Source organism: Aulostomus chinensis, chromosome 15 (assembly GCF_037954235.1).
Source record: "Aulostomus chinensis isolate RoL2024-O1b breed Wild chromosome 15, RoL_Achi_v1.0, whole genome shotgun sequence".
Lineage (NCBI taxonomy): Eukaryota > Metazoa > Chordata > Actinopteri > Syngnathiformes > Aulostomidae > Aulostomus > Aulostomus chinensis.
In genome coordinates, this window is record NC_141334.1 from 20,269,133 (window position 1) to 20,330,080 (window position 60,948).

The window sequence follows — 60,948 nt, forward strand, 5'->3', positions numbered from 1 at the left end:
TAGGTGTAATCACTAACTCCAGAAAATGGCAGTAATGCAACACCAGGATTCCAGTAGCCTTATGCCTTTATTAGGAAGAACAAATTCGTTTATGCCTGGCAGAAGTGAAGCGGGGACGGAAACAACTGTGACAGTTTCTCTCTCTCTCTCTCTCTCTCTCTCTCTCTCTCTCTCTCTCTCTCTCTCTCTCTCTCTCTCTCTCTCTCTCTCTCTCTCTCTCTCTCTCTCTCTCTCTCTCTCTCTCTCCTGCTTCTGCGTCAGTCGGGGCGTCACCATCAGTTCAACGCATACGAGCAAAGAGAAGTATCCAGCCAACAACTTTGGGAGTGCTGTAGTCTCTTCGGGTAAATACTCACTCATGTTAGGTTTTCGATGCGGAGAGCGTCGCTTATCTCAGAAATGAATGTTGAAAATATCACTGTTTACTGCAGCAATTAAAAGTTTAGCGGCATTTGTCCGATGAGTTTGTGCCCCCTGTAGCTAGCTTAATGTTAGCTAGGTTAGCTAAAGTTAGCTGCTGTCCTGAATACCTCCCCGTTCGCTGCTATATACCGTCTGTCCGCAGTGTAAAGTCAACGTTTTGCTCTGTGTCGACAATAGCTGTGGTAATATATTCTTAACAACCGAACTGAGCGGCAGTCGGAATGGAATATGTGAACAAAACTATGAGCTAACGAAGCACATTATCGGTCTGAGAGCGTAATATCGAACATAACAGAACACTTATAAGTTGAAGGATAATAGCTCTGTTATTGCGCACCCAAGGAAATTAACACATTTTCACAGTGACATTACTTGCAGCCAGCTACGTTTAAAAGTAAAGCATGGGATTTTTACACGTATGATACGCTTACGCAAATGTGTAGCCATGGTCAATTTCGACAACCTGGGCGCGGCATCGTTTTTTTCCATAGTGGAAAAAAGTAAGAGATAGTGGGCTTGTCAGGAATTAGACTATCGTTAATCGAGGAGAAGACAAACAGGACATGCCATAACCTGGTAGAAGACAAGCCCTGCTGGCGCTGCTGTATTTAATAGCTAATGACACGTGAAACCCGTTTATATCACATAGTCACAACAAGTTCCAATAATAAATGATTCCAAACCTCATGGCAATGTTAAGTAGTTACCCGGCTTTCAGATTGTTATAATGAGAAGGAAAAAACTGTTGGCATGAAAGCTTAGTTATTTGCTGCTGCTGGTTTTCTCACTTTAATCATTTTGCAGCCAACAAGGATGCCATGATTTTACTTGATTTTTGTCCATTTACTAAATAAATTAATGTATAAATCATGGCTGCATAGTAAGAATTCTTTAGTCGAGCAAAACATATAAGAATCTGGACTCTGGTGTTGTCAGCGTATATGTTAAACTTTGTTTGTCATTTCAAATTCACAGTTCCAAGATGTTTATGGCAAAGAAATTACTTGGTGGCCTCATTGATGTTGTCAGGTGAGAATATACAAAAATAAAACCCCAAAAAACAAGCCAAATGCAAAATGTGAGCTTTATGGTTTTATTCCTTTCTGTAACTGTCTTTGTAGCAACATCGACCCAGCCATGTTTGTGCCCTCTGACCCGGTGAGTCCTCATATTAGCAACACCAGACTGCTATCTGTGGCTGCTAAGAGTGTTTGTAATGTTTGCTGGTGTACCTGTCCCACAGCCCCCACCACGCAGGCCTCATGTCTATGCAGAGCAGCATGAAAGTGATGAAGAGAAACAGTTTCGCAGAGTCTTCCAGCAGCTAGCTGGAGATGTGAGTATGTCCTACATCAACTTATCTTTGATATTCAGTTGTCATTTTTAGTAAGAGCCCCATCGGTTCCACCTCATTTCCTTCAAGAAATCCAAGAGTTGCTGTAACTGTCCAAATTCTCAAGATTGTATTTACTACATTTGTAGTTGTAGTTAGCACTGTTTAGAAAGGCCCATCACCTGCATCTACTTCTCCAACTGTACTCCTTGATTAATTAGAGTCCTGTTGTTCATTTTGCGCATGTCCTAAGCAAGAAAACAGTACAGAGTACAGAGTTTGAACCACATTGCTCTTGTTAATAAGGATCATAATAATGAAACGTCAGAAAAAATGCAAGTTCTTGTTTATTTTCTGTATTAAACTTACAAGCTGCAAGAGTAAAGCTCCAACTGCGGGATGGCAGGCCTTCAGTTGTCTTTTTAAATTGGTCGTGTTTTTTCCACTAATCTTAAATCCACAACACTCCCCATCCTTGTCGGGAACAACACACTCCGTCTTTTGTTTGACAGGATGATAACAGAAATGCGTCCATAAATCCGCTCGTCTTTTACTCCAACTTTCCACGCTGCCACCACTGGTGAAGGTCTGCTGCTCATCTTCACAGCGTCTCTGCGACATGCTACGTGCACTGCAACACCGCGGAGGGCGGGGTCGGGGCCCGCCAATCAAAAAGTCGGACTGAGAGGTCAAATTTGTTTTGAGATGATTAATTGGTTAAAAAGAAAAGAAATCAAGGCATTAAGGATGGTTGTAACCCCGATGGTCCGGCCGGCCACCGTCATCCTTTTTGTCACGTTTTTACTCGTCAGCTCATAGTGAACAGCGATTTTGTTTTAATTTTCGTTGTCAGTACTTACGAGTATTTACGTTCTCGTCACAAGTTAGGCACAGAATAAAGTGTAGTCAATGAAAAATGTTCGTGTTCGTTTCGTTTGACAAAATAAACACTGGTTGTTATTTTGATTGTTCTTTTTTAATTGCAAAAGGCCCCATCTGACACATTAGTATTCATTACAGTATTCTTGTGTGTCATTGTTGATGTGTGGAGGAGATCTTTCATCAAAACTAAAGCTGAATGAGTCACTGTGGTGGAGTGCAAACTACAGATGGAAGGTCAAAGGCCCTCATGTCTCCATCAGCTGTATTTTGGAAGATTTGAATTTCTCGGTGGACTAGACATCACTAGTTAAGTGTTCTGTAGTTGTCCAGAACCATGATGTGAACTGAAGTGTGTCTTGTGTTTAGCGTTACACCCAAAGTATTCACAAATGTTTTAATGTTTTGTACTTGCTCTTTTGTCATGTAGGACATGGAGGTGAGCCCAGCTGAGCTGATGAACATTTTAAACAGAATCATTGCAAAGCGTAAGATCTTGAATCTTGTGTCATTTAACATCCTTTTGTTTGCCTGTGTGGTCTGTTGTTGAGTCTGCTGTAACAAATTAATTTCACGTATTTACACTTTTGATATTTCTTATAAAACAATAAAAGAAAATGTGTCTTAACAGTTTTTCTTATATGTAGATGGAGACCTGAAGACAGATGGTTTCACCATTGAGTCTTGCAGGAGTATGGTGGCAGTCATGGATGTATCCTTTCTATCACTAATGGCAGTATGTCATTTTTAGTCCAGGTGACAACATCATAAAGATACCTGGAACAGAACTTGAAACAAATGTGACGTACTACAGTTGCTAAGTGTAATTTCTACCCTGAAAACAGGTTTTCATGAATGTATTGCTCAGAGTCAACTGTGTTAGCTAAATGGGAACTATGAGATCTATGCCATTAATTGTAAAAATCCAGCTTGAAACAAGACAAAAAGTTTGGATTGATTTCTTACTGTATGAAACAGGAAGGCAGATGAAAACACTCCTTCAGCAAACACACCTTGTATGCATGAAGTGCAACTGTTTGTCCAAAATGGGGCCGAACATGGAGACTGTTAATCACATCAAAGAATAGAAAAAAAGAAGACTCAATAAGAGATGAAAAATTAATGAAAGAAAAAAACCTAACAAAGGACTGATTGACTTGGATGATGGAGTTTTATTTCTAGTTCACCACATCAAAAAGGAGAATTGCTCTGTCAGGTTTGTATTTCTAAGCAAGTGATCTTATAATTCTTTGTAGAGCACAGTAGTTTATGACAGCCCACCTTCAAGAGCACAGCCTAATCTTACAAGCAAATCTAGAATCTAGTAAATCTACAAAGTGTGTTTGAAAGCATTCAACAGAAGGTGACAAATGTAAAAATACACAAATACAAACCTAACAAATAGAGTGTGATTTTGTGTGGTTTTCCTCCATGACTCTCAAAAATGCTTTGAGTTGGACTCTGTGTAAATAGACATCATTCTTGCCGTGGCCTGTTCCTCCCATTCTGTATGCGTGCTTTGAAATTGATGTGTGTGTTTTCCTTAATTTGGCCCCAGAGTGACAGCACTGGAAAACTCGGCTTCCATGAATTCAAACACCTCTGGAATAGTATAAAGAAATGGCAGGCAAGTACAGCCACCCCATGTTACACACCCACGATTCTTTGCTCCCCAGTTACATTCTCGTGCCCAGTCTCAATTATCACCAGTAATGGTAAAACTGTATGAATCATATGTATCACAGGTGAATACTGTAGCGTATGCCGTGTAGCAGCTAACCTAAAATATACTCATTGTTCTTCAGGGAGTGTACAAGGCCTACGACACAGATGGCTCTGGGGTCATCGGAGCAGATGAGTTGCCCAATGCTTTCAGAGCTGCCGGTCTGTAATTTTCTTCCATATTGTTGTGTCAGTTTCACTTAAATGATTTCAGCACCAAGACACTTTAGAAATACCAGAAATCAACTGTTAGAGAAAAAGTAATAGAGATACAAGACAAATTTCTAAGACAAATTAATGCAAGGTTGATAATGATAAGGTTAAAAAACAATTCATTTAACCAGTTTTCATCCTTTTTTTTCCCAATAACAAATGTATTTGTACTAATAAGAAATGAATGCATATTCATTCACACCAGTAAATTCAGTAGATCCTTTCACTGACTCCAATAAAACACATTTATATGACTGATATCTGGTCTCCAATAACATTCAGCCAAACATGGAAATAGAAATGTGAAGGCTTGAATAACACTGCGACCTTGATCTGATTATTTACAATAATCATATTATTTTTCATTATTTATTCGTAATTTTGTTTATGAATACTCATTGATTGTCAAGACTATCTGCATGCATGAACAAGAAAACACTTACCGTAAATTACTTTTTTTTCATGAATACGATAAGACATAAATGAGGGCTCTTTTATGTCTGTCACCGAATGGCAATGAAAACAACCTCTTTTAACTTCTATGTTAAGTTGTTATGATGCTTGTATCAGCTACTTGGAATACATTTGTGTCGACCTGTATTATAACATGTATCCTTTATATTTATAAAACCAGTGGTTTAATCTGTCCCTCTCTTCCTCAGGGTTTCCCCTCAACGAGCAGCTGTTCAACATGATCATACGCAGATACAGCGATGAAAATGGGAACATGGATTTTGACAACTACATTGGCTGTCTTGTGAGACTGGATGCCATGTGCCGTAAGTTTCAAAAGCTCCTAATGTTGATTCATTTGATGAATAATATCTGTATTTTTGGGATAACAATGATTGTCTTGGATCGAAACCAATAAACTGAAGGTCCAGTAGTTTCTAAATCTGCTCTGTTCCAGGTGCCTTCAAAACCTTGGATAAGGATAACAATGGATCCATCAAAGTTAATATTCAGGAGGTAAACCTGTCTTTGTTATTTACAATTTTAAGGTTCTGCCTAGATCCCAGTTTCACTGCATTTTGTTGATGGCATCAGTCTCCTGCTTAAAGTCATCTCTGCTGTTGTGTCTCTCCAGTGGCTTCAGTTGACCATGTACTCTTGAGCCCAGACAACATCTCTCCTGCTTGTTACACGGAACCACTCTGTTCGTCTAAACAGTATAGAATATTTACTCCCCCCCTCCCCAGAACTTCCCTTGTTATTCAGAGAGTCCCTTATGTATACAGGTTGATCTTAAATGGTAATTCCATGTTGGATATTTTAGTAAAGCATTGTAGGACTGCTCACTCTTCCATATTATTGCCTGGCAGAAGTGATGCTGCTGTTACTAAACCAGAAAAGCACAGACATTAACTCCCTCAGTCACCCATTGCTGAGTTGACCAGTTAACCAGTATACTCCTATGCTGAATTGATGTCATTAGTTTGGTTTTTTGCCTTGTGTTGTCAAGTCCAAATGGCACAAAGATAAGTTCAAAATGGGGTTTTATTCTTTGACAATTTTAAGCCAAAATGATACCTACCTTAACCCCTGGATCAGCTGGAAAGGTACCTTGTAGAGCCTTGCAAAAGTAATCATGATGCAAAAGTAATCATGGCACAAAAATAACCTGAGTGTCAGTGAGGTGGTGAAGTGTGCACACGCTCATGCAGCCCTACGGAGAGGCCTGACTGAAAAAGTTATACATTTAAACATTTTATTTAGACATTTCAATCATGGTTTGTTTATACCATTATTTTGGATCAGAGTTGCACTGACTGTATATTCAAAGCAATCTGGAGCCTCACTGGTTACTACTAACACTTTGATGAAAAATCCTATACTTTGAAGTGATCTCATAGGAATTGTAATTTGTTTTTGTTTGTTATATCCAATCTTATGTATCCTCTGTGATGCTAGTTTACTTTAACATACCAATAGACAGAGCATTGTTTGGCCAAGCTGATGAATGTGCTTTCATCTGTAATACAAGTGTAATAAAAGTGCACAAGGCTGCTGCACTAATTTCTTATCTTACTGGTTATTTGTACTACTCACTGTTTACTCACTGAAAATGTCACTACCAGATAAAGTGTGAAATATATATTACAGTACAACTTGTGTGTGCCACTAATGCATGCAGCCAATATTTAAGATGGCATTATGAGGGGGTTTTTAATTTGTGTTGTTAAAGTCACTGTCATTTAACTGCTTGGTGAAATTAATACTTGTGCCATAATTGGGAATAAAAAGGGGTATGTTAAGTGTGTGTTTTATTTTTGACCCACTGCTAATGGGTCTCTGGCCCCTTAAGTCATTCTTACTCAGGACTTTTCCTTTATTCTGAACTGAAGCTATAAAGGCAGCTGTTTATGTTGGACCAAAAAAAAAAAAAGATTTTGAACTTAATAGAAAAAGGAACCAACTGACGAGGGATTTGTCTCTGGTAAAATGAGAAGACTTGGAGGTCTGCATATCTAACTTGTACCTCAATCTTATAGACATAATGGATAATGGGTAATATTTCACTTAATTGATACCGATTAATGAAATATGAATTGATATGTATGCAAGGGAAATCTATGTGAAACAAACTTATGCACCGTGGAATCACATTAGCCGACAAATAGGAACGCTAGAATGAAACAATGGTGCCCTCCACTGACAAAACGAGAAACATAAGTCAAAAGCAATTTTACATGTAATATGCTTGTAAACTCCACTTTTGTGATGGTCTTACTCACAGTGACATTCTTTTAAGAATAGGAGCTTCAGAAAAATAGACATTAACAGAATACTCAAACCACTCTTCCTCTTCAACATACTTACCTTAGCATGTGTGTTTGTGGTTGTGTTGCTAGCTTAGTTAAATCAAGCACGCTATTGGCACCGGAGGTTAGGCACAAGCCTTCTAAATAAGAGCCCATATTACTGCTGGAAAAATAAAAAGAACGAAAGAGAAGTTTGGCAAAATCACTCAGTTCGCCTTGGTTAATGTTGCAAATTAGTGGAAACAGTACTAAATACCGTGTATGTTTCCAAACTTCTAAATTTTTGTCTAAAATGACATAGCTTTTGGTTCGCGAAGTTGCAGAATCTATTTGCACGACCGGACATACTTTCTGTAGCGTTAGCTGTGTGCAGGCTAGCTTGACAAAAGCTACCTTGTCGACAAGGAAGTTTATCTGCAGGCGTCTGGACCAAATCTCAACTTCTTTTACTTGGAGGTATGTTCACCATCTCATTAAGTAGTTTGACCATTATTTTTTACCTCACACAGAGACGTTATATGAACAAAAAGGCCTCTTAGCGTTTTCTGATTTTAACCTAGCGTTAGCTTTCGCTCTCTTGCTGCAAATAGCTAACCTAGTGTAGGCTGTTGTGTAACATAAGTGTGGGGATAAACCTAGTTGTTTACACGTTTATCGCGTCGAAGTGAAAGAAGATAGCTATAATGGGCTACATACGTTTTAGCAATGTATGGTAATGTAATAGCTGACTACATAATAGGAACAGCTCAATAGCAAGCTAGCTTGCTAACAGGCTATCGCATGTGTAAAGTGACTGCAGCACCGTCCATTGTTCATTCACTCTTTCAGGGGAATGACTGACGCTGTTCTCGTCACATTTACCGGTATTTTCCGCACTATAAGGCGCACCGAAAAGCCTTTAATTTTCTCAAAAACCGACCGTGCGCCTTATAATCAGGTGCGCCTTATATGTGGATCAATATTGGTTAATTATGGCTGCCGTAGTCAGGGGGCGTCGCCGAAGTAACAGCGGTAAAAACGATAAAGGGGAATTCCAGTCCCACACCACTTCTGTGTGTATAAAGACCCCAAAATGGCACCTTTCAAGAGACACGCTTACGACGCAGAGTTCAAACTCAAGGCTATCAGTCACGCAGTAGAACATGGGAATAGAGCAGCAGCGAGAGAATTTAACATTAATGAATCAATGGTGCGGAAGTGGAGGAAGCAACAAGATGACCTGCGCCAAGTAAAGAAGACTAAACAGAGTTTCCGAGGGAACAAACCGAGATGGCCACAGTTGGAGGACAAACTCGAACAGTGGGTTGTTGAACAGAGAGCAGCAAGTAGAAGCGTCTCTACAGTCACGATTCGAATGAAGGCAACAGCGCTAGCTAGGGACATGAACATCAATGAATTTAGAGGCGGTCCTTCTTGGTGCTTTCGTTTTACGAAAAGACGTAATCTCTCCATCCGCACACGAACTACTGTCTCGCAGCAACTGCCAAAAGATTACCAAGAAAAGCTGGCCTCTTTCCGCGCATGCTGCAAAAACAAGATCACTGAAAAGAAGATCCGGCCAGAGCACATGATCAACATGGACGAGGTTCCACTCACCTTTGATATTCCTGTGAACCGCACTGTGGAGAAAACGGTACCGTATTGTGAATGCACTAACTTGCACTACAGTAGTTTCTATTCTGCGCGCCTTATAATGCGGTGCGCCCTATATATGAAAAGTTTTAAAATAGGCCATTCATTGAAGGTGCGCCTTATAGTGCGCTAAACAAGTGAAGAGTTTATTCCGTGCCTGTTTCTAGTAATGCATTTATTCCTTCTTGCTCAACTAATGAATACCTACACATGGCCATTGCTCAGCTACTGAGGTAAAGGGAGTTTAGAGGGACAACATTGCTCGCCATATCTTCCAATTAAAAAAAAAAAACAAAAACGTTTCTGTGTCTATAGCACTTAATTTCAGGCCCCGAGGCCAATAGGCCAATACATGCATAATTAACATTTGCATCATGTTATTCTTTTTAACTTCAGTCAGACTCCTGCAAGACAAGTGGAGAGGCGGAGGCACAGCAGGGACAAGAAAGCAGTCGGACTCCTGTTGACAGTGTGGGGAGGATGTCGTCAACACTATACTACAACCAAGACAGTGTTACACGCTTCAAGAAAAGAAAAGCCCGGTTCTCCTTCAGTGAAGTACACATACTGCTGGATGAAGTGAGAAAACATCGCATGGTTGTTGTTGGTATGTGTCCATACTGATAATCTCATTCTGAATATTTTAGCTGTTTGATCATAAATCACTCCAAGCAGATGGCATAAGTTGTTTTTTGCCAACATAGCCAAGGTATACTCAAAATTAGATTTAACTTGTGAGTCATAGAATGATAAATGTAGACTCTTCAATACTTGGGGTTCCAAGTCTGTAAGAGAAAATGCATGTTTCCATCCACTGTTGTTATGGGGATATTGTGATATTTTTCCAATGAAGCTGTTCCTCAATCACTCCTCCCCCTTACAGAGCCAGACATGCTGTGTCTTTAAGGGTTGTGCTTATGTCAGTATCAGAAATGCCGCTGAAACTGGGTATAAATGAGTGATCTGAATCAGTGAGTTTGGATGTCTATGCACCAATCGGATACCATTTAAATATTAGCCCTAAGCTAAGTCACCTGCTACATCCCAGCTCGGTTAGTGCTGTCTAATATTATAAACAGGTAATCAGTCCCCTTGTGTGCTGGTTTCCTAAACGTACCATTTGAAGGTGCTAGCAAAATGTCCGCAAATTTAATTCCACCAATCAAACTGCAATGTGTCCAGGATCATGGCTGTAGTTTAGAGGGTTGATTCCCAATGTCCACTTAAAAGAAACAAACAATGAAAATCCTTTTCTATGGGAATTTTGCAAGAGCCCGGCGTGGCTCAGAGGTAGAATGGCCATCCAGCAACTGAAGGATTGGTGGTTCAAGCCTCACTTCTCCCGTTGACCATGTCAAAGTATCCTTGAGCAAGATACTGAGCCCCTGATTCCCCTTCGATGGACTGGAGACTCGTCCAGGGTGAACCCCGCCTCGTGTCCAATGTCAGCTGGGAAAGGCTCACCCCCTGTTTAGGGTTGCGGGGGGGGGGCCGCAACCCTAAACGAATAAGCGGTATAGAAAATGGATGCATGGATGGATTTTGTAAGAGCATCAAACTCTGCTAATGTGATATTTTCAATTGCACATTAGAATACGCTGATGGAAACATGGCCACTCACGTAATGACATTTAAAAATTTCTATGTCGTCCCCCCCCAAGGTAAATTCAACCGTGGCGTGCCAACAGACATGAAGAAGCGCATATGGGCAGAGATTACTGCACGCGTCAATGAGATCGGAGAGTGCCAGCGAGAAGTCATAGAGGTCATTAAGAAATGGTCTGACCTTAAATGTGACACCAAGCGGAAAGTGGCTGCTATGCGTTCGGGGACGGTGCCAAACCGGGGCCTCAACTCACGTCTTTCCAGAGACCTTAATCAGACAGAGAAAATAGTGCTCCAGATTCTGGAGATGGATGAGGAAGACCAGAGCACGGGTGACTTCGGCCCCCTTGGAGATGATGATGACGTGCCAGAGGAGGAAGAAGAAATCGATGAGGAGGATATGATTGGGATGCAGAGCTCCCCCAACGGTGGGCTGGATGTGGCATCTATGCCCCCACCAACCTCCTACAACATGAGTGGGCTTGGACAGTCTGGTAGCAAAGACGATCAGTCTCTGCCCAACTACAGTGGCTCCTCGCGTGAGTTTTTAAAGGAACACATCAAAATAGTCAAATTTTTTAATTAAAATTAAGCAACTTCATTTCAGGCTAAACATCAGGGAATTGGTATGTCCAGGGAGATTTAATGTAATTTAAATCCTTTGAATATTGTAGGGGACTCACAGCCCTCCTTCGATGTGCAGTATGAAATACCTGTGACAGAAGGTGAGTGATTGGTCAGAATTTGGATTCAAATGGTCATTTTTGTACCATGACTCAGTAATAAGAAAGGACTTGTGTTTGTCTCTGACTTCAGATACTGATGCAGCACTGGCAGACTCTGATGACGACCAAAGGGACGACATGCTGCCTTCTACTCAAGCAGCTAAACTAACAGGAGATCACCAAGGAAACAACGGCATCCAGAAACAAGGACCACCTCAGATATCCCCGGGACCATCGGCCTCAACACACAGTCTTCCTCTGCCAGGGCAACCGTCACACAACGTAAAGGAAAGCATGCTTCATAATGCGTCGCTGAGCCTGCAGGAGCAGCATGCTACCAACATCTTGCTGGAGACTGTGTCGCGCTCCCTGGAGCTTCTGTCTGAATCAGTGCAGCAGCTAGCAGAGACTCAGCAGGAGTTTGTGCGTGAGTCACTGCAGCTCCAACGCGAGACAGTGCAGGTTCTGAGAGACTTCACAGGTGGAGCCATCGCTCTCATGCATGACAAACTAAATGGGCGGCCTGCGTTATAGCAAGGTGCCAGATGTTCTTGTAGTTGTGTCACTGACTTCATATACGGCCTTCAGGCGCAGGAGCATCGACGTTCCTTTGGACTCCACTGCTGGTTACTCTACTTTTGGATAGTGCTCGACAGATTTTCAGTGGCTATACTTAAAAACTGTATTCGTAGAGACATTTAATTGCTAGAATTGCTGTCTGTGTGTTTGAATAGAAAAATAACTTAAGAGTAGCCATAATGAAAGAAAGTGGAGGGGTTAGGGGTTTTTTGTTTGTTTGTTTTTGCTACTGAGAGTGAAACTCCTGCCACTGTGTTGCATTTTTATGAAGCATATACCACTTCTAACGCCTTTTACATTCTTTTATTGTTGACATACAAATGTTGGTCTCATTAAGAACATTAGTTAGTCAAATAAATTAGTGTTTTCTCCCATAAGTTGGAGTGATCCCTGGCATCAGTGTCTGGAGATGATTACATGTACTGTAACGTTAAGTGGTTTTCCACACCTGACCATTATATGGTCTATACATCTGAAAGCTAAACTTCAGTAGGTAGTTAGATACTTTGAAAATGAAATCTGTACTGCATAATTTGTGATTGTCTCATTTTTCTTTTTTATATTATATATATATACATATAAATATATATATATTTATATATATATATATATATTTATATATATATATATTTATATATATATATTTATATATATATATATATATATATATATATATATATATATATATATATATATATATATATATATATATATATATATATATATATATAAAGAACACATGAATCTAAACATTTCCAATCAATTCTTTTGAACGTGGAATAAACCTCTCATGTGTCGAAGCTTAAAAAGTCTACATATTGCTCTTGTGCATATTGGTTATAAAAGATATTCTGTTGTTGATGAAATGAATCTACCTCAAAATATCCTGTACACTTGCCATAAATCACACCATCATGTTAAGCCAGATTATATATACTTTGTGAAAGGTCTAAATATTCCCTCCATTGATTTTAAGGCTCAAGTTCAAGTTTCAGCAATTCCAGTAGGGGGCTCTCTTTTGCTGTCTCTACAAGACTAGACTGCTGATGGAGCCCCCCCTTCCCACACATGGATGCACCCCATGGACTCTGATACTATTAAACGACTGTTTCAATTGAAAGGAAAATGGCGATCTCAGTTTTAAACCGTAACATATGCAGAACTTGCCAAAGTTCACATTTGAGTATACTGTGTAATTTTCCATTTATTTAGCAATGGTAGGAAGCAGCCCAGGGAATACTTCCTGCTTAAATTATGTTAAGAACTTCTTTTCATAACACACCATCAAAAAATGTTCATGATATTTTTTTTTGTTCTGCACTTGTCACCTTGTCGCACTCAGTTTAGCAGAACTCCAGCTGTGCCACACTGAACAACCGATGATTAAACCCCCTCCACTACACATGATTTTCCTGGCTGATCTGGTGCTCAAGCCCCAAATAAAAACTAAAACAAAAAACTAAAACATCTCCCCTCTTGTCTGCAGTGTCAAATATCCTGTTTGGTGTGAGGTCACCAAATTTGAGTTATGGACACTTCTCTTAAATAAATGGATTTAGAGGACTAAGCACTAAAAACACATTTGAAAAACTCAACAACTGGTATGGTTACTCAGGGTAGTACATGGATGTGAGGTTCATGGTGGTAACTTGTGGTGTAATTTAGTTGAAAGAATATAGTTCCTATACTTCTAATTAGCAGGCTCAATTCAGTAACATAATATAGACTTATGGTCCCCTTGATATTGGTCTACAGAAAAGTTTGCAATGTTTTCATCAAACACTGTTGCCGGGCTGAACAAGGAACTTGAAGTGGTGAGATCTACGAATGCTGGGTCTCACACTTAGGGTGTAGCAAGAGGGTTCAGTTATGGCTGTTTCAAATAATGGAGTAAATAGTTTGACTTAAACTTAGACTTTCTTTATTTGTCATTTGGATTTTTGTCACAAAGGAAATTTCGTCACAATGGCTCTGGCACTGCAGGAATTAGATAAGGACAATATGTACATATATATATATATATATATATATATATATATATATATATATTGCACAGTGTGTGTGACAGATGTGGATGACGTTGGCAGTCCTGTGTGGCTGTGTGACAAACTGACAAAAAAAATACATAAGCAGTGTTTGTAGTGCAATCTTTAGATAAAGTAAAGAAATAATTTATAATTTTTTTGTCATCTGAACTACAACTTTATTGTTGTGAGTCACATGGCATTCACACCTTGAAACTATGATCAATGACATCCTCTTTTCATTTCTTTACTTGGTCTGACTGGAAAAGTTAAAGAGGAACTTCGCATCTTGTATCACAAATGTGCAGCAGCTGGGAGGTGTGGGGGGAGGGGGATCCCTGATCCAGTTGATTTCTACTTGTGAAAATATTGAGATACCCACATATCCCCGCACAGTGAAAGAGGAAGAAGTTCAGATTGCATTGTTCCCCTTCTGTCTCAGATGGTTAAACAGCTGCCATGGTATGCCACAGCAGGGAGGGGAGGAAGGCGGGATATTCTACAGTCTATTGGGGCTTCCTCCATAGCTGGAAGGCAGGGGGCAGCATTAAGGTCTGTTAAGGGGCTGGGAGCCCTGAATAGGCAGCTGTATTCACATTGTGAATTGGTCTTTACATGTTAAACTCCAGACTTAAGCCTCCCTGAAATGCTATTATTTACACTGAGGCCCTGAAAAATTGGATTGTATTCCATTCTAACTCTCCTCCCCTAAAATAAAAAATGATGCTTTCTCTGCTTTCCTTATAAAGCATTCACTCACTTGTGTTAAAATGTGAAATATCCACAAGTGAGACATCGCATGTAGTCTGTGTCGTTTGAGCTAATGCTACAACAGCAGAAAAAAAGGAGCTGACTCAGTGAAATAGAATGTAGAATTTATTCATCTTGTTGGGACAAAAATAATGTAGACAATACAGCATAGGAGAAGAACTTGATTGAGTAAATGTTATTGTAAAAAAAAAAATTTTTTTTTTTTAGTCTTCAACTCTTGCTGAAGAGAGCTGGTTGACATCTGGCACAGAGACGCATGGCTTTAGAAGCTCACATTGTAAAGGGAAAAAAAATCCATCCATCGATTTCTCCCTCTGCAAGTCTATATGTGTGCTCCTTGCTTCTTTCTATAAACTTAGTTGACCCCTGTGCCCTCTTCTTCTCTTCATTTTTCACCCCCACTGTTCTTTCCCCCTCCACCCTCCAAGGTCCCGCTTTCATCTCCCATCTGCCACCAAAGCTGCCGCAGGACCGTCAGCCCGAAAAGAAAGGTGAGATTGAAGGAAGGCAGATCTGCCTCACATCAGCCTGAATGGGATTAAATAATTATGAAGCCCCAACAAAAGAATAATAATACATCAGCTGCTGAGCCAAGCAGTTCATGTTTATTTCCCTTATCTCATCTGTTTTTTTTCAGAAGGCTACGTGACTTGGGCAGTGACACACAAAGACAGTTTTAGTCTTTCCATATTTTAGGGGAATGACACAGTTGTGTCAGACTAAATGTTTGTCGACACACATGGTTGCAGACACACAAGCACAACAACAAAACCGTGTATCGATTCGAAATAAAATTGTGTGGTGCTTGAGTAACATATGGACTATTTTGATTTCATCTTTGATTATAAACTCAAAAGTCTCATCATTTGGAGGACACTTGACAGATAACACATGATGCATTTTATTGCTATTAGATGAAATAGTCTGTTGTCACTTCAGTGGAATCTTAAATCATTTTTCAATGAAATCTGGGAATTCAAGAACATTCAAACGATCAATATGTATGGCATTCAAAGATAGAAACTGTCACATTTAGGTCAGTCTCAGAAGTGGGTGCAAGAGACTTCCTGCACTGCTGGTGCATTTCAAAGTTCTTAGAGTACCACTGGTGATGTGCAGAAGTGCGTACATTGTATGACTTTGACTGGTAGTGATCTTTGATGCCTGTTATTGGGAGTCAATGATGGTGAAGATGATGATGAGGATGATGATGATGATTAGTCATTCTCTTCCCTTTCTCTCCCTCTTTATCTCTCCCTCTTTATCTCTGCCTCTCTCTTTCCTTCTGTATATCTGTCTTTCTCCATTATCCATCTTTGTCTCTGCCCCGCTCTCCAGCTCTCTGTCAAAGCAGAAGGCCGTCCCCATTGAGCCTGGAGCTGCTCGACATTCCTGCCTGTTAAAAGGAAGGTTTTCATTGCTGCTGTTGCAGAATTGTTGGGTGTAAATTCATTGAAGGAGTGTGGCACTAGACCTGCTCTACCTGTAAAGTGTCATGAGATAACCTTTGTGTGATTTGGCGCTATACAAATAAAACTGACTTGACTTGACTTGATGGTGTTTAGTAGCAACAGCAACATCTGCTCCTTCCAGTGGTAAATGGTACATGGTAATGTGACAAGATATTGATACTTAATAATACATGGATATCTGAGAGATCTCTGTACCCAACGGCCAGCGTTCAGGGTTTCCAGTGCAATACAGATATAAGGGTCAACAACAAGTCTTCTTTTGTTTGCCAATTATACTTTATGGTCTTAAGATCTCCTTGAGTTGCAAGAATGGAAATGGAGTGGAAAGACTATTTTTAGTCCTCAATTTAGGCTTACAGGAAGGAAGTTTTTCTAATTCCTTGCTCCTGTTTTCTATATTTCTAACTCCTTGCTCCTGTCACCTGTTGTGATGTTTAAATAACATCAGACTTAAACCTCTTGTGTTAGACTAAACTGACAGCTAACAAAGTCCTCAAATGTTTAAAACAAAATTTTGTGAGGAAAATGTTCCATTAATGATTCTAAATGTCTCCAAGTGGCTTGCTTCACAACCAAATACAATCCATGGAACGCAACTAAAAAGCTAAATCGTCCTCAGATGATAACAGATGGATTGCTGGATTTGGTGACACGGTGGTGCAGTGGTTAGCACTGTTGCCTCACAGCAAGAAGGTTCCAGGTTCAAGCCTCAATTTGAGTTCGGGGTCTTTGTGTGTGTAGTCTGCATGTTCTCCCTGTTCCTGTGTGGGTTCTCTCTGGTACTCCAGCTTCCTCCCACAGTCCAAAGACATCAAGAGGGGACGAGGCTGACTGATACTCTAAATTGACGGTAGGTGTGACTGTGAGTGTGAATGGTTGTCTGTCTCTATGTGTTGGCCCTGTGATGGACTGGGTGAACCCCGCCTCATGCCCGAAAGCCACTGGGATAGCCCCCCCCCCCCCCTTGATGGGTTGCTTGATTGCATTTCAGCCAATATATGCCATCATTTTTGCTCTCCATACAGACCTGCATTGAACAAACCTTGCTCAGATGTAATGATAAGTTCTACTAAGACCAGAAAAAGAAAACTACATTCATATTCAGATATCTGTTCATAAAGATTCCTAACTGTGCTGTGGTAGAATCATACAATGATTTTAAATTTAACAGATCTTACTAATCATTACTCACAATGTATGTAAAAGCACAAAATGTATCTTTTATGAACAGCGTCAGATTCAGAGTAAGGGGACCAGTTTAAATCATGGTATTGTGAATCTTCCTCAGACTTGGTGGTGACACGTGATGTTCGTTTTGTTCATTTCTGGGTTTCCTCAGTGTGCATTGAGCATGAAATACATCCATCTGCATTAGATATCTAATTATTTCTGAGTTCTCTTTTCCCAAGCTCATAGTCAGGAAACTTCCATTATGATGATGAGAGTTAAAGAGTTGATCATTTATTACTGATAAATTAGGGATGGCACTGATATGAATACAATGAGATAATGATAAAATTGGCTGAAATATGAAGATGTGCAGCATATGAGCATTCATATCAGTAAATGTTGATCTTGCTAATTTTTTAAAATATATATCTGTACTGCTCTGATAAGCAGTTTGGGCAAGTCATATTTAACACAGTATCTGTCATAATTATTTTCAATTTTGTTTAACAAGAATTGTGTTTCCAAGCTGTCTGCGGGCTTCACATTTTAATAGACACAAATGTCTGGATGCCATTTATACTGGCATGTTTGATTAATCAGAAAATCTTATTGGGATATGTTGATGTATGATCCATACTTGTTTACAGATGTGAGTTAATGGGTCATGAGCCAAAATGAATACTGTTAGCTACTGTATATGTGTTTTTCTGTGTTACATGTAGAGAGGAAACAATAAACGGAAAAAATATGGTGTAATAATTTTGCAAAAAAAAATTATGCATTGTTTCAAATTCATAGTTTCCTTGTGTTTTCCAGTATGTAAAAAAAATAAAGATAGATAGCTATTTTTTCATCAAAATCATATTGTCGTCATTGTCATCATCGTTGTCGCCATCGTCATCGTCGTCATCCTCCTCCTCCTCCACTTATCCGGTTGGTCCAGGTCGTGGGGGCAGCAGCCTCAGCAAGGAAGCCCAGACTGTCCTCTCCCCAGCCATGTCCATCAGCACTTCTGGGGGAATCCCGAGGCGTTCCCAGGCCAGCCGAGAGATATAATCCCTCCAGCATGTCCTGGGTCGGACTCGAGGCCTCCTTTCGGTTGGGTATGCTTGGAACACCTCCTGAGAGAGGCGTCCGTACCCCATGAACTAAGGCCCTGCCACCAAGTGCTCGCCATCGAGCCCCTACCCCGGGCCTGGCTCCAGGGCGGTGCCCCGGTACCCACCTGGGCTGCAAAATCATATCATATTGACATTAGAAAAAGTCGGCTACTGGGTAATTAATATCGGTCATTCGTTTTAGCCAAGTTTTCACATCCTTATGATAAAAATGTGTTCATTTGAAACTAATGAGTATGAATACTTGTTACATTAAAACATGTAACAAGTATTCACACTCGTTAGTTGAGTGAGCAAAGATCAACCTCAACCCTAAGGGTTTTAGCTAGCCCTTCCCCAAGCACTGCTTAAGAAAAGTTGATTGCCAAAGTTGCCATGATAGTCAAAGAACATGAGAACTGAAACGTTTAACATGATTTAAAGACACTGGGTTCACAGTTTGTGACTACAGGAACTGTAAAAGAAAATCACAAGATACAGTGCTTGTGTCAGTATTATGGGCAGTGATTTGCCTAACAATTACTCCAGACGCTTACAGCCCCGTTTGACTTGACCCATAAATCTGCTCAGCGGGGAGGTGGTAGGGCTCCAGCATCCAGCATCTTTATGGGTTCCACCAATCAACCAATGACATGCATAAACATGAGGATGAATGTACATGCTAACACACACACACACACACACACACACACACACACACACACACACACACACACACACACACACACACACACACACACACGCACCAGACCCCCACTTCACACCTCCTATTGTCTTGTAGTCAGACAGCAGGCTGAGGCTGCAGGAGCAGTCACACCAGGCTGACTTTTCCCCCGAGGGCTTGCATGAGTCAGGGCTGCCGCAGAGGGTCCTTGGGGAGACGAATCTCCAAGCTGCTGTCAGTGAGCTGTAGACGAGGCAGATGCCAGCCACTATAACTAATGGGAGGTCTGTGGGGGAAGACATGATTCCTTTTCGGTTCCCATGCCCCGTGACATGCTCATGTCACTGCAAGCAACATAGATGACAACAGAGTGGGTGCACTGTCCATCTGCTCTGCTGACACAAAGACACACATAGAGTACGTGTACAAGATATCCTGTGCAAGTCTTAAATAAAATTTCCAACTGGACCAACCAAACTCTCTAGTAAGCATATTTTATAGACCATGAAGAATTAACTAAAAATATATTTAGATCATTATAAAGGTGATCACATGAAAATGCATCTATTACACACAAAGTGTTGCTACATGATGTCTTATTTTTTTAGTGAACATATTATGTATTTATTTCCTAGTTTAACTATATCTTTGAGGAAATTAATACTTAATTTGTTAAACACTGACACATAGGCTATTTTCTTCCAACATCCACACAAGTACACAAACACACACACTTCTTCCTTTATCGCAATCCAGCCAGGGTTTATAGGGGGGAACACTTCAGGCACGCGTCCTTTTTTAACATTAGAATAGGCTCACCCCCTTCGCGCGCGCGCAAACACACGCCCACACACGCTCACACATACACACTCACACACACACACACACACACACACAATGCGCATGCCCGGACAGTGTGAGTTAAACACTACTGGGGCTATTTTGATTACAATTCTTTAATGTTTCAGAGTTCAAATATATGTAGTCTGAATCATCGAAAAGATTATTCTAACTTTTATTTATTCTGCTTGTGTTGTACGTCGCTTTGGACAAAAGCGTCTGCTAAATAAAATTGTAGAATTGTAGAACTTTTAACCCAGGCACCATTTAATATCCAGCACAGTGTTTACCAAGTGTTTTTATTTCCAATTCCATTTGAGTTCAACTAAAAACTTTATTTTATGGTTTAGAGTTGCATTTTGTTCTATTAAAATATCTCTTAGGTTTTGGACTGAAAGGCTGGATCAGCTCCACACAGCGTGTACATAACAGATGAGGTATGTGTTTACCCTCCACCGCCTCCCTGCCAGCGACAGGTGTTTGAACCGCCTGCCGACCCGGGTTCTCTCCCTAAAATCAATAAGTGTCGTGTGTGTGTGTGTGTGTGTGTGTGTGTGTGTGCGCGCGCGCGCGTGGACGCTGTGGGACAATAGAGGGGTGATTGGAGCCCTACTCACAGTTGCCCGTGTGCCGTTGATTATCATACAGCTGTTCGCATGCAGTCCAGACAAAGGCAACATGATAGGCCATACTCTGCAGCCCCCACCCCCCTCTCCAACCTCGAGTATATACGCTCTAACAAAAGAAGAAGCCTAAAAAGCTCCTAGTCGCACAATAAGTTCTTTTCCGTGACCTGCCCCCTCTTTGTCACCTCACACGCGTCTGAGCAATTAGAATGTTGGATCTAAACCAGAACTGCGTGCCATTCTTCCCCGCTTCCTTCTTATCATTGTTTAGTGTATAGACGAGCTCCCCAAAGACAGAAACACTTTCTACACAATGATAAATTGTTCAGAATACGCTGATAAACTTATTGGCTAAAATCTACGTCTTTTTGAAGGTGCTGCCTTGCATAGTTGGTAACTCCTCCCAATTGTGAATGTCTAAATGACTGTGCACACCGTTAAATATATATTTGTATCGGCTTCGAGGAAAACTCACTCCCTATTTAAGTATTCACTTTGCTAACTAAGTGACACTAACGTTTTAACCTATATCCACCTCTCCTGTTATCAGTGATTCTATGTTGTCGCTCAGATCTGTTCTAAGTGCTTGATATTCATGCGGCAACATACATATCGATTTGCCTCGCGCCACTTCCTTATACATATACACTCCCACTCACACCAAGAAGCATATCCAGGTGTAACGTGGGTTTTCTAAATCCCAAGGCAATATCTCCTGTGTCAGGCTGCTCCCCTGAGGGCTGGCTGGCTCCACCTCTTTGCCTGTGACGCGCAGCATCACAGGATATAAAAGCACATTTGCGCAATTACGCACCAGAACCCAAGCAAGTGGAGTGCCAAGAATAAAACAGAAGACAAGAAGATAAGAAGAGGACGCAGACTTCAGAGGCACCAAACGGAAAACATTACTGAAAGATTTTTCCTTTGAATTGTAACAGTTTTCTAACGCTTTTTGGGGAATTATTGCGCAGGACACGAATGACATCCAGTTAAAGTTGGAGAGCAAACTCTTGGGAGAAATGGCACATGTACACATGAGATACTTCCTGGCTATGGCCTTAGTGCACATCGTAAGTTTGTAGACGTTTCTTTTTATCAAAGTCAAACTGTCTTTAGTCACAGCTACTCTAATAAAGATGCATTCCCCTATCATTACAGGTGACCTCTTCCGGTGTGTTTGAGCTGAAAATTCATTCATTCCATACGGCGCAGCGCATCTGCAGAAGACATAGGGACTGTCACATTTTCTTCAGGATTTGCCTAAAACACCCGGAGGATGTGATCTCCGCAGAGCCGCCTTGCACTTTCGGGACCGGGCACACCAACGTCATCAGGGCCGATCACACCTCCATTTCTAGCAGCGCTCCCATCAGGGTGCCGTTCCACTTTAAATGGCCGGTAAATATAAATAACGTTGTTGCACGTTAAGGGACAACTATAGACTCATCCAGAGGCGGATATGCGAAGTTCTTTCTTTGAAGTTTTTTTTTGTGAATAAGTATGTTAATAGCCTCTTACCATCAATGACAACAATTTACGACAAGGTAGTCAGTTTCCAATGTCATGCTTGCGTAAAATGGGCACTGACAACACACATCACAATTAACGCTGCCCTTTTTGTTCCAGGGAACATTTTCATTGATCATTGAGGCCTGGAACGCTGAATCTCCTACCGAATACACTGGTAGGTTATTTTGTGCACTCATGAGACACATAGTCTCCCAGCAAAATGCAGTTTGTTCATACACCATGTTATTCATTGAAGGAGTGTGTTACTGGACCTGCTCTACTTGTAAAGTGTCATGAGATAACTTTTGTTGTGATTTGGCGCCGTACAAATAAAATTGATTTGACTTGACTTGACTTGTTTCCTCCACAGACAACCAGAACAACCTTGTGAGTCGCTTGGCTACTCGGAGGAGACTTGCCATCGGTGAGGACTGGTCCCAGGACGTGCACTTCGGGGAACAGAGCGAGCTGCGCTACTCTTACCACGTCTTCTGCGACGAATTCTACTTCGGAGAGGGCTGCGCTGACTACTGCCGGCCGAGAGATGACACGCTTGGCCACTACACCTGCGACGATGAAGGCAACCGCATCTGCCTGGACGGCTGGAAGGGGAACTACTGTTCTGAACGTAAGTGTTCATTAACTGTCCTCCACCATAGCCCCCAGGACACCAACAAACAATTTCTTTTCGTTTTGTAGACAAGCCCATAAATACGATATGTATTGCATCATCATTTACTGCATCATCTCCTCATCATCTGTTGCTCATTAGACCAAAATTGATATATTACAAAATTACCAGGACTGGATGGTACTGATGTCATCTTGCATCCACACTTTAGCAAATATATAGAAAATGTGTATTATGTTTCATTCAAAACGACTAAGAAGGGATTTTCTATATGAAATGTTTATGAAATGCAAGTAAATATTCAAAATTTAAAAGTTGAGACAAAAAATTAATTTGTCCTTGTTGTGAAATTAAGGCAGTCATTCTCAAGAGAACCAAAACATTCATGAATTAAAATAAAAGATCTGTAAAAATGGAAAACATCATGGATGAGTTTTGAGTTCCTACACAGACTCCAGAAGTAGGAATCTTTTTAACAAGGATAGTATTTCTTTTATTTGAGTGTAGTCCTGTTGGGCTGTATTGTCTCTTTTCCAAGATGGTTTATGGTGATCCATCTGCTTTTTATTCTCAGTTACAATGAGAGAAAGGGCCTTGGCCCCCATTACATGGACCTTTTTCAAGGAGGTGTGTGTGTGCGTGTGTGTGTGTGTGTGTGTGTGTGTGTGTGTGTGTGTGTGTTGGTATAAAAAGAAAGAAAAAAGAAGATAAAACAAAATCATTTCTCTTCGGCAGTGTGCCGACCAGCTGCTTGGCTTAATAGTTAACCAACAATGAAGTCTGGGGTCAGACAGGGGTTCTGGCTGTGTGTGTGTGTGCGCGTGTGTGTGTGTGTGTGTGTGTGTGTGTGTGTGTGTGTGTGTGTGTGTGTGTGTGTGTGTGATGCATGAGAAGGCATGCCTATTGTAATCACACACCCTCCCCTTCCTCTTGTCCCCAGCCATCTGCTCGGTGGACTGCAGTGAGAGGCATGGCTACTGCGAATCCCCAGGGGGTTGTACATGTCGCATGGGCTGGCAGGGCCCCTCCTGCAATGACTGTGTCCGCTACCCAGGCTGCCTCCACGGGACGTGTAACCAGCCATGGCAGTGTAATTGCCAGGAGGGCTGGGGAGGACTCTTCTGTGATCAGGACCTCAACTACTGCACCAACCACAAGCCATGTGCCAATGGGGCCACCTGTACCAACACAGGCCAGGGCAGCTACACCTGTAGCTGCCGTCCTGGCTTCGGAGGCACCAACTGTGAGCTGGAGACCAACGAGTGTGACAGTAACCCCTGCAAAAACGGAGGCAGCTGCAACGTGAGTGTAGATCTGGACAAGTCTGTTTGATAAAAAGGTGCACTAGCAGTGAAAATGAAAAGAGAAAATAATCTCAGCTGATCTGTTCTACAATTTTCACTTGAATCTAGAAAAAGATCTGCTGGATGGGAATTACGATGCTTAAGGGGATAGACAGACATTTTAGGTGCCAGGTTTATTCAGTTTACTCATCTGCATAAATGACAGAAATCAAAGGCATTTGTAAGGTCCTTGGACTTTACCCTCAAAACAAATGGAACAGTTCTGGTAATGAAAGTATCTTGCACCTCCACATTGTTTTTACAATTCAAACATCATTGAGACCATTTTTTCAACATACAAATTGTTCTTTCTCTGCCTACAGGACCTGGAGAATGACTACTCATGTACCTGCCCGCAAGGATTCTATGGGAAGAACTGCGAAATCATTGCAATGACATGTGCAGATGGTCCCTGCTTCAATGGTGGCACCTGCATGGAGACAATGACTGGTGGTTACACCTGCCATTGCCCTCCCGGCTACACTGGCTCCAACTGTGAGAAGAAGCTGGACCGCTGCAGCAACAGGCCCTGTCTCAACGGTGAGACAGTACTTCACCTCTGGTGACATCTTGTGGCTGGAAAGCAAAGCTACAGTTTCAGCTTCACTATCAACACTTTTGATTCAATGCAGTGTTGCATGTAATCCCATTCACACCTTGTCTTTATAAACACTACATGCATGTCTCTGATCTGTTGAATGCTGAGCTTAGTATTTCTCCCTGCTGCAGGTGGTGAGTGTCTGGACCTTGGCCAGAGTGTCCTGTGCCGATGTCAGGCAGGTTTCACAGGTGCTAACTGCCAGGTCAACATCGATGACTGCGCTTCAAGCCCTTGCCAGAATGCTGGGACCTGCCAAGATGGTGTCAATGATTATACCTGCTCCTGCACTCTGGGCTACATTGGGAAGAACTGCAGCGTGCGCTCAGATGCCTGTGGTGCCCGTCCTTGCCAGAATGGTGGCACTTGTTTCACCCACTTCACGGGGCCAGTATGTCAGTGCCCTAAAGGGTTCATGGGTCCAAGTTGTGAGTTCACACTCCAGCCCAGTTTTAAGCCTGCTTTGCGCCAAACGTCCCAGCCCTCCTCTGCCACCCTCACTGTCTCCTGCATTCTGGCCATTCTGGCTGTAGTTCTTGTTGTGGGTATAATCTTCTTGAGAAGGAGGAGGAGACTGCAAGGAAGGAAGCAGCTGAGTGACATTGCTGTTTACAATGACTTGGAGACAGTAAACAACCTGGGAGGAAGCGAAAGAGAGGCCTTCCTCAGTCCCAATGGGCCATTCAAGATCAGCAACAGCACAGCCAGCCTCAGCCTCTCCTTCTGCCCTGATGGAAGATCTGGGTACAGGCACAATCCCGGAGACAGTGGCCTGGTCAGAGGTGAACGCCAGGACTTTATGTGGAGAGACGAGGCTGTCCTGGGTTCTGGAGTTGGGCTACGATGAGTAAAACTGAGAGAGATAACATGGATGTTCACACAGGAGAATATTAGCACTTGCTGCTCCTCTCTCTTCATGCACTGTGACTGAGGAGCAAACTCGTGAGCTGAAAATGTCTCTGCTCGTGCTGCAGAAAGAAGACAAAAAATATTGAGAAATTAACGATTATAATGGAGATGATTAACAAAGATTATTGACAAAGTATATGGGGCAAAGCTCTACCACATTTGGGACCCAAAGAGACAATAGGACCTATAACACAAACCAAATACAGGAGTCACAATAGCCACACTACGATCACCTTTGGAAAAGCTGACCAAGAAATATGTTTTATTGGTTCATTGTCTTTAATATCATAAGTTTATTTAATCTTTTTTTACACACTTTCTTTTTGCTTTTCAATCTTCCTTTGGTCATTATTTCCTTATTGTGCGTACCATCATTTTTATTCTTTATATTATTTATTTTAAAACATAATTTTATGGCTTCACCTTGATTGTCATGGATGTAGAAATATATTTATATGATACTGAATGATGACTGATGATTGACGTTTTATGATCTCTGACAGATGTGTGAGATATCCCACAGGTATTCAGGGGTATATTTGGAAAACATGCTTCGTCATAAAGTCCACCGTTACTGTCTTCTTGTCCATATCAGCAGTATATGTAGTGAATATATATTTGTACTGTATATATACCATTTACAGTCAATGATCTATACATATAAAACTGATCACATTGTTCTTTTGTGTGCCATTTTGTGTTCATGCCAAAGTTTATATAATGTTTCATGTTTTTGTTGATATTTAAGTTCATCATGTCATGGTTGTAATGTGGAATAAACAAATGGCTTTGAAGCAACTCTGAATGAATGTTTCTGTTCTCCAAGGTAGAATGTGGAGTTTGAGGAAATTAATATTTTACATCATCAGCATCATATTCCACATTGTATATGTGGACAGTGTAAGAACTTGAGTTTATGTTAAAGTTCTTAATGGTGCTGATTGCTTTTTTTTTAATCTTTTTTTTAGCAGTGTGAACCACAAACTATGAGTTAGACTTTACCAAACCCAGTGCAGGGGAGTTAAATGGACCAAGGAAGAACTCAATATATTTTGGTGCAAACTTGGTCACTGTGGGAAGTGAGGCTCGAACCAGTGACCCTTTGGTTGCTAGCCATGATGCCCCCTAGCCAACATACCTATGAAACATTATTTCATCTTCTTTGAGATTGACTGTTGGGCCGATGTACAGGTGCACTGCTGCCACATACCAGACTGGAGAGTGGATCAGTACATAGGCAGGAAAAAAAAGACAAGGAATATAACAGAACTGGAAATTTAAAAAAAAATCTTCAAGTATCTAATTGGATGATTGGAGATTCCAGTCTCTCATCACCAAATTTCCCAGGTGAGATGAAGTTTAGCTTTTTCCAACACAGACTTAGCTCTCAGCTCCTTCCTCTAAAGCCAACATTTCAAAGTAACATCAAGTCAGTTTTATTTACATAGCACCAAATCACAACAAAAGTAATCTCATGACACTTTACAGGTAGAGCAGGTCTAGTACCACACTCCTTCAATGAATTTACACCCAACAATTCTCCATGAGCAAGCACATCCTGCAACAGCGACAACAAAAACCTTCCTTTTAACAGGCAGGAATGTCGAGCAGATCCAGGCTCAATGGGGACGGCCTTCTGCTTTGACAGAGAGCAGGAGAGCGGGTCAGAGACAAAGATGGATAATAGAGAAAGACAGATATACAGAAGGAAAGAGAGGGGACAGAGATAAAGAGAGAGAGAGAGAGAGAGAAAGGGAAGAGACTGATGGACAGACGGGGACGTGAGTAGGTGGTGCCACTGGTGGTCGTTTGAGCCTCTTCAGGTCTGTAGCCTCACCCGCACTCAGGATCTGGGAAGCGGGGAGCCTGAAGGCTCCGGAGAAGACGAGTGTGATTTATGTATAGACAGAGACAGACAGGAAAGACAGGAAAAGAGAGAACCCCAGTGCACCATGGGAGACCCCCTGGCAGTCTAAGCCTACAGCAGCATATCTAAGGGTTAGCCTAAGCAGCCCAAACTATAAGCTTTATCAAAAAGGAAGGTCTTAAGTCTGCTCTTAAATGTAGAGAGGGAGTCTGCATCCTGGACCAAAACTGGGAGGCTGTTCCGCAGGAGGGGAGCCTGATAGCTGAAGGCTCTGATTCCCATTCTACTTTTAGAGACTCTAGGAACCACAAGTAACCCTGCATCCTGGGAGCAAAGGGTTCTAGCTGGGTAACAGGGGACTATGAGCTCAGATATGAAGGAGCCTGATTGTTGAGGACTGTGTGTGTTAGAAGAAGAATTTTAAATTCTATTCTGTGGTTCAGTTTGGTAGCGGGAGGATGTCGCCTCCGCTTTTTGCAGATGACGTGTTCCTCTTAGCTTCTTCGAGCCAAAAGGCGAAGCTCTCAATTTACCGGTCAATCTACGTTCCAACCCTCACCTATGGTCATGAGCTTTAGGTAATGACCGAAAGAATAAGATTGCGAATACAGGTAGCCAAAATGAGTTTCCTCCACAGGGAGGCTGGGCTCTCCCTTAGAGATAGGGTGAGAAGCTTGGTCATTCAGAAGGGAATCAGAGTAGAGCTGCTGCTCCTTCATGTCGAGAGGAGTCAGTTGAGGTGGTTTGGGAATCTGGTGAGGATGCCTCCCTCAGGAGGTATTTCAGGCATGTCCGACGGGGAGGAGGCCTCTGGTCCGACCCAGGACACGTTATATCTCTTGGTTGGCCTGGGAACGCCTCAGGATTCCCCTGGAAGAGCTGGTGGAAGCGGCTGGGGTGAGGAGCGTTGGAGAGTGTTGAGGAGAGAATTGCAGTAAATCAGCCTGGAAGTGACAAAAGCATGGACTAGTTTTTCTGCATCTTTTTTGAGACAGGATGTGCTTTATCTCAGTAAATGAAAGAAAGCAATCCTCGAGATTTGTTTAAAGTGCGAGTTAAAGGACAGATCCTGATCAAAGAGAACTCCTAGGTTCCTTACGGTAGTGGTGGGGGCCAGGGTATTGCCATCCACGGTACCTGTCTCGTTAGATAAGGTGTTCCTAAGGTGTTTTGGGCCCAGCAAAATAACTTCAGTTTTGTCAGAAGGAAATTAAGGGTCATCCATGTTTTTATTTCTTTCAGACAGGCCTCCAGTTTGTCAGCTGATCTGTTTCATGTGGATGCATTGATAAGTACAGCTGCGTATTGTCTGCATAACAGGGAAAATTAATCAAGTGTTTCCTTATAATGTGACCTAGAGGAAGCAGGTATAGAGTGAAGAGGACTGGTCCAAGTACAGACCCTTGTGGAACACCATAACTGACTGTAGGGGTTTCAGAGGGATTATCATTAGTAAGTACGAACTGAGATTGAACTCGTAAATATGACCTGAACCAGTTTAGTCCAATTCCTTTAATGCCAGTGACATGTTCCACTCTCTGTAGAAGGATATGGTGGTCAGTGGTATCAAAAGCTGCACTAAGCTCTAATAGGACCAGCACAGAGACCAGTCCCTCATCTGATGCTAGTAGGAGGTCATTGGTAAATTTGACTAGTGCTGTTTCTGTGCTATGATGAATCCTGAAACCTGACTGGAAATCCTCTAATAGGCTGTTGCTATGGAGAAAGTCAAAGAGCTGTTAAACAACTGCTTTCTCCAGAATTTGGGGATAAAATGAAGATTTGATATTGGTCTGTAGTTGGCCAAAACTTCTAGATCCAGGGTTGTTGTTTATTCTAAAAGGAGTTTAATGCCTGCTACTGATATTTATATTGATATGCCCAGCCCTAGTGTCTCCTGGAGAGGTAGACTGACTGGACTATGCTGGGCAGGGTGAACAGCTGTTACTGATCCAAATGAATTATGAACTTGCTCTGTTAAATATTACAGCCATTCAGTGGGAAGCAGTAAATATCAGGACTCTTGCTGACCTAAATGTATCAGGGCCCTAATTAATGGCATCTCATACACCTGTATTACCTTTCCATTGGCCAGTCAAAGCAGCTTTTAAGGAACTGAGTCTGTCGCAGCTCTGCTCTGACAGCTCCAATATCAGACAAACCAAAGCTGTATGTTGCAGTTGCGTAATCTATTTAGAATACAGTGACACGGTAATCCTTTCGCAGTATTTGTATAGATACCCTGTAGATACACTTCCCAGGAGAAGAGACAGACTCCAGCCCGAGCAGTGTGTCTCCCCCCAGTGCCGTCGTCTCCTCCAAGCACTTCACCGCTTGAGCGCTGGATGAAGAGACAGTCAGACCAGTCAGACCCAACCAAACATGGCAGCACAGCGCACACTGGCCGCGTTAGAAGACAGCGACGACATTCATTCATCAGCCGAGGGGTCGTTTGTGGAACACGGCAGCAACATCCCAAAAAGACATGCCCGGGTCACCGTGAAGTACAACCGGCGGGAGCTGCAACGGAGGCTGGACGTGGAAAAGTGGATCGACGAAAGTCTGGCCCGGATCTATTTCGGACAGGTGTGTGAAAGTGCTAAGGGAGGCAGCAGAAACAAACTGGCTTACTGGGTGCTTTAATAATGCATCTTGCCTATTTTATAATGGGACAATGTTATCACATGTAACCAGTTTTCCCGAGAATTCTTAACACATCCCGTCTCCAAGCAATTGAGCTGCAGCTTTAAATGTGAGAGTAGATAAAATAATGTGATTAGTCCATCGGGTTTTTTTTTTGTCAGGACTGCTGGGATTTATGAGGTGTTTTGGAGAGGTGTAGCGGCCTGATTGTCCCTACAAGGCCAAGCATCCTGTTTATGAAGTCAACTGATGACATCTCAGAGTTCTGTGTACTTCTGCCTTACAAGGGCAGTTGAGAGAACGATGGGTGATGAGCAGCAGGGAAAAGGAGGAGGGAATTTGTTGATGCATGATGTCCCAGGAGTTAAACTGTGCATGCATTGCGTTGGATCTGTTTAGAAAACATGGGTTGACTTTTTTTTTTTTTTTTTTCCCTGTTTGGATGTAAAAGTGCAGCATGCCAGATGTGAGGTTGTTGGTTCATCACAAAATAAAATTCATATTATCAGAACAATAAAATAGATAGAAAAACACTTGATCTTCCCCAGCTGTTTAGATGCATCATTGCCAAATATTAATGTTACATACTTTTAAGCAGCATATTTTTGGTAGTGCAAATATGACATTGATTTTAATCAATTGATAAAGGGGATGCGATTTTAATTGAAAAGATTTCTCCAGTTCAATAGGCCTGGCCCATGTGCTGGTTTGGATGGAACTGTTCCTTCTCTCAAGTGGTACAATGACTGTTTGTTCAAGCAGGACAGGCCTCTGTTAAACTATTATGTAACTGACATTGTGGGTATTCATCCTCCACAGCTTGCTCAGACAAATCACTGACATGCAGTGTGTTCAGGCTCAGTTGCTCCTAAAACCAAAAATGTCTTTTTTTTTTTAAGTGTTTTTTGTGTGTGTCTGTGTGAGGAGTGTTGTATCTCAACTAATCTGGCCCCACTGGTGCAAATAAAATGGACTTGGGTCATTCTATGTAAAATCAACGAATTCTAAAGAAAAAAAATCCACCTAAACTTACAACTAAAATACTTAATCATGCCATGCCATATTTTGCCTTCATACAATGGATATTTTTAGAGTTGCAGGTCCTTGGAGTGCATATGGTTGGAGTGACAAAACTTTGGCTTTTTAATTTTTGTTGTTGTTTTTCCCCCACCATTTTTGAGCCCTCAAATTATGAGCAGAAACAACTGAGGTCTCTTTTAAAAACTGCAATCAAATCAGTTGTTCACTAACTCCCTGGAAGCCTGCACAATTAAGTGGAAATCAAATTGCAGTCAGGTGACATATTTGTTAAAGGGTAATTGTGTCAAAATAAAATGTAAAATGAAATATTGTTGTGCTGCAGAGACATCCTGCCTACACATTATCTACAGACCAAAGAAAACATGAGCCCCACAAAAATTACACCATCAGTTTTAAAAAAAAATGAAACTATTTTAATGATTTAAAACTTGTAATTAATACATTGTAATATCACAAATCATACCTTTTTCTTAAAAAGCATTTTTGGATAAACTTCCCACTTTCTCCATGTGAGTAAAGTGGCTGTTTAAAACAATTTATAGCATATGACAGGTCTCTTTGACATACATTTTTATACCAGGCTCACTGTTTAGTAGTTTCTTCTGTATCAAAACAGTGGACAAATATAGGCATGTTTTAACACTCGCAAGTGATTGACTATACATGGAATGACCCACGTGACACATACAGTATATAAACTGTCAAAGGCTTTTGGGGGTTCAACTTTAGAGCACTTGTTTTCTGCATTTTCTTTAAAGCTACCCTCATATGTATCATGTACTAGCAATCATTCAATTGTGCATCATGGGGCTCAATTCATTTTTCAACTGGCAATACATACACTGTACCTAAGGCTGGCAAAACTGTTTGCTTCATTGACCGATGTCGACCAGAGGCATTATGTTTTCAGGTTGTCCGTCCAAATGTTAGTCCCTCTGTTGTTGTCATTAAATGTTAACATTAAATCTCTGGTTTAATTTCAAGGTTAGTGTGACAACCATACAAACAATATTTGGTGTTTCTATTTCTTCTTTAATCCTAGATTGACATCCAAAAGTCTTAAATGATACAAAACATTTACATGATGGACCAAAACATAATAATCTGAGGTTTGATGAAGACATATTTGAGTTTTGATATTTCAGTTTCTTTGCGTGGCTCTCAGGATTAAATTGAATACATGGGAAAACACCAGGGAAGAGCATGGCTTAAGAGGTTGAAATGAATGGCAAACGTCTCATAAATGTTTGAGGCTCCTTTAGATCATACGTGTCTTTCATTATTCAGGAGGGTGATATGCCAGACGAGGTGAACATCGATGACTTAATTGACCTGCCTAACGATGAAGAACGCATAAGAAAGTTACAGGTAACCCAGAACATTTTGTTACTGATGAAATGGAAAACATTTTTATTCCTCTCTTTCATGTGATTTTTGTGAGTTTCCGCACCAAGCTGTGACAGATGTTTGATATTGTCCTCCCTTTTTTTTTTTTTTAACCAGGTGCTTCTTCAAAACTGCAGGAAAAACACAGAGGTAAATCTTTAAAGGTCCAGCCTAGGATTGGCCATGTTGATGCGCACATAAGATGCATAATGTTCTGTTTACCTGACTGCACGCGCACAAACTTGGCCTCATACAGCTGAACTGAAACTGAGCGTTGCATCTCGTCTCACAATCGCTCCACATGCTTCAACAAAGGCTCTCTGTGCTTGCCTCTTTCTTTCCATTTTATCCCTGAAACAATGAGTTTTATTGGACTTACAGGGCACAAGCAGGGAGGGTTAGTGCTGCTGCTGCTGCTGTTGCTGCTGCTGCTGCTGCTTGGATTTAGTTGAAGAGATCCCAATGCATCACCAAGAAGTGCCAGCAATTTTATGTAGTGTTATGTTACTCTGTTTTTAAAGAAACAGCCAAGGATTGGAACATCAGAGAGCGTCATTGCATAGGAACTCAAGCATGACGAGCACGATGAGCTGAGGATGAGCATTACCAGAAGTGATTAATATAAGCAGTGCAGTGAAAATTACCTAAAAATCAATATTTCACATTGACACATGCTTTGAGAGGCCTAACCCAAAGGTTGGGAACCACTGCTTTAGAGAAACACGCTAAAATCCCCTGAGTGGTGCTTTATAGCACCAAAACCCACACAAAAGCTGTCTGCTAGTTAGCTTAGTACAATGAATGATCGTGGATGGGTAGATTAGCATACACGATTAGATTAGCATGCACTTCTCTCCAAAACAGTCTTTGTCTTCATTACTATAAATAGGGTTGTGCAAAACATTTACTATGAAATATTAATTGAAAATGAAACATAATTTTAAATGGATTTTTGACTCTTTCGTCTTCATTCAAGGATGCTGATTGGCTTTCTTGAATTTCAACCTTGATTGACATTCTGGATGAGAGCCTTTCCAGACTCTGAATCATTCGATGAAGATTGTAATTGTCAATTATCTCTAAACACTAAAAATTGCTTTGTGGCTCTCAGTCCCTACCCCAATATACAATACAATACAATACAATATACTGCTCATTTTTTAAAAAGGCAGTATAATGTCCAGCAGAAAATCAACATGTGCTGATCTATGAACCATTGGAAGTATCCATCATATTATGACAGAAATAAATCAGTGATTGGTGAGATATTTTGCCTTTGTCATACAAATATGATTCTAACAAATGTGCAATTATTACTGGAGACATTGTGAAATTAACTTGATCTGGTACAACCTTTGTTCTCAGACCTTCATCAGAGAGCTGGTGGTTAAGCTGGAGGGAGTTCACAAGCAGGATGAGCTGCAGAGTGAAGGCATTGAGCATCCGGTGATCTGCCACAGCCACCACCGCCATGAGCCCTACCACTTTAACAACCCACACCAGCGCTTCCACCAAACCAGTGGCCAAAACCAGACCCTCTGACAAAAGCACACACATACTGTTATCAAATGGAGAGCAAGATGTCAGTTATGTTTGACAACTGAAGGCGACTCTTCTATGCAAGCCTGTAAAAGAAAGTAACACGTGGAAATGACCTTATTTTCTTGATTGAAAGTTGGATTAGAAGATTGATATTCATGACTCCCTGAAAACTTCACCTAAAAAGGCTCATTAACATGTCATGTCTTAGGTTAATGCAAAATGGGTATGTGAGGTCAGTTTTGGTTTGCAGGTTTTGCAATGTCATAGACAACTCCAAGAGGGACTTGCATTTTAACTGAGAAATACTCTTACTCTTGCCTTTGTGGATTAAAGACTTATTTAAGCAATACATTTACAAGAAAAATTATGTGAACCCTTTAGAATTACCTGGATTTAAATTTGTCATGAAATGTGTTCTAATCTTCATCTAAGTCACAACAATGGACAGTTATTTTTAACTATCCATCCATATTAGGGGTCATGGGGGTGGGGGGTGGAGCCTATCCCAGCAGGGCTTTCGGGCGTGAGGCAGGGTTCACCCTGGACGGGTCGCCAGTCCATCACAGGGCCAACACATAGAGACAGACAACCATTCACACTCACAGTCATACCTACGGTCAATTTAGAGTATCAGTCAGCCTCGTCCCCTCTTGATGTCTTTGGACTGTGGGAGGAAGCTGGAGTACCAGAGAGAACCCACACAGGCACAGGGAGAACATGGAGACTCCACACAGAAAGATTCTGAGCCGGGACTCGAACCCGGAACCCTCTTGCTGTGGGGCAATAGTGCTAACCACTGCACCACTGTGCCGCCCTATTTTAAACTATACCACACAAACAATAATTTCCTTGTTTTAATTGAATGAACCATGTAAACATTCACAGCGCAGCGTGGAAAATTGTGTGAACCTTTACATTTAATGGTTGACCGAACTTTGGCAGCAGTAACCTCAACAAAATGTATCCTGTAGTTGCAGATCAGACGTGCACAATGGTCAGGAGGAAATTTGGACCTTTCCCTTTTACAAAAATTTCAGCTGAGCAATATTCTTGGGATGTCTGGTGTGAATCACTCTTGAGTTCATGCCACACCATCTCAGTCAGGCTGAGGTCAGGACTCTGACTGGGCCACTCTAGAAGGCGTATTTTCTTCTGTTGATGATTTACTTATGTGCTTTGGGCCATTGTTCTGTTGTATCATCCATCCTCTGTTGAGCTTCAGTTGGCAGATAGATGGTCTTAAGTTGTCCTGTATGAGTACGTATGAGTATGATTTATATTTGACACATATAGGAAGACAGAGAGGGAAGAGAGGAGGAGAGAGAACCCTAGTGCACCATGGGAGATCCCCCAGCAGCCTAAGCCTATAGCAGTATATCTAAGGGCTACCCTAAGCAGCCCTAACTATAAGCCTGATCAAAAAGGAAGGTCTTTAGTCTGCTCTTAAAGGTCGAGAGGGTGTCTGCATCCCAGACCAAAACTGGGAGACGGTTCCACAGGAGGGGAGCCTGATAGCTGAAGGCTCTGGCTCCCAGTCTACTTTTAGAAATTCTCAGAACCATCAGTAGTACTGTCCACAGAATATTTTGCCAGTAGTGCTGTGAAACATTCAGGTACTCTTTTACAAGTTCAAACGTGCAGCAATGTTTTTTGGACAGTTGAGGCCTCCTCCCATGGCTATTCTTGTTTTATGTTTTACTTATTTTAGATTTACCAACAAATGTTAGCATGTGTCAGAGATTTATATAAGTCTTTATCTCAGACTCTAGGATTCCTCTTCACCTCATTTAGTTTAGTTTTTTTTTTTTTACATTGGGCAGGGCAGCTTTTAACCAACACCTCCAATCTCGTCACATTGATTGAACTCTAGGTTGACTAATTCCAATTAGCTCTTAGAGAAGTCATTAGCCTAGGGCAGGGGTGTCAAACTGTTCCAGTAAAGGGCCGTGTGGCTGCAGGGTTTCATTCCAACCAAGCAAAAGCAACACCTGATCCAACAAATGAGCTGTGTGGACACAGCTTGATTGATTTAAGTAGAATCAGCTGTTTGTTTTGCTCGGTTGAAATGAAAACCCTCAGCCACATGGCCTTTCACTGATAAGTTTGATACCCCTGGCCTAGGGGCTCACAAGTTTTCACCCTGGACTGTGAATATTTACATGGTGTGTTCAATAAAAACATATAATTGTTTGTGTATTGTAGTGTATTAGTTTAAGCAGACTATGTTTGTCTATTGTTAGATGAAGATCAGATCACATTTTATGCAGAAATCCAGGTAATTCCGAAGGGGTCACATACTTTTTTTTGCAACTGTAATATTACAACTAGCTGAGAATATGGTAATTATATTACAAATAAGGGTTGTTGTTTATGTTTTCCCTTCGTGCCGGGATTAATGTGTTGCTTTTATAAAACTTAATCATGGCAATATAAATGAGACCATTTTGTTAACCTGTTCAGAGCAATGTTCTTTCAACGGACCATGACTGATGTTATATGCTAATGAGTTTACCATATGCGATCTAAGCCAGACTGAAAACTGCAGAGGCCTGACGAAGACCACTTTGACAACAAGAAATTAATTATTATGTGACAGCAACAAGATGGTTGTCATGCTGGCTTTAGTTCATGGTACCTAGGAAGACAGGACCACTTCATCTGAGCTGCACAGCTAATCCAGCTAGGGGTCTCACAGTATCTACCTCCACCTGGAAGATTCTGTAAATCACTGTGGCACTGGACTTCCTGTCATCAAACAGGCTTCCATTGAGTCCACAGGCTGTATTTTTCGCACTTCTGTTATGTTCATCGAGAGGCTGCTGCACCAAGCAGCAGTTAGCAGCCATTTATGCAACGAGTTGGTAGAAAGCTTTTATGAAACTCCCAAAATCCTGAGAATTTAAGACAGAATTTAAGAAGAAAAGATATTCTCCATTAAATGATACAATTAACTCAGTGCTTTCTTTCCTTGAGATTAATCACTGAGGCCCAGCCCCCAGAAGCAGTCCCCTCTGACATGAAATGTAGTTGTGTGACTAAAGACCGATACTGAAAACCAATGTAAATGGTCCAGTAAATGTACTGTAAACACAATGTGTTAAAAGTGCTATATGTTCATTATATCACAGTTGAAATTTGATCAAATTATGAGTTTCAGGAAGGGTAATTGTCAGGATTGTGGGAAATTGTGATAAGATGAAAAAACTGGCATGTCACATTGCATTTCACACTTCACTTGTGTCTCTGAATGTTAATTTCAGTGATGCAAAAAGACGTTTGCCATGTTTTTGGTTTGCCCCATTTTTCACCCTCTCTGGAATGCCTCAAGGGAATGTTTCTGGATTTGGTTCAAATGTCCCCTTGAACTCTGGGGTGAAAGTAGGATGACATTTAGAGACAGTAATACAGCCTACAACACAAAAATCAAGTAAAAAAAAATTATGAAAAATTCGTAATGTGAAGGCATTGGTTCTCAAAATGGGGCCTGGGCACCCTCCTGGGGTCCTTGTAAAAATAGGAATAGTTTACTTAAATTTTGATACCATCTCTTTTCAGCACGACGAGTGAATTTAAATGACTAGATTTGTAATAGGTTTGATGGAAAAAATGGGAGACACTGATCTGATTATCTCAGTTTTGGAGCCTTTGACACAACATTCCTGATAGTCCACTTGTTTGCAATTCTAAAGACACAAATTTTTCAAAAGTCATGATTGCAATTCTGATGCATCTTATGCAGTAGGACAAAATGTGAAAATATCTTAAGCTTGTGATAACCACTGACCTTTTTCAAACATTTAACCTAAAATACATTAAAGGCAACGGCTCCCAGTTTGAGTCACTAGTATTTTGATGTCTTGCTGTTGCCCAAACAGAAGGTTCAAGGTTTTCACTGTCCAATATGGCAGCCGTGTGTACTCAGACTTACCAGAATTAATGTTTGACAGAAAGGCAAATGCTAGTTTTGACCTCTGACTCAATGACACACTCACAACACATGATGAGACCCTGAGAATGATGAATGAATCAGCTAATTTACTGGTGCTTGTAAAGTCTTGTGGTCGTACGTGATCAATTAGGAGTACTGATGTATCTTTTCAGTTTTACCAAGACCAAACTGTCCACTAGGTGGCAGACAGGGGCCGCATTAAATACAGGGATGTCAGGGAAATTTACCCATCGACAGTTATACCATCATCCAGCCATCCATTTTCTACCGTTTATTCTGTTAAGGGTTGTGGGGGCGGTGGAGCCTATTCCAGCTGCTTTCGGGTGAGAGGGTTCACCCTGGACGGGTCACCAGTCCATCGCAGGGCCAGCACATATAGACAGACAACCATTCACACTCACAGCCACGCCTACGGTCAATTTAGAGTGGCAGTTATACCGTGTTGGCATATTTCATTTTCTCTCTCTTTTTTTTTTAGTTGCCCAGTAAAGCCAATTGCATGGACACACAAACACATGTTCCTCGTGTGCATTCCTTAATGCAGCATTCGTCGCGTGACAGAGTCTTGTCATGCCTACTTTAACCTTGAAAAACAAAGACAATATAGCACCGTGTGTTTCTCATCATTTCAAACCAGGTCAGTCCACTATAAAGCCTTCCGCTGAGGAAAAATACACTGCTGCGGGTGCACGAATGGAATTTGGCGTCAAGGCCACAGACACTGAATCATCCTCTTACTTCATTAACTACCGCTAACGGAGATCACTCAGAGCCGAAAATACACACATGTATGTGTGTTACCTGTTTGTACAGCTGATAAAACATAAAACACTGCAGGCAAATGCTCTGTCCAACTCTATCCTCCGCCACTGTGCAGTAAATGCAATTAGTGTAATTAGAGGGGTCCCCAGGGTACGCAGGGGCGGGGATGGGGGTGAAGGTTCTGTGGCGTAGGAGGGGGAGAAAGGACGGGACGGGCCTTTCCTCAGGAAAACATATCACCTTCCACCACAATAGCGCCCGTCAGGAAACCACAGGCAGCCACATTGCTCTCTTGAGTCACTGAGTACTTTCGGACAAGCTCTCACACTCATCAGTCACACACACATGCACACAGTCTGCGGTTTGGCAGTCCACACAGCCAGCACAATCCAGGATGACATTGTGCTGAAACAGTGCAAGACACTCTGATAAGGTAAGGTTTGTACATTGTTGTTTTAATTCTGACTGAGGTCCAGTCAGGGAGCTGATGTGGGTCTTTGGTGTTAGTCGATGTTGACTTGATCTGTTGAGTTCAATAGATGTATCGCTGATAGAGCTGGGGGGAAATGTTTTGTTTTTAATCTCACTAATGTCTAATATTAATCAAAGATTTTTTTTTGTCTATGAAGCCAAACTTAAAATCAAGGGACCCTCTTATCATCCTATTCTGACTCTAGTTTTTACAATAATATTTAACTCTTATAAGAGCTGAATGGTTGTATATATTTAATGTCTCTGCTTCATTCACATAATTTATTCTCTCTGACAAAAGATCTTTAATCATTTAATCATTTTCACTTGTTTACTGTTTTCATCACCACAAGCAAGTTCAAACACTGAAAAAATATGAGTCCACGAGTCAAAAATTGAACGATCATCAGCTTTAACGAATGAAATCAATTCAGTCAATAAATCCAATCATTTAGACCACATTCCGATTTTCTATCAATCTTTTGAAAGTTACCTTTAAAATCAGACATTTTTAAAAGACACTCTATTGCAACTGTAGATCAAACTACTGTGTAATACAACAGCCCTCAGCTTGAATTCAAATACAAGTCAACAGCTCTCTATGAATAGAGAGCTGTTGACTTGTCTTAATGGTCATTCTGGAGGCAGTGAAATGCAAAATTTCTCCTTTGAAAAGATTTTCATTTGTTTCAACAATATGTGCTTGGAGTCAGTCTGGAGAATCCAATTCTTATTTTTTTACAAATAACTATCCTAGGCAGGACTTTTAGAATTCCCTAGCAGATAGAGTTTGCTTGATGAGCTGGTGGTGGGGGGGGGGGGGGGGACAAAGGGGGCATTTGGTATTAAAACTGCACTTTGGGAAACGACCACTGTATTGGTCCAACTTCTGATGTCTCATATATAGAGAGATTTTTTTTCCACTCTGTGTGGATGGGGAAAATGATTTTGTGGACTCAAAAGCAGGTGACTGTTGTAACTTAGGGAACTGGGAACACACCAAGTTGTGTCGAGATTGTAGGTCCTCTGTGACTCAGGTCAGAAATTAATGTCAGTGAAATGCCACCATGCTACGTTCACAACAACAACAGTGTACATTGAGATCATTTACCATTATGTCTGGATGGAAAAGTACTCTTCCTTTTGGTGTTTTTGACATTCTTTACTTGTACTTCAATGAAATCCTCCAGTGGGAGGGACAGTGGATGATGCCTGCCTAGAATTTCCCAAATGTGTGCCAGTCCATCTGGAGTTTCTGTTTGACTGGAAAATTTCCACAGACGTGGATGAATGAATCAGACAACTAAACGTATCTTCACAGTGGATATCTGTTGCCACTCACGTCAATCAATAACCTCAATAGACCTGGTCAGCACAATAATTTGTCATCAAATGGTATACTATTTATATGGGTGAAGTCTATCAGGTGTAAATGCAGGGATGTTTTGAGGACATATTACCTATTTGCTTAGTGAAGCGTATACGTAAGGCACAGAAAAATGTTTTGGACTCATGTTGTTTAAACTGTCTGATGGCTGATGGAGGGATCGTCAGAAAAACAGTTTAAAATATCACAATTACAAATTCTCCATGCTGATATTTAAATGAAGTGTCAAGAAACATACTTCAAATTGATTTCAAAATCAAATACTTTCTGACATTTGTTAGAGTATTTGGAGTAAACCTTTGTCCATTTTTTCTGTTCAGCAGTTGATTTATATCACACGAGCAACCATGCCCATTCTAAAGAAGCTCCCAGGAAGGTCGAAGAGCTGCCATGAGTTCCCTAGAGTGAATGGAGAACTAATCCTGCCCAGACTGGACTTGAACCTCAGAGACTTGAACGATCTCAATGATCTGAAGGAGCTGAATGACCTGAAGGATCTGAGCAAGAACTTGAACCCCTTTGAGGATGTGGACCTGGATGATGACGAGAGGAACGGAGGTGAAATGGGTCTCATAATGGGGGATGTCAGAGGGAACAACCAACTCAGGTTCTCCCGTGATGGAGAAGAAGAGGAAAATGAGGTGAATGCAGAGAGACATGGGGCAGGGAATCCTAAAGGAAAACCCCTCAGAGGGACCCTAGAGCGAATCTGTGGAGTGTCACCGCTCAAAACCCTTGGAAAACTGGGGAAGGGGCTTCGCATTTCTGGACGCAATGTATGGGGGAACAACTCTCTCCACTACAGCCCTGGAGACTCCAATTCACTCCCACCAGAGAGGGAGAAAAAAAAAGGAATACGCCGGAGTTCTGAAGGAATTATGACCCTGCTCCGGTGAGGAAGAGAATTTCCGCTGTTGTTTTACCCATTTTTAACAACATTTTTGTGAAGTATACATAAGAAAGGCTCTTTGATAATAGTACTGCTACTACATAGGAAGTACTTGATTTTGTTGGTACTTACTGTACATTTCCAGAATCAAGAGCACGACAATATCTGGAAGATAACCAAGAAGTAACAACTAATGACACCGTACAAGAAACATGCCAGACAATAGAATAAAGAAAACAAGCTGGACAAATCAGACCAGCTGAGTATTGTGAGTCCCTGAGGAGAGGGTGAAAAATTCCGTTGTCAGTAGCTGAATAGTTCATGACATATACTGTGCTTATTTCCTGAGGTGTTATGTAAGAGGTTAAAGCATGTTGTTGATCTGCGGAACTTCTTTTTCCAGCAAGATGTTAAGTACTTGCAGTACTCAATGGGACTATTTTTAACTGAGTAGGTCTTTCATGCTCAGTCCAACAGATGTGTGTATATTATCGCTATTAAGTTATACTGAGAATAGTGTGACTGAATACTTTTCTTGTATTCCTAGTAAATTATTTGCTTCCCTTCCGGTGGTAGTCCTTCATGTTCTGTTTCTGTGCAGCTTTACAGGTCGACGTAAAGAGGAGCGCAGAGAGAGCCTGCCCTGTGGGGACCTGAGTGCAGACAGTGAGGTGGAGGCTTCCAGGCGGCCCTCCTTCCTCAGGATGGTCAGTCTGGGCAAGCTGAAGAGGGAATCCATGTCAGACAAGGCCTCCCAAGAGGCAGAGGAGGAAACAGTGGAGGAGGAGCTGATGGTCAAAACCAGAGAGCCCCTCTCAGGTAACAAGGAAGCAACAGTTGTATGAATCCTCCTTAAAGACGGGCTCTGGAGGATTGATCTTCCGAAAGAGTCGCTCTCACTTTGGAGAACTCCTATCCCTTTTCAATCCTAGACAACTCTCTGATGAGCTGAGGTCCCCAGACCCCTGAGTCACTGGGTTCAATCACCAGTAGACTGTGAAATCAGGAAATGACTGCACTTCCTCCTGCACCAGGTTCCTCTAGATAGAAGTTCCACTGTGCTACTGTTCACAGACTGCACCAGGAACTTTACTTGGAATAGACAAGTGTGTAAAATGAGCACTAAATAACCCAGTTTTTCATTCAGGCACACGCTTAACTACTCAATAACCATAAAACCAGATTTAGCTTTTCGTATTAGTAGAAAAAATAACTTCGTTTCATGACTGTTTTGTTCATTGTCGCACCTAATATTAAACCTGTGATGTCTTCCTCTTACTTCCAATAGTCCTGGAGATCCTACAGTTGGTCAACCACCGTGACCTCCTCCTTGCTGACACACATATTCAGGAGCTGGAGCGAGAGTGCGAGCTGCTGTCCCTCCTGCCGGCCCCAACCAATCCCACCCTTACTCCACCCCTTAGTCCCAGCACCCCTCTTGGTATGATACCCCTGTCTTCTGCATCTTTGGATGACTTACTCAGCTCCAATGCAACGCTGGATTCAAGTAGGAGGAAGGCAAAGGATGTAGAGCTGCTGTATGAAGCCCTGATGAAGGAGATGTGGGATGTAGTGCGGGAGTCTCTCCGGCAGCCAAGTGCTGGTCCCAACCTCGGGTTAGTGGTACTGGTGATCCAACAAGAAGAGCATGCAGATGCTGCCTTCGCCCTCAGAGAGATGACCAAACCAGAGCAAGAACTTAATGGTAGTCCACAGATCCAGCCCAGCCACCGTCCCCGCCGAATGAAGGTGAAGTGGAAGCAGGCAGTGGCAGAGGCCGCAGACTGGAGCCTGCCGAACCAGGTGGACACCCAAGCGGGTCAGCTGGCCTCATACCTGGAGCGCCTGAGGAGTCGAATGGTGGATGACCTGGATGCCGCAAGGAGAAATGCAGTGTCCATTTACCCAGAGGAGTTTGCTGCTTTCCAGGTGTATGTGGAGAGTTACCACCAAGCAGTGGCCAGGCGTCTGAGGACTATTACCAGTGGTCCACTACAGATCACAGATGTCTACTCACTACTGGACTGGTTCTACAACATCTACAGCAGGTAGTGAACAGCATTAAAGATACTATATCTACTGGTATCTCTTCACAATAATGACATATCAAACCTCTATTAATGATAACAGGTGTAGTGATTTGTGTGTCTCTCATCAGGGATGTCCTAGGAAACATCAGCACAACCACAGCCATCAACTTTGTCTGCCTAGAACCCATTCTGCCTCAGGACACAGTGGACAGGCTGGAACAAGACTGCCTCAACATTGTCAAGGTATTCAAATATGGTTTTATATGGCTGTTCCTTTGAAAATCTGGATCTATTTATTTTTTGATTCATTCTTTGTTTTTTCAGGAGAAGGTGACAACAGAGCTGATCCAGGTTCTGGATGAAGAGGAGAGACGATGGGCCCAGACTCTACACATAGAGGAATACCACTCTCCTCTAGCACGCTCTGTCATCCAGGTACATGTTTGCTATGGTCATTTCCTCTATGGAAAGATAGCGTGTAACTGTCTTAAATACATTGTCTTTTATAATTTTAGAGACTGAAAGTGGATTTGGACAGATCTACATGTGTGAACCAGTTTTTAGGGGCCAGAGTGGCCCGCTGTAGCCTTGTTGGTTTAGCCGACTTTCTCTACAGGTGAGAAATAAATTCAGGGAAACTTTGGACACAGCTGACATGATCATACAGTTTCAGATCATATGAGATGGTTCTCATCAAATCTTCTTGTGTCCAGTTTCCAGAGAAAAGTTGAGATGTTTCATGACACTCAGGCTGAATTTGGTGATCGAGGGGATGGATATGTTTCCAGGACCATTGCTCTGGTCAACTGCTGCCCTCCTCTCAGGTAAACAACTGGTTGTTCAAATGAACGTACAAGGTCTCAGTAATTTGCTGAATCTGCAGCTTGACACCTCCTGTGTACCTCGTAGGTCCTTTGTGGAGCGCTGCAGGCAGTGTGACCCACAGGGCAGTGAGGACGCAGCCCAGAGAGCCAATTCCTCCTTGGACAGGATCACCAACCAGTCAGTGAGGGTGCTGACAGACAGGCTATTTGAGCACATCAGGGTGAGTGAGTCATGAATACATCCTTAAAATGTGTTTCCTTTTCACTAGACTCTCACTCATTGCTCTGGTCAATTTTATTTTATTTTTTTTTGTTTTTTGTTTTGCTATTTTGCTTCCATTACATGACTTCTTGACTAAAAGGCTGAAAATGTCTACATAGGCTACACATGAAACAATACTCTTAATAAACACTGTAATTTGAATAAATATATAGACAGTGACTTTATTTTGCAATAAAAAATTAATTCCTCCTTCAGAAGACCTGGATGCAACATGTCAATTCTCAATGTGTGGAGGCTTGACTTTTCCTCATCATACCACTTTAGGCTGAACATCTGACCAGGATCAGCTTCCAGACTATTTGTGATGTCACAATCCCTGCACATAGGCTTCTTAACATCAGATTTTCAATATGAACAGAGCGAAACTGTATCCTTGTGTCAATGAATGTGAGTCAAACTGAAACTTATACATTCCCCTGTAGCAGCTCTAACGGGACAGTTATTTTGTTCTGTACATTTATGTAAATTCAAGAATATTTAGATAATTAATGCATTATTTGGCTTTACCAAGATGTCTATTCAATAACCTGCAGTGCCTTAAATTTTGTCTCATGTATTTAATTTCATACTTTCTCTCACTCTTTGAGCCAGAAATGCATTTTAGCAGTTCTTACAGACACAATTTTTACTGAAATTGTTTTCATCCTCGTTATTATTTGTCTGGATAGCCTTATTTATTAAACCAATCCTAAAACACAATTTTAATTCTTTATGGCAACTGACTTGCTGTATTTTAGGATTTCTGAAGAAATATCAAACCCTCAGTGAAAAAGTTCTACTCTTACTTGACACATTAACAATGTAAAACAATCATTTTGAACCTGTATTCAAGCAATCCTCAGATTTCTGTTCTTGTTTAAGTTAAATTAGGAAATCAAGGAGTCATTTCCATATTTACACATCACGTAGAAATTTATTAGTTACAATTTCTTGATCATTGGCTTTATACAGCTAAGCTAAACTTCTGTCCATCCAATTTCTACTGAAGGGATCTATTAAGAAAGAAAACCCAACTGACAACCATTTTGTGAGGTCAATAAAAAAAACAAAAACGCTATATGCGTTCAAAGATCTATTTAAAAGTACCATACATATGATTAATAAAGTTAAAAAAAACTTGCCACCATTTTATTACATAAAGCAATAATTAATTAATTAATTGATATTAACATGACTGTATGACTGCACATATTTTAACCCTAACCCTAACCCTTCAAACAGCTTTTTATTATTTTACAAATTATAACCTGACACCAGCACCAACCAGGAAATACTTACATTTAAATTACGTGGGAGTCCAACTATGAAGAACAGCAAAACATTAGAGACAGCACTTGTCCTTGGTTGGCTTCCTCTCCCATCCTGTTAATCAGAACTTGCTCTTTTGTTGTTCTAGCCTTTCTTTGACAAGCTACTAAAGAGAAAATGGCTGAACCACACAGAAACCTTTGAGGCTATTGAAGCCAGCATCAAACAGCACTTCAAGAAGTTCCGAAGGATGGAACCTCCACCCTATCAGGTAGCGTTGGAGTGTAGAATGTTAATGTCTGCGCTATTTGTTTGTGGGTTATATGTGACCAAATTCTTGACCCATTTTCTGAAGACGCTGGTTGGTGAGGTGCACCGGCGGGTCCTAGTGGAATATGTCCGAGCCATCATGCGGGGACGGCTCATCTGTACATCCTCTAAGATGAGGAAGAGGATGGCTTTCCGCCTGCAAGACGAGGCCAAACAGCTTAAAGGACTCTTTAAGGATCTGGTGAGATTGGTCACTAAATATCTCGTTTATTTAACCGAAACAGGAGTAACACAATTGCACCAATGTGCAAAGGCTCTATTATATGTCAGGAACTATTGCTTTACAAGTGACAACAAGCTTAGAAATATTTCCAAAATGCTGATTCTTGAAAATGCTGAACAGACCTGGCACACATAATGCAGAGTCTGGAGGCTTTGAATGGAGTGTGACCCTAAAACTTCCTAGGTCAGGACTAAGTCAGACAGTGTTGATACAGAAGTGAGCTTGGAAAAATGGCTGCCGTCAGTGAGATGGAGATGGATGAACCAGACTTACGTTAGCACTTATCAGCGGGGGGAAGAGGGTGTAAAACAACTGGGCCTGACAGCGTGGCATTTGCCCCCTTTCTGTGCGCAAGTTCAAACAAGTGTCCGTCACCTCGGCTGACAACAGGAAGCTGCTGTGTTCAGAGGGAACTTCCTGTTCCTGTCAGCTGGCTGGCTTTGATGTGGGCCTGGGATGGCCTTGATGGCCTTTTTCGCTGAAGAGCAGGCTGAAGACTGTGGAAACTGGGAACATGGGGGTGGAGGGCCCGTTCTTAATGGCTTTCTAAAAAAGATGTTGTTATTTTTAGTGAACGCCAAAACATTCTGCTTTCTCTAACTTAGACGAGAAAAACAGGGGTGGAGTTTTGTTATTCACTTGATAAATCACTAAAATGTCTGTCCTCTGGCCTTTAGAGGTGTCCTATGTATTGTTCACCAGACAGCTTGTCATCTTAATAATGCAAACTCAATCTGAGGGTCATCATAGGCGCAGTTGAGGAAGAAGACATATTTTTTATGGTCATAAATCCTTTCTCTCTGGCACAGGAATCAAACTCATCCTGGTTGGATAGCATCATCTGCCACCTAGCTGACGTCATTCTCCTGGAGGACACCCCCTCCATCCAGATGGAAGTTGCGGTCCTTGTGAAAGAGTTTCCAGATATACGGTGAGGCTTCAACAAATGAAGTGTGTTGGAACATTTCTATTGCTACCAGGAAGTGTCTATGAAATTCCCTGCACCATACCCCCAAGGTCCTATATTTTTATGCTTACTGCTACACATTCACATTGCTGTTTTTGGCACATTGCCAAAGTAAGAAAAATGTAAGTATGTGTGTGTGTTTTTTTTTTTTTTTTTTTGGTCACAATGGATCAAAACAAGGAAAAGGAGCCCGGAAATATATCTACATTAACTTTGCTATTTTTGGAACAGAGCATAGGGCTGTTTTGAGAATGAATGAGGCTTAGAGGCCTCAAGGGGGGAGTCCCAGCCGCTAAAGCTGTTTGTGCACAGATTAAGACTCAGATGACAGTTGGCAACCTACGGCTACATGTGACGCAGAACTCTCCACAGTGCAGACAGGAAGCTGCTGCCGAGTACTTCCTGTTCCTGCCACCCTGCAGGAGACAGACTGGTGCCACACTATTACAAATCAAAGTGTGAGAGGTGTGGAAGAGGAGAGCATAAAATAACAGTTCAGAACTGGAAACATGCTAACTAGCTGCTTGCCTTGCCTCTTTTGTTTAACATTTGGCTGGTATTTTAGGAGATCAAAGGCTGCCAACGTTTCTTGAGTCCTCTGGGTGTTTCATTGACATGTCCACGTGTGACTAGACTCAAACATCCACATCGATCCTACCATCAAGGGCCCTTTCTCCTTTTTCAAAAACTTGATGGTGCCATTCCTCAAGAGCAAATTCCCTTTATATGATGTTCTAATGCAGAACTAATGGCTTAATGAGTTTCCAAGAACAGTCTTTTATAAGCCCTACCAGCCATTTTGGTTCCAAAGTGGAACTCTCTTGAAATGATACTGGAGTTTCTGATTAAATACATTTAAAAGTAACAATATTTAATATAATTTCAAATACCACTTGACAAACTGCCTCAGAGGGTATACAATTTGCTAGATCAAAAACTATAACAGCATAAGAAGGGAAACACAGCACTTTTTTTTTATAAACATGTGCTTTTCTCTTTGGATCAGGCCTGTAGAATAGCCAAACTGTCTAACTGTAATCCTTCATGTGTTTTGATAAATTAGTGGTGTAAACGCCATCTCTGCATCACTCCCATATGGGCTTGCTACTGTTTTTCACTTTCTTTTTTCGTTTACCTCAAATGCAGAGTATTTTCCAGTCACATTCTTGTTGTCTTCTTGGTCCTCAAAAACTGGAAGAGGCAGCACTGCACTTGCTGCCCTTACTAAGCTACCACATTGTTTCCACAAACATATGTACAGCCGTAAGTTCCTCAATAAACTGTCCATTCATTTCCCATTTTTAGCAAAGCTCCTCCTCTCCATTTATTTCATTTGGTATTTGTCTGGAATACGAAAATTTGTTGCAGAATTCAGATAGATTGTGAACAGAGTACTAACAAAAAAAAAAAAACAAGCTACATTTGAACTAAATAACAGGTGTAGTCCAGCTATCTATGAAGTGTTTCATTATGGTATTCCACTCATAATTAGGCATTGGAAAAACAGACAAAAATGAGCCTCCTACCCCAACCTTGTCATTGGGCATGTCTTTAACCATACTCAGTATATTAAATGAAGTCAAGAGGAAACCAGGCATAATCCTGTAGCAAAAGGGACAAGTCATTTTAAAAAGAGAGCCCTGGCAGGGAAAAGAGAGCAGAAAATGTGGGAGCAAAAATGAGTTCTGAAACCAGTTCAAATTCCTTTTCTGGCATGGAAATTGCTTTGTTTACTTATCTATCATTAGAATTCATGATAAGCAAACAGCATCTTTACTGAAGAAATTATAAACTCCTGTGTTGAATTTTCACAAAACTTCCTGCTCTGTAGAGTAAATGAAGTATCAGCTATTTGTCTGGCTGTGGCGAGTGGAGCCTGTGTAAAATGTTCCTTAACAGAAATTGGTCACAAGGTGTTCAGCTCCCATAAATAAATACTGTGACTAAACAGATGTGACTCAGATTCATGGCAGCCCATGCTGATGACACTAGAATCTATTTCTATTAACTTTTGTCTGTCCTCCTTCCCTTCATTCTCCCTATATCCTTCCTTCCTACAGACAGAAGCACGTCTCCACCCTGCTCAACATACGAGGTATGATGCGGCAGGCTGAACGCCAGGAGATCCTCAACATCGTCAAAGACTTTCAATGCAGCAATGTCCTCATCTGCCGGGACCACGCCCTCTTTTCTGACATCCCCATCACTTCAGAGATGCACTGTCTCAGCCTTGGCCTCCTCCGCCTTGCCATGGCTGTCACCAACTGGTTCTCAGAGCACAGGCCGAGGCGAAACCGCAGAACAAGTGCCAGAAACACTAGACCTCAATCTATTGAGAGCCACAACATGGAAGACATGAATAAATTTCATAAAGAAGACTAGCTGTCGGTGTTTAAGTTAGAAGAGCAGTCACAGACGGACTGTGGAGATACTGATGAGATGTAAATGCACCTTGACAAAAAACTGATTGTACCAAATGTAACTACCAGCCACGTAAAGAAACGTGACTTAAGGTACTGCTCGTACTGTACACGCTCACATTTTTTCCATCTCCAGATGTGCGTTTTTAATTGAAATGTGAAACAATAGCTTATTGTGACCTTTAGCTGGTTAATATTGATCCACACATCCACGAAAGTGTCATAAAATATCTTCACAATGTCACTTCTCTAGTCTTTTTTTTTTACCCCCTCCCCCCACCTATCCAGCAATGCAACAATAATTAATTTCAAATTCAATCCAGTGTGACCTATGTATTTACCTAACCATATATACCCATCTTCTGGTATATACTGCATATGTATGTGAGGATATAGTGTTTGGAAATGGAAATGTGTTGAACTCTGACTGTGAATGAAATGGATCTGTTGCTGGAAACATAATAAAGACCCATTGAGTGGGTAGACTGAGCAGATGTAGCAGACTAAATGTATAGCACAATTTTCATTTGACAACTGTTAAGGAATATTGATTGTCTGCATAGTGGCTCACTGATGTGTAATTGTACAGCTGTCTTACTCAGCCTGCTTCCAACATTAGATGTTGTAGCCCCTCAACATGGGTGTGCCAGACTCTAAGTCTACAGCTATTTTAAACAATACATACCAAAAGGCATTTTGACAAACAGGCAAGGGTCTGACGCAGAATCAACGCTGCCTTTACATACACACATGCTTGTGTCTTGTTTATCTTAAGTATATGGCAGCTGTGTTCAGTATACTGAGATCTTGAAATATGGGGCTCCACCATGGCTACTACATGATGCTTTGCAACGGCACACCAAGAAGGGTCATACACCCTGAGGCCAACAACGGGATGTTTTTTGATAAATAAAGATTTCCTGTTGTCCTCTGAGGTGCCAACGGATGCTTTTATTGGAGCCAAGTTTACGTTATGCGCTAGGAGGGAACTTCCCCTTGGCTGTTCAGAGTGAAGGTGCAGCAGCAACAGAGCTTTTTCATGTCTGAGCTGCTTGTGGGCTTCTCAAAACAAAGTCAGACAGCCACAACATGACTGTTTTTGCATACCAACCTCACAGAGTGGCTGTCAGTATCTTAATTTAACTGACCGGCTGGTTGCCCACTCATTGTCAGGTTTTATAGCTGGAGCTTGTAGAGCCTGTAAGCCAATAGGTTGCCGTTTACAGCCCCAAAGCCCCTAACTCATGCATCATTTTCTGAGAGGACATATTTGACCTGGCAACAGTATGTATCTACAGCGAGTGACAGACAGAGATGATGCTACAGCCAGGTTATGTGGACCGAACGTTTTCCTTCCACAGGGAAGTGGTAAAAGACACACCAAAGATTGTTTGTTGTAAATGATCACATCCTTGGTATTTTTGGATGAGGAAATGATAAAGCTTGAACTTCACATCACATCCTTGAGGGTGGAAATATTCATGAATTGATTTGTTGAGGGGTTGTTTTGTAGTGGTGAATGTCAAATTTAGCGGTTGATGAAGTTGGAAATTATTTGATGAAATGTTCATGTCATGGATGCAAAAATAATTTACTAGGCTTCACAGTCTAAATGCCAACTGTGGTTCTGATTTATTTTCTTGAATAAAAATCTTCATCTTCAAAATCCTTCTGATTTTTTGGCATGATTTTTGACAGGTTAGGGTTAGGGTTAGCAAACACTGAACATTTTTCTTTCCAAGCAAAAGCTTGGATGGGAAATGGCACTGTTTGTCCCCTGATTTACATTAATGACTGTCTCTGACTGTATATGTTGTATACTCAGTCAATATAAAGGGCAGTATGTAAAGTTTGGTCAGATGGGGAAATCATTCAGGCCAGGAAATACTGCATGAGATATACCCAGAGTCAGGCGATACCCCATCAGGTTTTGCCTCGCTTTGAGCAATGGCCTGCATGTGCATGTTCACACATGTGTTCCAACCCTCTAATTCCATGCAGCCTCTCCTGCTGCACATCATTTGAAAGCTACAGTTCTTTTGGGAAAAAAGGAAACAACTTCAAGAGCAATATTTGTTCTATTTTTTTTCTTTATGAAGCCTGTTTTCAAAAGGGAGGAACCAAAAATGTTTTTTTATGTCTATTATATTAAAATATTTAATGGGAAATAAATAAAAAGACATCAGAATCAGAATCAGAATTCCTTATTCATCCCAAAGGGAAATTCTGTTTGTAACAGTGCTCCACTCAACAACAATAAACAGGGAATGAAGAGAGAACAAGGCTATGCACATAGTGCACATGACAGAAAAGACTATATATATATATATAGATATAGAAGAGCAGTGTGGAAAACTGAGTAAGTACAATAAGTGGGTCATTTACATGAATTAACCCAAAGACAGTGCAGTGAGTATGGATGGTTGACCCAGTGCAATCACAGAGATGTATTGTACAATTTTATTGCCTCTGGGAGAAAGGAACTTCTGTGGTGCTCAGTTTTTGAGGTGGGGGGTCTGAGTCTGTTGGTCCATGTACTCCTGTGTTGGAGCTGATGGAGGGGGTGGATGATGTTGTCCAGGATGCTCCGTAGTTTCAGAAGCATCCTTCTCTCCATCACTGTCTCTTAAGAATCCAGTTTCACCCCAACCACATCACCAGCTTTGCATAAATATGAATCAAATTTCTGAAAGTGAATATGGATTTGGGATATGATTTCTTGGGAGGCACAGTGGTGCAGTGGTCAGCACTGTGGCCTCACGGCAAGAAGGTTCTGGGTTCGAGTCCCGGCTCAAGCACGGGATCTTTCTGTGTGGAGTCTGCATGTTCTCCCTGTTCCTGTGTGGGTTCTCTCTGGCACTCCGGCTTCCTCCCACAGTCCAAAGACATCAAATGGGGACGAGACTGATTGATACTCTAAATTGACCGTAGGCGTGGCTTTGAGTGTGAATGGTTGTTTGTCTATATGAGTTGGCCCTGTGATGGACTGGTGACCTGTCCAGGGTGAACCCCGCGTCTCACCTGATAGGCTCAGCCCCCCGCATCCCTTAACAGGATAAGCGGAAAAAACTGGATGGATGGATATGATTTCTTGATGTCACCTATCCATGAAAACATATTGCATTCATTTGAGCAAAAAAACCAACAAAACAAAACACCTTTTCTGAATTAACAAATAAATAATCTCATTAATTAAGAAAAATGGAAAAATCTCAATCAAATAAGAAGCTTGAAATCCCATGAGAAGTTTTAAGCCAAAGCTAGGGTTGTTGCTGCTTTAGTGGCTGCCCAGATAACAGTGCTGTATGGTTAGAAGCAGACTGGCGACCCGTTCAGGGTGAACCCCGCCTCATGCCCGAAAGCCGCTGGGATAGGCCTCAGCCCCAACAAGGTGAGGATGGAGAGTCTGGAAAGAGAGATTGGTCCAGATGATATATTCATCTCAAAGAAGACATTCAGGAAACAAAGTTTTGAATTTAGGGATTTTAATTTCTATCCTGTCTTTGGTTTGCATTTACATTGTAGTTTATTGTTAAAATTCAGTGAAAATATACTCCTATATTCAATCATCTTTTTTACCAAAGAGAATGCAATGCACTTCCGTACCTATCATTAGAGGCAAAATTATGAGTGTATTTTAAAGCAATCAAAAGTTCAAGCCTTTTATTTTGCCCTCGAGTGCTATGGGTTCCAAAACTGGCACACTTGGCATACTCTTGGCACATTTGGAGACACCTGAATATATCATGGGAAAAACAAGAGTAAAGTTCTTTTTTTCCTATGATATCATAATGATGTCTGAACCTGAATTGTGTCACTCTTAATTTTGTGGCCTCATTTCGTGTTCCAGCTAGGGCCCTCTAGTTCCATTCATCTGCAGGCCCTTGATGTAAAAAAATATTAGGCATGGATAGTTTCTGTGTGTTCAGACTTCTCCAACTCAGTGTCAGTAGCACTTACTCTGAGTCAAATTGTTGAGAAAAGAAATTAATAATGTTGCCTTTCAAATGATACCAGAAATGGTCAAAGCTGCTCACGTGCTATAAAGTCCTATGTCTACGGATAATCACTCTCCCCACCTATTTAAAGAGAAGAGCAGGAACATTATTCTGTAACTCTGCAACCAACAATCAAAAAATTTTGATAATATAAAATGGGAAAAATCTGCTTTGTAGTATGATTTAGTGTGCTGTTAGGCAGCATTATTTAATGAATTATTTATTTGTCCACCACCTCTGCCAGCTTTTTCAACACTAGATCGTGCTGCCACCTGTAGCACCATTGTGACAATGCTGTCTTGCAACCAGAAAGGACATGCTGAAGACTAGCATTGTTGGTGTTGCTCCTCAGCCTCAGACCATTGGTAAAGATTTTGGAGAGAAGGCAGTGTCGTAGGTTACTTTGATCAGGAAGCTGAGCCTGGCTTGGGCCATGCCATTGTCCTGCCCATGAGCCCTTCCTACGATGTCCACCTCCCCTGCTGGCCCTGGGATACTTAGCATTCCTGCTCAGCCCTCGTCACTTCAGCCACCACCATGGCTTTTCTCTTCCTAAGAGGCTTTCGACCACTTCCTGATGTATGAGTTTGCAAGCCCTTCCATCTTGCTTGCTGTTGACAAGGGAACTTTGCTCAGCTTTAGAGGCCACATGACCCTCTTGTACAGTATATGCTGGCAGCTCCATACTTTGTACCTCCCTGGTACAAACCTGGCTCTTGTCAATTCTAGCCAGGCCATCTGCCAGCATCTCACCTCATTCCCCATCTGCCTGTCAGAGAGCACCAAGCTCCGCGTCAAGCTGTGGACCTGTTGTTTTGCAAGCAGCGGGATCTTCTGTCCACCTGCGATGAAGATAGTTTGGTTGCTCCTTTGCTTGGCTTTGTGATTTGGAGGGTTTCATCCTCATTCTTACCCATTCCACAAGCTTGTCAACCTTCTTCAGCAGCCTTGCTGTACATGCCGCTGTCTGGAGTATGGTAGTGAAGTGAGGTATGCTAAAGCAGAACAGGGTGTATGTTGATCCTTTAAAAAAAAACACTTTTCTTTCAGGTAAATGTAGTCACCTTAATGTCTCTGCCTGAGAGAGGGGATTGTGTTCCAGTCTATTAAGGTATTTTTATTCAAGTCTGTATTTCACATGATTGGTGAAAGGTTTGCATGTTAAACTGTCTTCTGAATATTCATGAGATGTGTTTCTTCTTCTCCTGAACCTTCGGGCTCCCCACATCCCAGATCCTGGGTGCTGCTGGAGGAGGCTACAGAAGATGCTCAAGCTGCCACCCGTAGCTCCACCTGCTCACGTCCCCGTTTCCATCAGTCTCTTCCCTGTTTTTCTCTCTTTATCTCTGTCCCTCTCTTTCCTTCTGCATATCTGTCTTCCTCCATTATCTGTTGTTGTCGCTGTCCCGCTCTCCTGCTCTCTTACCCCCCATCTGGTCAAAGCAGAAGGCCGTCCCCATTGAGCCTGGATCTGCTTGATGTTCCTGCCTGTTTAAAGGAAGGTTTTCGTCACCGCTGTTGCAGGATGTGCTTGCTGATGGAGAATTGTTGGGTGTAAATTCATTGAAGGAGTGTGATACTAGACCTGCTCTACCTGTGAAGTGTCATGAGATAACTTTTGTTGTGATTTGGTGTTATAAATAAAATTGACTTGACTTGATTTTGTTTTTATTTAAGACACATACATTAAAAGAGGAGCCATCTATTGGTTTTCCCAGATCTACTTGACATTAGTGACTTTAATTAATTAACTGGGCCATGCTTAGTTTTACTTTTCCTGTGTTTTCAGCTGGGGGGGGGGGGGTGTTGAGTGGTCAAGTAGGTCTCTTGCAGGCTTGCTTATTGTGTGATTTGTGTTTATTATGTTTGTGGCGTTGATTTATGCATAATTTGCCCAAAGTTGTTTTTTTTCTTCTTGAAAGCACAGCTCCACCAACCACCCTAATAGCACAGCCTAATGTACATATATTTTCTTTTGGTGTCGGTGACTCATTTAATTCTTTGTTGTTGAGTTCTTTTTCAATTAGCACATTTGCCCTAGCCATCTGTTATCACCTGCCTTTATGTCTTTCCTACGAGCTAAGACGTTTTCCCATGTAATATATAATTCCAAATATAATTCATCGTTTTGCTACACAAGGCTCTGGTTTTCGATTTATTCTGGGTTCTGATTAAACATCTCCTGGTCACATAAGCAATGATAAATTCATGACTTATTCAAACAAGAGTAAAGATTTGCAGATCATTAATAGCAGAACATTTGATGCTGTGATGAAGACTTTGTGAAGAGAGCAGCTGGAATCAGAAAGAAAGGGGAGTGAAATGTGTCAGGTCACAATCACGATGTTAGATATATTAGCAGTGTTTTTATCACTGACAAACCTGATGGTGCATTTTATTCACTTGTCCTCCTTTCTCTCACTTGCTCGCTCTCTCTCTTTCTCTCTCTCTCTCTCTCTGCCCCAACCTGCCTCTTCTCTCCTTACAAGGACTTTTGTTGAATTAGTCATTTAATTTTGTCTCCTAACCTTATCTATGACTTGAACACCCAAACATATTGTTTTGTTGTCTCATCCTACTGTAACTGCATAGTTTTGTTCCCTAAACCTTACCAAGAACTTTTGTTGCTGACACTGAACATAGGACATCTGTTGCCAAAACTCAACCACATAGCTTTGTTACCTAAACTCAATCACATAGATTTTTGCCGAAACGTAATCTTTTTTTGGCTTACACTCAACCATATAGTTTTGTTGCCAAAATGTAACCTCATTTTTGCTGCCTAAACCTAACCAAGGACATATGTTGCCTAAATTTATGTTGTCAAAATGAACAAAGATGTTGTGTTGCCTAAACTTAACTACAAAGTTTTGTGGCCAACACTTCCAAACTCTGACAACACCTTACCCCCCAAAAAAACCCATCCACCCCCAAAAACCATTCACCTAGTCTGTCCAAACTTGTCTCTCAGGGGTCATGATGGGCCTCCATGCACCTTGGAGATCCAAGAAGTTTGGATTATGGATGGCGATGATTGCAAATTGCTCAAATGTGAGTTAATTATGAACATTAAAAAATGCTGTTCATTGCATGCAGGTTCAATGGCTGCCCAGGTTCACTTATGCAGGACTTAATATGATTGACTCTTGTGTGGTAATAACCTTATAGAATAAGCATGCAAACTTAAATGTACAGCACAAGGAAAGGACTCATGTCTTTAAAAACATGTTCAAAATCTTCTTGAATATTTCTTTGAATTGCTTACCAGTTATCAGCAACAGGCTCAGATATCTTTGGCCAGCACTGTGTTTTTATTTTAAATAGGTTCTGCGAATTTGTAGTACAGAACAGGAAAAACATTAAGTAAAGTTTGCCTCGAGTGATTGTTTGGAAGTGTGGTTCCTGAAACACAGGTCTCCCTAAGAGCATTATCAGACGTCCTTTCATATTGTAGGCTGCAGGCGGATGCCGAGCGGCTGTTTCCAGGTACTCCAGGCAAGGATTACCATCTCCGACTGAGACAGGCAGGTAGGAATGAGGGCCAAGCTCTTGGAGGTTTCCCTCAATCAAGTTGTTGAAGGTGGACACAGAATCACAATGCAATCCCTGGGAAGCACTCCCCTGCTTCCTCTCATTAACACGGTTCAGCAATGGAAAATCCATCTGGCTAAATTTGCTGTTTGTTTTCGGAAGCAAGCTGTACCCTGTCTTTGTTCATACTGACATGCACTTTTCATGGTTCCACTCATTTCTGTTTGTTTGTTTCTTGCATATATCTTAAAGTACTTAATTGAGTGTTGTGGTTGAGAGGGGCACTTAGGTCCGGTCAGTTTTGAATAGCAGGGCTTGTTTAGTCTAGACGAGGTTGTGTTTCTTCTGGCTTCAGTCAACTAGAGAGACATACAAGCTTACTGTAATACTATAAAGATGCACCTCTTTGAACCTTGTTTTTAAAAGGCTTTTAATTTGCTGTAGATTCACTCTGAACTACGTCTTCCTTGGCAAGGCAAGGCAATTTTATTAGTATAGCCCGTTTTCACAAACAGTTTGTCTCAAAGGGCTTTACATGGCATCATAACAACATCCTCTGCCCTTAGACCCTCACATTGACTGAGGAAAAACTCCATAGAAAACCCTTTTAACAGGGAAAAATCAGAGAAACCTCAGGGTGAGCAACAGAGGAGGGATTCGTTAAATATTGAGACACTTCCTTATATCTGTGTGCAAGTACACATAGAGATGTGTCTGTTAGAGAGCATTCTTTTAACAGAAGACTTGTCTTTTCACTTACTTTACCTTTTTATTTTTTTTAAAAACTTTGTAGTCTGGGTTTCACTGCAGCTTATCTCACAAATATGTGAAATGGCCATGACCTCTTAACATGTGCCAGCACCACTGAAACAATGGTAAAGAAGGATGACTAGGACTCTTCTGGTACGGATAAGAAACCCCTGGTTCAACGATATTGCACTGTGTTACATTTGTCATCTTCTTGGAAAGAAATTCAAAGTTGGAAAATGATGTTTTATAATGTGTCCATAGAACTGAGGCCTGGTTAGGCAAGGCAAGGCAAGGCAAGGCAAGGCAAGGCAATTTTATTTGCAGAGCCCGTTTTCACAAACAGTTTGTCTCAAAGGGCTTCACATGGCATCATAACAACACCCTCTGCCCTTAGACCCTCACATCGACTGAGGAAAAACTACATAGGTTAGGCCAAGGTGCAAAAAAAAAAAAAAAGGTTACAATACAATAAGGTACAGAACTAACAGGTTAACTAGTACGTTAATGTTGGTTAACTAACACGAGTCCATGTTAATAATCATGCGGCAGGGGGTGTAGGTGGGAATTATGTGAGGGAGACGTCTGGCATTGGTAATATACTTCCAGGTAGTCACAACCAAAAACAGTCACCGTCATTGAGCTCCTTATTGAATGGGGCTATGATGAGGAGAGTTGAGGTGGGGTTTTTATTTATTTCCTGGCTTTTTTTTCTGTGAAGAACCCAGAGAGGGTTATTTGGTTGTCATTTGTTTCATTAATAGTGTTATTATTTATTTCCTGACTTTTTTTCTGTGAAGAACCTGTAAAGGGTTATTAGGTTATGTGTGGCTTTCTGGAAAACAATAAATTTGTATGTTTAGGCAACCCTGTGATTGTCACACTTTTTCTGTTACAAACTGACCCCCATCAGAGAAGGGAAAAGTTATGTGGCCCTCACAGGAAAAAGTTTGGGGACCCCTGCTCTAAACTGACTGTAGGGATGGCTCTGAGTGGTGTGAATGGTTGTTTGTCTGTATGTGTTGGCCCTGTGATGGATTGGTGAACCCCACCTGTCACCAAAAGGCTGCTGGGATAGGCTTCAGCCCCCCCCCCCCCGACCTTTAACAGGATAAGTGGTGGAAAATGGATGGTTGGATGGATGGTTAACAAAGACGCAAGTTTCTGTTAACTAACATGTTAGTGTCTGTCAACTCATACATTGATTGTTACTGGACACGAACACATGAGTGTCCCGTAACCTTTGTATTAGCTGTTTACAGACACTTTTCTAAATAAAGCCAACACATTGCATAACATACAAACGACCTGCTCTGACATGACCCATCAGGGTATGATTCAATAGAGAGAACCTCCTGTCCTCTCCCATGTCCAGTTTACACTGTCAGTCAGGATGGCTGCCCACTTGAACAAAAACAATGGTGCACTTCGTCACTCCTGATGGGATATCCTGATTTATGTTATCTGAAAGTATCCATCAAGTGGATCTTTATTTAGCCATGAGGAGGCATATGGCCATGGCTGCTAGTGCCCACTCAACTGGAGATCTGAGCAAGCAGACACGCCAACCTGTTTGTTTCATTATCTTCATGAAATCATGGTTCTCAGGCTCTGGTCACAGACAGAGCACAGGAAGTTCACCTTTGTTCAACATTGGGACCTAAAATAAACACTGACAATATCTTAAATTATTTGTCTTTCTTAAAATTTATCAGTAAACATGTGTAATCATCACGCTTCAACTCTAATAAATTTGGATGCATTTGATTTCTGCAAAAAGTCATACTGGCTGGACATAAATATTATTTTCAGGTATTCTCTTGGTTCTGGCCAGATGCCATTGACACTGTAAACATCCCAACCTGTGGGGTTATTTGTTTTCCTTTGTTTAAACTATTTTGACGTTTCTATAATAGTGAGAGAAAAACAGGGAGAGGCTTTGTTGGTCCTGAATGTCTGTATTTATGTGAACACATCCCATGGCCTCCCAGACCTGGCCCTATTACAGCATGACTCTCAACACTACCTGACCAGTGATGCAGATATAAATAAGATAGAAAGCCTCTGACCCCCAGTCAGTGATGATCATAACAGAAGCAACTCAAGTTAGATCTAGAAAGACAACATAATTACAGAAAAATTTTACCTCATGGAAAGAAACAGAACATCACCAAGAACTGGACTCTCACGATTTTTTTTTTAAGTATTTGTTTCTTATATTTTAAATAAATGATCTGTAATACATGGGAACAACATCATTTGGATTGTGAATTTACAAGTCCAAAACTCATTTCTTATACCACTCAGTTATTAAGAAAACTCTATTGACTTGCTTATTTAATTCTAATCTTGATTGTACTTCCATTACACCCATGAATATGCCTTACTTATTCAAATATGTACATAAAAATGAACCAATTACATCCAAGCCATTACCAATTATGGCTTATCGACTGTCATTTAGATTCATTTATCTTGGCATCAAACTATGTATAAATGAACGTGCACATGTACAGCCTTTGAACCACAATATTTGGGGTGGCCATGCCGGGTAGACTGAAGCATTTGTATTTTTCATTCTTATTCACTGGTAGCCAGATAACTGCTTCTCAGATTTATAGAAAATAAAGCATTTCCTTCCACTACACATATGGCTGAAAGAACTGGGAAAAGTCTTGAGAAGATGAAAAATCTGGCACCCTGCTTTTCAGGCTAAAGTGAATGAGTGACGGTTGAACAGGCAAACTGATTCATGTTATTGAGTACAAGATCAAATATTTCTTATTCCTTTACATTTAAGCTAACATTGGTACTTGTCAATTGTTTTCTTGTTGGTCTGTGTTTTTGATCTGTTTTCTTTCA

The 60,948-nt window shown here is 41.4% G+C and overlaps 5 protein-coding genes across 8 annotated transcripts; all 5 read left to right on the top strand.

The window, feature by feature from the left end:
- The first annotated feature begins 245 nt into the window (after positions 1-245).
- On the top strand, positions 246-6,586 carry capns1a (calpain, small subunit 1 a). Its single transcript, XM_086226693.1, has 11 exons — positions 246-344; positions 1,399-1,452; positions 1,545-1,581; positions 1,667-1,759; positions 3,066-3,123; positions 3,283-3,347; positions 4,194-4,266; positions 4,445-4,519; positions 5,233-5,349; positions 5,481-5,539; positions 5,658-6,586. Exons 2-11 carry the CDS (start codon positions 1,406-1,408, stop codon positions 5,682-5,684), a joined length of 651 nt encoding a protein of 216 aa, XP_086082819.1. The 5' UTR covers positions 246-344; positions 1,399-1,405; the 3' UTR covers positions 5,685-6,586.
- A 783-nt stretch (positions 6,587-7,369) lies between these two features.
- LOC147249124 (uncharacterized) lies at positions 7,370-12,424 on the top strand. 3 transcript variants are annotated; one of them, XM_086226691.1, is made up of 6 exons: positions 7,370-7,788; positions 8,810-8,965; positions 9,361-9,571; positions 10,626-11,108; positions 11,244-11,294; positions 11,386-12,424. In XM_086226691.1, exons 2-6 carry the CDS (start codon positions 8,900-8,902, stop codon positions 11,826-11,828), a joined length of 1,254 nt encoding a protein of 417 aa, XP_086082817.1. In that variant the 5' UTR covers positions 7,370-7,788; positions 8,810-8,899; the 3' UTR covers positions 11,829-12,424. The 3 variants fall into 3 exon arrangements, with proteins under 3 accessions (XP_086082817.1, XP_086082818.1, XP_086082815.1); XM_086226692.1 differs by lacking the exon at positions 8,810-8,965 and having other exon boundaries at positions 7,371-7,788; XM_086226689.1 differs by lacking the exon at positions 7,370-7,788 and having other exon boundaries at positions 7,820-8,965.
- Positions 12,425-21,401: 8,977 nt separating this feature from the next.
- Positions 21,402-26,230, top strand: dlb (deltaB). Its single transcript, XM_086226067.1, has 7 exons — positions 21,402-21,628; positions 21,717-21,956; positions 22,185-22,242; positions 22,438-22,695; positions 23,639-24,000; positions 24,365-24,581; positions 24,771-26,230. Exons 1-7 carry the CDS (start codon positions 21,578-21,580, stop codon positions 25,484-25,486), a joined length of 1,902 nt encoding a protein of 633 aa, XP_086082193.1. The 5' UTR covers positions 21,402-21,577; the 3' UTR covers positions 25,487-26,230.
- Positions 26,231-29,772: 3,542 nt separating this feature from the next.
- Positions 29,773-38,265, top strand: ppp1r14aa (protein phosphatase 1, regulatory (inhibitor) subunit 14Aa). Its single transcript, XM_086227277.1, has 4 exons — positions 29,773-30,001; positions 32,387-32,467; positions 32,603-32,635; positions 33,851-38,265. The coding sequence occupies exons 1-4, from the start codon at positions 29,798-29,800 to the stop codon at positions 34,025-34,027; spliced, it is 495 nt and encodes a 164-aa protein (XP_086083403.1). The 5' UTR covers positions 29,773-29,797; the 3' UTR covers positions 34,028-38,265.
- A 718-nt stretch (positions 38,266-38,983) lies between these two features.
- Positions 38,984-51,429, top strand: exoc3l2a (exocyst complex component 3-like 2a). Of its 2 annotated transcripts, none has more exons than XM_086178954.1 (13): positions 38,984-39,171; positions 40,917-41,488; positions 42,087-42,304; positions 42,774-43,533; positions 43,644-43,758; positions 43,840-43,950; positions 44,031-44,131; positions 44,229-44,339; positions 44,425-44,560; positions 46,019-46,141; positions 46,226-46,381; positions 47,233-47,354; positions 49,451-51,429. In XM_086178954.1, exons 2-13 carry the CDS (start codon positions 40,944-40,946, stop codon positions 49,770-49,772), a joined length of 2,820 nt encoding a protein of 939 aa, XP_086035080.1. In that variant the 5' UTR covers positions 38,984-39,171; positions 40,917-40,943; the 3' UTR covers positions 49,773-51,429. The 2 variants fall into 2 exon arrangements, with proteins under 2 accessions (XP_086035080.1, XP_086035081.1); XM_086178955.1 differs by having other exon boundaries at positions 40,920-41,488.
- Positions 51,430-60,948: the final 9,519 nt, after the last annotated feature.

Excerpts from the sequence above, each read along its gene's own strand:
- capns1a (XM_086226693.1), top strand. The coding sequence starts at position 1,406 with ATGTTTATGGCAAAGAAATTACTTGGTGGCCTCATTGATGTTGTCAG. Across the intron at positions 3,124-3,282 it reads AAACAGAATCATTGCAAAGC|ATGGAGACCTGAAGACAGAT; the intron begins GTAAGATCTTGA and ends TCTTATATGTAG. Across the intron at positions 4,267-4,444 it reads TATAAAGAAATGGCAGGCAA|TGTACAAGGCCTACGACACA; the intron begins GTACAGCCACCC and ends TTCTTCAGGGAG.
- LOC147249124 (XM_086226689.1), top strand. The coding sequence starts at position 8,405 with ATGGCACCTTTCAAGAGACACGCTTACGACGCAGAGTTCAAACTCAAG. Across the intron at positions 8,966-9,360 it reads ACCGCACTGTGGAGAAAACG|TCAGACTCCTGCAAGACAAG; the intron begins GTACCGTATTGT and ends TTTTAACTTCAG. Across the intron at positions 9,572-10,625 it reads ACATCGCATGGTTGTTGTTG|GTAAATTCAACCGTGGCGTG; the intron begins GTATGTGTCCAT and ends TCCCCCCCCAAG.
- dlb (XM_086226067.1), top strand. The coding sequence starts at position 21,578 with ATGGCACATGTACACATGAGATACTTCCTGGCTATGGCCTTAGTGCAC. Across the intron at positions 22,243-22,437 it reads ATCTCCTACCGAATACACTG|ACAACCAGAACAACCTTGTG; the intron begins GTAGGTTATTTT and ends TTTCCTCCACAG. Across the intron at positions 24,001-24,364 it reads AAAACGGAGGCAGCTGCAAC|GACCTGGAGAATGACTACTC; the intron begins GTGAGTGTAGAT and ends CTCTGCCTACAG.
- ppp1r14aa (XM_086227277.1), top strand. The coding sequence starts at position 29,798 with ATGGCAGCACAGCGCACACTGGCCGCGTTAGAAGACAGCGACGACATT. Across the intron at positions 32,468-32,602 it reads AACGCATAAGAAAGTTACAG|GTGCTTCTTCAAAACTGCAG; the intron begins GTAACCCAGAAC and ends TTTTTTAACCAG. Across the intron at positions 32,636-33,850 it reads ACTGCAGGAAAAACACAGAG|ACCTTCATCAGAGAGCTGGT; the intron begins GTAAATCTTTAA and ends CTTTGTTCTCAG.
- exoc3l2a (XM_086178954.1), top strand. The coding sequence starts at position 40,944 with ATGCCCATTCTAAAGAAGCTCCCAGGAAGGTCGAAGAGCTGCCATGAG. Across the intron at positions 44,132-44,228 it reads TTAGCCGACTTTCTCTACAG|TTTCCAGAGAAAAGTTGAGA; the intron begins GTGAGAAATAAA and ends TCTTGTGTCCAG. Across the intron at positions 46,142-46,225 it reads TGGAACCTCCACCCTATCAG|ACGCTGGTTGGTGAGGTGCA; the intron begins GTAGCGTTGGAG and ends CATTTTCTGAAG.